Below are 65,382 nucleotides of genomic sequence, written 5' to 3' on the forward strand. Positions count from 1 at the left end.
AGGTATAAGCTTGCCGTGTGCGTGTGAGTGAGTGAGTGTGCGTGTGTGGCTGTTTGCTCGCACACCGAAGGGGAGGGGTGGAGAGGGTCCTGAGGAGGCATGGCCCTCTCCTCCTATCTATTCCCTCCCTCTTTTCTACCCCCCCCTCTTCAGATGTATGGTAGGCTCCCTCGCCGCTTGTGTCTTTGGCGACTTCGCCTTACGTTTTTGCTTTCTTGTCCTTTGATGTATTCATCACCAGACGAAGGATAGCAGAGGTCATGCACTTAAACATTCTCGTGGTGTGAAGGATCGAAGCAACATCGAGAGCAGTTGCAGTAGCCGCAGGTGTGAGAGCAAGCATGACCACTCACTAGCTCACAAGCTTGAACCGCGCGAAAGCTGAGCTGCGGTGGCCATTAGGGAGATACACATTTTTGAGGTTGCGCGTAGGGGTCTCCCATGTACATCCCCCCTCCTCTCCCCCTCCGCTGGTGAGGGTTTCAGCCGCGGTACTGTGAAGGCTCGTGCTCGGCTTCTCAAGTCTATGGTGTGCCGCCTTCTGTGCCAATGTCTTTGACCTCTGCCTCGTGTTTTTCGTGCCCTTCCGGCAGCAGGGTGGTCTGTGTGTTTGGGGGGGAGGGAAGTCGGACGTATGCGCTCTCCTTCAGTGCGCCTGCGTTGGGCCCGCTGTCGCCGTGGTAGGCGAAGCACGCGGCATGCCAGTACCTGCCCCTTGTTCTTCCCAGTCATGGCAGCGCAGGTTGCACCTTTTCCACCCTTCCTGCGATGGATATACTGCTCCTTCTCTGGTGTGTTTCTGCCTCCGCCGCCTCTCTTCCTCTCTACCTTTTCGAATCCCCATTATATATATATATATATGTAAACATGTATGTACCCCCTCGCTTTTGGGGCATGCATCGTTGTGCACGCATGGCGCTCTCACAGAATGCAACACACAGACATACGCAGACAGCGGAAACGTATGCGCACACCTCTACGGATATACATACATCATATATATATATGTACGCCCCCCTCTCTCTCTACACCGATTCTGAAGGCTTGCATCGCTTGTGTTTCTTCGCTTGTCGGCTTCATTTTTCTTACTTCCGTTGGCCCTCCCTCCTCATCCTTTCCCCCCGTCCTCTCCTCCCCCCTCTCTCTCTCTGTGCTCTACGCGCGCTACTGTTGCGCTTTTCATCTTGCGGGCGGTAGTGCCTGTGCTCGTTGGGGTGTGCGCTTCAACGCCCTTGCGCTTGGTAGCAGAGTGGCCTCTGCTTAGCTTTTCGCTTTCTTCTATACTGCCTGGCTGCTGCGCGGCACGTCTCATCGGCTTCTCTGATCCTTTTGCCTCGCTCCTGCTCCTTCTCGGTTTCCGTGACGCCCGGTGGATGGCAGGAAGACGTGAGGGGAACGCAGGTGAAAAATGGAGGATGACTACTACTATGATGACGGGGAATACGACGAGTACTACGACAGTGGCGCCGACGAGGTAGCCGACGTGAACCCGCTAGAGGTCAAATACATTGATGGTAAGAGCTTCATGCAGAGCAATGTGGAGGAGAGCCTGCGGTGCCTGCAGGAGGTCCTAGCCGAGGACAGCGAGCACGGCAAGTGGACCTTCAAGGCACTAAAGATGCTGACACGCGCCTCTCGTATCGCGAAGCTGTACGACGCGATGACAGACTACTACACACACGTCGTGCACTTTACCCATCCGGACATTGACGCTGCTGCAGTAGCGAAGGCGATGCTCAAGCTCACCGAGGAGAGTCAGCGGGTGCCAGCGGAGTGGCGAGGGCGCATCTTTGACGTTACGCTGGAGGTGGCCGCCACGCAACCAGATTCATATCGAGACGTTGTTGTGCCCACTCTCCTGCGCCGTGCCACCCTTTTTGTGGAAGAGGCCAAATACGAGGAAGCTCTCGTGGACTTGAAGGCGGCACTGCGACAGTGCAATGAATCCAGTGCCAGCATGGCCCAGATCAATGCCACCTCTGTGTACCACATCCGCACCCTTCAGCTCACTGCGTATCGAAAGCTCTACCGCTACGCTGATCTTCGGCGCGCGTACTACGAGCTAGGCAGGGTGCATGCAGCGTTGCCGTCGCTGCGCATGATTGGCAGTGCCATGGAGTCGGCTGGGCACTTGTTCCTGCACGATGCAGACTGGGCTGCGGCTCACCGCGCATTCTCTTCGGCGCTGCGCTGCCACATAGAGAGCGGTGATGCACAGCAGTACAAGGTGGTCAAGTACGTCGTGCTTTCCACCATAATGGCTGGGCTTCCGGCGGATGTTTTTGCACAGGAAGAGACGCTTGCGAATCACCCCTCTGTTCGCCCTGCTCGTGCCCTCTGGCAGGCCTTCGTCGCAATGGACGTGCCGACTTTCCTGCAGGTGTTGCACGCAGCCGATAGCGCGGCGTGCTTCGAAAAGGATGCGGAGTTCGTGCCGTACGTGGAGCCGATGGTGTTCCAGCTCCGCATCAGCTACCTCATCTCGTACTCCAAGAGCTTCGGTACCCTGTCCCTTGTGGAGCTTGGCGCTCGGCTGCAGTTGCAGGAGCAGCCATGCAAGGAGCTATGCACGAGTGCTATTCTCCTCGGTCTTATCGATGCTCGCGTGGACGATGCGCAAAAGCTGCTGCTATTTCAGCGTGAGCCGCGCACCGTGCCTAGCAGTTTAGCGGTGCTACGAGACCTCTCCGTCATGGCGAGCGAGCTTTGCTGCAGGTAGGCGCAGCTGCGGCTCTAGGTGGCGAGTGCGTCAGCGGCCCCTACGCATCCACCCTCGCTATGACTATGACGCACGCGGTGGTGGGGTGGGGGGACGACCACCGCTCTCTCTGACCTCTCAGCCCACAGCGTCGCGTCACCGCCACGTTGGCGTCTTCTTGCGCTTTCCCCCTTTTCTTCTCTGTGCCGTTTTGGTGCGGCGACTGCTCGTGGACCTCTCCTCCCTACTGAGATGAGAGAAGCAGAGAGGGATAGACACACACACACACACACATACAAAGAGAGAGACAGATAGACACGGCAACCCAGCAGCGGACAGAGAAGGACGGTGTGCTGCCGCTGCCCCCTCTCCCTCCTCACAAAAGCTGCGTGCTTGTGGGCATGCGTGTAGCCTTGGTGCCGGTATCGCCCACATCCTTCCTCCCGCTGACCCTTCACACTCTGTTTCTCTTTGCCGCACACTTTCCCTCGTCATCTCTTCAGGCCATTTCGTATCCGTTCGTAGCAGTCGTCAGGGAGGACGTAGTACACGCATGCACACATACCAGAACCGAATGCAACGATCTCTCTCAGGGCTTTGACACACGCCTTACTCTACGTTTCCCCTCCCATTTCTTCTCTCACCGCCGTATCTCCTTCCTCTGCTGAGCCACAGTCACACTGACAGCTCCTTCCCCCTTGGGTTCTGCGTGCGTAAGCGGTGACGAGCAGCATTGCCGCGCTGTGGAGCATACCCAATCATATAGACAGATTACCCATACACATACATAGGCGACTACACCACGATCGCATTGCATCACTTCTCCCCCCGCTCATTCACACACGCAGAGACGTCATTATCAGCAGCGTCTCGAGCTGTGCGCGCACGTAGCCGAGCTGAAACAGCCCCAAGCGCACACCGTCGTCGCCATGCCGCGCCAGCCAACCAAAAACCGCATCAATATGCACGATATTATCGAGCAGCCTCTCAGTGCCATTCCAGATGCTGTGGATGCCGTCCTGCGCCGTCCAGAGCCGCTGGACGAGCTTGAGGTGCAGAGCATCTTCTTTGAGAGCTCGTACATACTACTGCGGGCTGAGGAGGCGCTCTCGGCCAAGGACGGCAATGCATTCTGCGCTCTCTTCAAGATATTCTCTGAGGGCTTTGCCCACAGTGAGGCCTCTTTTGAAGAGGGCATCCGCACAATGGTGCAGAACGAGTCCCTGCTGCAGACAATACACGCCCTTTTCAAAGTGGTGGTGGAGCAGGAGGCCCTGCTGCTGCACAGCGCCGGCACTGTGGAGCTTATTCAGGTGCTCAGCAGCCTGTGCGATAGCGCGGCGCTGAAGGAGAAGTGCGGGGCACTATTCATGCGAGGATTTGCCAAGGTATTACAGCGGGTGTACTCAAACCCAGAGGAAGCGCGCCGGCACTTCCATGTCCAGCGAGGCACGGCGACCGCACTCATCAATCTTGTGAAGGGGTCGAAGCAGAACAAACAACGTCTGGCATCGTGGAAGTTCGTCGCAGACTGCTGTGCCGCCTCTGTCGATGTCTTCTTCCAACTGCAGTGCGTCGAGCTGCTCTTCCGCGTTTCGCGGCAGAACAAAGATGTCTTCTCGCACCTCGGCGGGTCTCTCCCGTCTGCCACCATTGAGGAACTGCGAGCGCTGCCCAACGACGGTACACTGCTGTCTCGCATGACGCTGCTCATTGAACACCTCAACGAGGGCCGCGCGCAGGTGCTGCGCTACCCGCTGAAGGAAGTCTTAGCCGCCGAGACGACGCTGACGAGCTCTACGAATGCGTACTTCACGCCTAACTACGTGATTGTCATGGTCACAACCGCCAACGCCGACAACATAACGATTCCGTACCGTATCATTCGCTCCATCACTCTCGGTCGCGACGGCCGCGTAATAGTGCGACTGGAGGAGTTCCCTGTCAAGCTGGAGTTACTGCTGAGTCACACAGCGGGCATGGACACCGTCACCTTGTACATGACCCAGGAGGAGCTCGCCACCTTTAAGCAGTCCCCGGTACGGCAGTGGATTGTGGAGGCGCTGCAGGTGCGGAAGGAGGAGCAGCGCCTCCACCGTCCACCGCAGGCACGGCGCTCTCCGGACTCGGCGACGAAGCCAGTGGGCAAAACGGAGCGGGCGGCACACGCGTCTTTGTCTTCCGCGGCGACTGCGGTGGATAGAGGTGGCGCTGCTGCTCCGCATGAGGCTTCCTGTGAAGCGAACGGTGCAAGGAAGAAGGCGCGGCTGGAGGACGCCGTGCCAGCTACTGCTGTGGTGCCGTACACGAATGGGCCACCGATCGCCGCCCTTCTGCATGTGGTGGATTCGCTGGTTGAGCAGGCCGCGACACCAAATGAGGCGCAAGCGATGCTGCTGCAGCTGCGCCGTCTCATAGAGGCTCGCAAAGAGATGCGGCGAGGCAAATCCATGGATGACCTGAACGATGCCATGCAGTGCATCCAAAGTCGCGTTGACGAGGCGCGCCGCACGGCAAAGGAGAACAGAACGGCATGGCACCAGGCGATGCTGGAGGAGCTGGAGCGGGTGGAGGGTCTAGTAGTCGGCGCGCAGGAGAAGGTGGCGGCGGGGGTGGAGCAGCTGAATGACCACCTGAAGAAGGTCAAGGCGAGCAACCAGGCTATCAATGAGCGGATCGCGTGTATGGATGTCGAGCTACAACAAACGTTGGAGGAACTTCGAGAAGAGGAGCTGCGCTGGACGAGCGAGATCCACACCAAGTGCATGCGTGAGGCAGAGCGACTGGAGTTCGAAGTCGATCAGCACCTGGTAAATCGTAGCCGGCCCATGTCCCTCTTATCTGATTACATGCGCCAATAGACTACGTCGCATCGACAACTGCATATGCATCGGACCCGCCGTCTTCTGCCACTTTCTTTATCCTTGCCGAATTCCATTTGCGCACGCAGAACGGGGGCTACGAAACGTGCACAAGCAGACAATGGGAGAAATCGGACAGGTTTACTGCTCTTCATCTGGGGCGCGTGTGTTCGTGTGTGTGTGTGCTGTGACAGCGAGGCATCCTACACATACGTACGCACACACGCAGATACACCCATACGCAGACAGGTACTTCTGTAGAGCTCACCTCTGTTTAGAGAAGAGGAGCACCCAAAGAATTCCCTAGAAAAGTGGGGCGCCATAAGCCGACTAGAGTGCCGATCGTAAGCGGCGACAGACGACCTCACTGCCTGCCGTGGGGGTGAAAAGTGGGAGTGGGGGGCGGGCGGGTGGACCAAGACGTAGCGAGGGTGGTGGCGGCGGTGCTCATGCATGCAGGGATCGGTGTGCGATACATTGTTTTTTGCCGCCACCTTCCACTCTCCTCTGCGCCGCCGCTGTCTGCCGCTCTGACGCCACGACGAGGGATGCTGCATTCACGAGCCTCTTCTGCTACTTCCTTGTTGCATCTTCCTGTGGCGGGCCGTCCCGCCCTATGCGGTGCTCCCAGCTTTCACTCTTTGCACTCGCACGCGCCTTCTCTTTTTGTTTCTCCTTTGCCGATAGCCTCTCTCTCTGCTCTCCTCGACATAATCACAACCCTCTCTTTCCCCACTGCTGCCGTTGCTGCTGCGCCGCCTGCGAGAAGAGCGAACGGCCATTGTGTACCTCAGCCTACCGTCTTACTGCGTCAGGTGTGCGGCTGTGCGCGTCTCTTCGCACGTATGCCTAAGCCTCTCTTCTCCTTTTCTCTCTCCACACCCCGCCGCGCTTCTCGCTAGGGTCAGCCGGTGCACCATGGCGTGGCTTGGAGACGCGGTCAACGCGCAGTACACGATTGACACGGTGTCCAAGCAGCAGGCGCTACTGCCGTCCTCTAACGCCTTCTCAATCTTTCCGAAGGATCACGTGCTGCGTATCTTCCAGCTGGATGCGCTTGCGCTGCAGCAGGAGCTCTCGGAGATTCTGCACATGGCCCTCTTTCAGGTGTTCGACATCCCCCCCCTTCAGCACTTCCGCTTCGCCTATCAGGAGGAGCTGGTGCTCGCTTTGGATGCCCTACTGTACCGACTGTCCGTGTGGGGTACGGGGCAGTCCGTCGGGGATCGCCTGCAGAACTTAGTCCTCCGCGATGAGGAGCGGGCGCGGCTGCTGGCCCTGGAGAGCACCAAGTCGATCCTGCCGAGCCTTGCTCCTTCCCGCCGACTCCTACTGTTACATGCGATCATGACGCTTATAATTCCGTACCTCACCCGCAAGGTGCAGCGCAAGGTACTTGAAGAGGGCTGGGAGCGCGAGCCTGCCACGACGGCGCGGCACCGTATCGCCAAGGCGTTCCGCTACGCCGTCATCACGTGGTCTTTGCTTTCTCTTGCCAACACCTTCAACTTTCTGATGACCGGGCAGTATCGCACCCTCGCCGAGCGTATATTGTGCCTCCGTCTCGTCTACGGCTCTCAGCGGATGGTGCGTTTTACGAACCTCCTCTACATGAACCAGCACGTGCAGTGGCAAGTGTGGATGTCACTCTTCAGCACCCTCAGCGTGGGGCGATACTTTCGCCGGCTCATGCGAAGCCTCAGCTCTGTTGCATCGTCCTCGGCGTCGCTCTCCATGAACGAAAACATGTGCAGCGCTTGCCATGAGCTGCCGACGGTGTGCCAGCGATCGAACTGCGGCCACCGCTACTGCTACTACTGTATCAAGAGTCGACTACTCGACAGTCAATCTTCCGGTTCCTTCCGCTGCCTGAAGTGCGGCCAGGCCGTGCACAGCTGTGCCCCTGCCTAGGCCGCAAGGGATGCCCACCCGTGGCGTTGTGCTGTGCCGCTGTCTCCGCCTCGTCACTCTGTCTGTGCGCGTCAGCGTCCCTTCCCCTCTGTATGAGGTAGCTTGACTAGTGTGCGCGTGCCTCTGTGTGCTTCTGTAGGTTTTGTGAGGTCGTTGCGACGGCGCTTACGAAATGGCGATGCCGGTGCCGTCGGCCATCTATACACATACAGATCTCTGTGCTCCTGATCAATTCCTCACCTTTCTGCCTTTGCCCGAGTCTCGGGCGGCTTCTCTGTCTTCATATTGTGGCTCATAAGGTGCTAGTGCGTGTGCGTGAGTGCGCGAGGGAAAAGAGGGCCGCACACATCACCGCCCTGAAGGAAGGAGCGGCGGTGCATATCGCTGCGATGAAGGCCATGATGATAAGGGATGTGGCGGCGACACTCTCATGGGAGCAGTCGTCTCGCTGGCCGGTGGCGCTTTTGTACTCGTGTGCAAGCTGGAGCGGCATAAATGTTCTCTTTGCTGCGCGAGAGAAGACACTCCGACTCACCCGCTCTCATCTTCTTTCCTCTCTGTCCCTCCCTCCCGCCTGACGTGCTTGCGTGCACATCTATATGTGTGCGCGTGTGGCTATCGAGGAAGGTGCGGCGCGGTGTGCTGTGCCATCGCTGCTTACGACGGCCCACTCTTTCAGCTGACGTCCTCGCCCCTCCCCTCCCCCCTCATTCGTTGTCCACCCTACTCTGACCCCGTCTCCTTCTCCGTGTGTGGATCTATCTCTTTGGCCACACGCGCTATCACTGGCGTCGCGCTGGGGCGCTCACCGATACCTCCCTCCCCTCCCTCTGTTTCCCCCGCTCTGCCCTCGCACACAGCGTGCTGGTGCGCATCCGTCACGCCTGCCCCACGGAACATCTCCCTTTTTGCGCCCTCCAGCAGAAGGATGGACCCGGCGCTGGCAGTGATGTCGCCTTTTCACTTTGAGACGAAGGGCATCGATGGGATGCTGGAGGACGCTGTGGAAGAGATCACACGGCCCTCGCCGATCGGTGCAAGTAGCAGCAACAACGGCGGCCACAAGCGAACCTTTGCCGCAGCCGACGGCACTGCTGTGGAACCTCCTGCATCAGCGGCTCTTCCTGTGACGCACTGCAGCTTCTGTGCCCAATCTACCACCATTCGCTCCGTCCCCGAGGGTGGCATGTACGTGTGCGCCAACTGTTTAGCTGAGCAGGGCAGCCGACCTCGTTCGTTTCCACTCGGAACTTTCAAGTGCTGCCCCACCTCCACGGAGGCGGTGGACGGAGATGTAGTGCAGTGCGCCAGTTGCTGCCGCTGGTATCACGCGCACTGCGTAGGCATTACGGATAGCGCGCTGCGCAACTATGTGACTCTATCCACGACCTCATGGCACTGCCCGGAGCCGGCCTGCTGCGATCGCGTGCTGCAGAGACACTTGAAGAGGTGAACAAGGGAGTGGCCGCCGACAGAAGGTGGGAAGGGAGGCCGGCGCTCGCAGATGTGCGCTCGTCGGGCAGGGCGGCAGGCTGTGAGGGCGAGAGAGGCCTTTGATAGTCACGCCTCCTTTTTTTCTCGCTTTGCGAACATTCAATGCCTGTGTCTTCGGAGGCGTGCGTGGGCGTATGCCCTACATGTGCTGTGCCCTGCGGCATGTACGATCTACACACGTCGTCGCCGACTTTGAATCCTTAACATGATGGGAAGTGTTGGGGTGGCTTTGAGGAAAGAGTCTCTGTGTGTGTGCGTGCGTGTGTGTGGGAGAGCGAGAGGGGGGCAGTCTTTAGGATGCCGAGTGCCCCCCTCCACCCCCTTTTCGTTTCTTCTACTCTTTGTGGCACACTCACGCGACAGACGTGCTCTATTTGCTGAGCCTCACCTCCTTGCTGTAGCCGCTCGACATCATGCATGCCAGGCCCGCTGCCTCCCTCTCCTCATATCTCTACTGCTGCCGCTGCCTGTTACTTTTTTCCTCGCCATTCACTGGAGCGCATATTCACTTGGCTTTCTCACTTGAACGCTGCGTGTATGTTGCCGGCGATCGCTGTATCGATTCCTTTCGCGTTGCGCGGGCTTGTGATGGCGGCGCTTTGCCCAACCAGGGGAGTGGCCGACGGAAGGCTCCTCCTTTTTTCCTGACCAACCTCGACGGACGTCGGCACTAAGCTGTGGCACATGAGGAGGACCTGGTTATAACACGCCTTACAAACGTCATGTGCAACTTCTTCTACGTTGGTGCCGCGTCGCGGCAGCGTGAAAGAGCCGCGGGGTCAACCTCCATGCCTCTCCACCGGACATGGGTGAAGCCACAACTGCTGCAAAACAGCACTGCCACCTTCCTCGATACCATTCTGTACACCGACGGCGACGGCGTAGCTGTGGCGCAGATGTGGCTGCGCGTCAACCCCGGTGATCGTCACGGGCTGGACGCCGCGCCAGAGCCCTCTTCCCTTGTTGCGGCGTGCCATGTGGCGTTGGTGTGTCCCAATCGCACCGAGGTTCCTGTCATCAGCGGCGCAGCCGTGCTCGCTGACGGCGCAACATCGGCCGCTGCTCATTTTCACCTCGTCTACCCGTGCGCCGGTCGCAGCGACGCATCACTCCGTGAGGTGGTGCACACCTGGAACGGGATGCGACTCTCTGTGACCCGCAGGCGAGCACTCGTTAGCGTAGCGGGCACGAGTGCCCCTTACGCAGCGACTGTGGTGGTAAGCGAGGCTGCCACCACAGGCGTGTTTGTGCTCGAGTCGGGCGTACATCACCGCACTGATGCCTTCCACGTCAGAACAGGCGCGGCCGCGCGCCAGGGGCTGGTGCCTCCGGTTACAGTGCTGCAGATGCGTGCGCCCCTCACAGAAGGGAAGACGCAGCGAAGTTTTCGGCATGGGTGCCTGAGCGAGTCTCTGGTAGGCTTCATCGCGCAAGAACCGGATCGGCGGCGCTCCATCTTCTCTCTTGCTGCTGTCCCCTCCGCCGATGCGCACGTGCTGTATGAAGGGGTGCAAATACTTCTGGAGATGGGCACAGCCGCCTTTCATGACGCCGATGAAGCGCTTGTCCCTTGCTGCGGCCTTGTTCAGCGTCTGGTGTACACTGACTGCGCCTTGAGGCGCACCCAACTCCATGCATCCCCTCTTCTGGAGGCTACACAGGTGGTGCTTACCGTGCGTGTGGAGGGGGCGCTTTCCCGATCGGCGTCTCTCTGGCCCTTTGGCAACGTGACATGGCAGCTGTGCGGCTCGCAGCGCTACGAGGCCACCGTGACCCGGCTACAGCGGCCTCTTGAGGGGCGGCTGAGTTGGGTTGTGGAGCCACTCCGCTCCGTCTCGTTGGGCCAGCCGTGTGTCGGTAGCGCCTCAGGTAGTGCGGTGGTTGCGGCAAAGGCGACGCAGGGGAGCTGTGCTGCTGAGCGGAAAGGCCAGATGCGTTGTGTCACGTGTGCAGCGGAGGAGCACTCTTTGCTCTTCTCGCGCCAAGGAGGCGTTCGCATTGGCGGCGTTGGCTTTCGCTGCTCTCTGACGCCCTCCGCTGGCGCTATTTGCTCGGCGCACCAACAATATTCCCCAGCCACCGCAGCATCGCACGAATCACTCAGCTGCCGCAGAAAAGCTGCGATGTGGTGGCATCCACCCCCACTGTGGCTGTCCCGCACGGCGTGCAGCATCACGCATCACAGTCTGTCCGAGCTGTCTGTGTTGTACTGCCTCGTTTTCATCATCTGCTTCCTTGTGCACCTCCTACGGCGAGGCAGAGCGAGTGAGTGAGCGTGTGTGTGTGCATGTAAGGAGGTGGAATTGGTGACGCTACCAGCGCTGCCGTCGTCCGCTGAGTCTCACGCACGCATCCTGCCACACTCGTCTCCACGTCCTTCGGGCGCCATGTTTCTCTCGCTCCCTCCCCTCCGCACTTTGCGGCCTTTCACGGGAGTTTTTGTTCTGTCCACTGCTCATACCCTAAACGCCGACTCGACTGCCGCTGAGTGTGGCGCACCGCTGAAGCGGCTCATCCTTACTCCCAGAGAAGCCGCCAAGAAGGAGGGAGGGGCACAGGCACACCGCTGCAAGCATGCTGAGCTCCGCCGTAACCCCGAAAGGCTTCGATTCAGCACCTTGCTCAGCTTTTTTGGGAACGACGCGGAGTCATCTCCGATGAGCACTCTGCACCGAAGGTGAGTACGAGACCGGCCTCGCCCCTCTTCAAGTGAGCGCATGCACACATGAGATGCTCGTCATCATGAGGCGTCTGCTATCCGCGGATAAAGGCAGCTCCTCTCTGCTTCTTTCTTTCGCTTCTCTGCGCTAAGCCAGACCCCTCCCCTTTGTACACTTTCCCCTGTACACCATCACGGCGGCAACGGACGCCCTCACCCCCACCAATGAAGGGGGTGGACACCTCTCTCTACTTCTATCTGGATCTCCCCAGCTGCGTTCTCTGTTCCTGTCTCACCTTCGACCTCTCCGTGCAGTACCCATCAGCGCTGCTCTTAGAGCTTTGCTTGCTGAATCGTGTCGACACTTCGTGTTGTGTCAGAGCACCCCGACTCTACCGCTTCGTTTGCGTCCGCATTCTTCCGCTTCCTTGCTTGCCCTCACTCCTCGTCCCAGTTAGGCTTCGAGAGCGTCGCATGGAGAACAAGGCACCGGGTACACGGCCACGGCCGGAGGGGTACGCCTCCGCTACCAACGCGCAGGGGCACGAGAATTTTTTTCACCCCAAGCAGCAGCCTCGTACACAGAACATCCAGAGGGCTGGCCTACGCTCCGCGAAGCGCATTGGCATGTGGTTCACGGGAGGCGTTCTTGTCTTCATTGTGACGCCGACCTATCTAGGGCCCCTCTACGTCAAGTACGTGGCGGGTAGCAAGTGGCTGGAACGGGCGTCGAAGTCCATCTGGCAGCGCCGAAACGAGAAGAACTATGACTTGTACATGACGCAGCGCAAGAATACGTGGACGGAATGGCTCGGCTTGAAGCGCTACAACATCAGCGGGGAGGAGAACGAGGGTGAAATCCAGAAGTACCGATGAGGCCACTGCTGCGACCGGTTCTGCTGCGGACGGTCTTTGTGTGCTCACATGCGGTTGTGCGATGTGGGGCATGCGCAAAACGCGTTTGTTCCCCTTTGGTGCTTTTTTTTCTTCACTCTTTGGGGCGTCGAATGCGGGCTTTCCCTTCGTGTGCGCTTTCCTGTTGTGTGTTTCAAACTCTACCCCATCCTGGCGCGCCTACTTCCTCCTCACAGTCTATCTTATCGCTGCTGGCACGTGTGTGATGCCAGTGGCGGCTGTTCGAGTAGTTGGGCAGAGGTGCACTCTTTGGCATTTCTTTGTCGGTCTCTTTTGTGCAGATTTGTGGCATACCTTTTCGATTTCTTCTCTCTTACCCGTTTGCCACGCCCCTTTCGCCCTCTCCCCCCTCGCGCTCTTCCGATTCGCTGCACGGCAGCTCGTTGTGGCACTCACGATATGCTGGAAGCGAAGCGTCGCCGTACGCTTGCGCATCGAGGCACAGCAGAGACAAATCGGCGGATCAGCCGCCCCTGTGCCGCGAGGAGTGGGGACGAGGTAGGGCGGAGGGGCCACCTGTGTGTGCTCGCGTGTGCGCACGATCACGCCCCCTTTCCTACTGCAACGCGGCTCGGTGGCCCACGCTAGTGGCTACACGCGACGAAAGACTGCAGTTTGCTCACTGCCTTGGTCAACCGCTCCCCGACCCTCCCTCACTCCCTCTTCGCCTCTGCGCATCTGTAGGGAGGCGGGGGGGGGGGCGGGCGGCGGTGCGCCGCTGCCGCTGGCTGCCACATTGCGCAGCGAACGCATCGAGTAACGGGTGTGAAGAGGACTGTTGTCCCTGGGGGGCCACCACACGCGCCCTTCACCATCGTGTCTCCCCTGAAACTCAGAGGAGCCCACGAACGAGGCGACGAAGAGTGAGGCTTGTTTCTCTTCCCCATTCAATGCGGCACCACACGACAGAGACCCCGCTCTGCCCCCTGCCTGTTACGTGGGCGCAATCCCGTGGCGCGAAACAGTCGGGCCGACACGTGGCGCACCCATACCCTCCGCCCCGTTCTCTGAGCACAGCCTCCAGCCCGACATCCGCCCCCGCCTCGCACGTTACCGCCTCTGTGCATCCCCCTCGGACTGACTGAGGCTCGCCGCCAGCGGCTACTGAGAGAGGGAGGGAGGGAGGGGTGAGGTACGGTCGCATCGCGCGAGCAGTCCGCCTGCGACATGAGTGGTGCAAACGGGTTCCCCGTCGCAGGCCGGCCCGACGCAACGCCATCGAAGCTCTGACCCCCAGCATGAGCAGTGGCCAATCGCTCTGAGTCGTCTAGGACGCAGGCACTTGTCCCCCCCTCCGATCCTGCGACTGCCAGTGGTGGTTCGGCATTGGCAGGGGATAGGGGGGGCTGTGCTGCTGCTTCACGCCGAGCAGACACCAGAGTCCTGTGCAACCACGCGCTGAGAAGTGCGTCAAATCGTCTTCAGAGGGGGAGGCGCCTTCGCAGCCGTCGATCTCCACCCCCACTCTTCACGGTACGGCACCTCTCCTCTTTTGGCTCTCTTGTGCTTCTTTGCTGCCTTTGGCGCCACGCACGCCGGCAGCCGTCCCTCTCTCTCTCCCTTAACTGGAGCCTTTCGCACGTCGTTCCGCCTCCGCGCTTCCTTGTCTCTCATTTCTTTGCCTGGGTGAGGCACGTAGCCTTACGTTGCCCAGTCAGGTGGCCAAAGGCAGAGGACGGGATACCCGCAAAGGCTTTTAGACCTCATCGGCTGCACCCAGTCACACAGATCTCATAATCACGTTCGCAAAGCTGTACCAGCGCCGCGATGGAGCAAGAGGGGAGACTGGCTGAGAGGGAGGTGCGCGAGGTCGTGGCAGACGCCGAGTCGCCGCTGGCACAGCGCCATGTGCGAGCATCCCTGAAGAAGAACAAAGTTGCTCTTATTCTATTCGGCATGGCTCTCTTCACCCCCGCCTTCTTCCTCCTCTCCTTCTACACCGCCAAGGCACGCGAGATTCGCGCGAACTTCAGAGACCCTTACGCGCTCCCCGAGGGGTTCAACCCAAAGACGGGTGAGTTCGCGAGCGGGAGTGCGGCGTCGAAGAGTGTGCCTGGTGTGCCCATAATGAACTCAATCTTTGTCGGCGAGGAGCCGGGCAGGTACGGACAGCGTGCGAGCAAGCGCAGCGTCGCGTGACGCCGTTAAGGTGGTGCGTGCGGGCGTGCGCCCGAGCTTTTAGGTTCCCTCCCTCTGCTAATGTGCCTCTTTCGCTCTTCACCCTCTTTCCTTTCCCTTTTTGGTTTAGGTCGCCCGGCCGCTGTGCAGAGAGGCACAGGGCTGCAGTCACGTACGGTTAGGGGAGGGGAAGAGTGGGAGATGGGGGTGGGGCGCGGAGAAGAGAGGCGCTTCTGCTGTGAAGGTGGGCGAGTTGCCCGTCTCATACTGTAATCCGGAAGTCTGGGGAGGCTCGCCTTGGTGCCTCCCGAACTGAAAATGAGTCATCCAGTGAAAAGTGATATGCACACTTGCGCAGCACCGTTTGGGCGGAGAGAGAGCACGAGGGAGGGGAGGTTCGCGCAATCGATGCAGTGGGCCCGTCTAGGGCGCGATGACTTGCTTGCAAACGGAGCTTGTCTGGCTGATGGCGCATTTCGCTGAAGCTTCGGCAGACTCCATTAAGGGCTGCCCTTTTCCTCTGATTCCCCCCTTTCCCTTCTCTCTTTCTCGCACCCTTTGTCTCCGACCACGCGCACTGCTCTGACCTCCGTGCGCCGATTTGAAGATATGTGAGCGGGTGCGCTCGAGAGCAAAGTTGCGCGTCTCGCATGCCCAGTTCCGCGACCGTCGGCCCATTTTTTTCTCTTTTCACCCTCCTCTTCGCTTCATCTTTTTGCACTTAGGCTAATTGGGCGGCGATTGCGGGTGCCCCGTACCGCGCCGGTGTTGCGCTGCGCAGAGACCTCTTGCGCCCTACAGTCGTCCACGCACTGCCTCTCTTCCATTTTTCGCGGTCTTGTGCGGGTGCTTGCAGAAGGGTGGTGAACGCATCACGAGGAGGATCCTAGGACGCTGGGGGTGTCGCGGCTGCGGGCTTCACAGGCGCACTGTGATCTCCGATCACCCTCCCCTGCGTGTGCTCTCGTTCCCGTGCTCGGCGAGGCGTCGCGCGGTGTGCGGGGCTCGTGAGGAAGTGACGACTTGACTACTCTCTTCTTCAGGTGCAACTCCCTCTTCTTATATCTCATCCACGCGGTGTCGCGCCGTGCCCCTCTCCCCCTCTCGCCGCCCCGCAGCTTGTCGAAACCTCACGGATAGGAGGGGTCGCGCAAGTCTCCTCGAACCCTTTTCAGCGACCGCCAACAGCAAAAGTGCAGAACAGGTGATTGCCCCCCCCCCATTGGCGCGGGCGTCGATCTGCTGCGTCTCGGATATCATCGCCGCCACCCCTCCCCGGCGTCGCCTCCTGAGTACGTCTACCGTCGGCCTCTTTTTTTTCTTTTCTCTGCCTACTATGAGCACCCTGCTCGAAATCTACCGGCACAGCTTCCCCAAGCGTCTGCGCTTTGACAAGGCGAGTCAGATGCTCTACGCCCAGTGCTACGCCATCAACAAACGGTACAGAAGCCGAAAGTACATTCCACAGAAAGAAATACGCGACGTGCTGAACAGCTACGCGCCCATGCCAGGCGCACCGTGGCTGCAGCTGCCGATTGTGCGCCACGTCCTGCTGATCCGCCTCATCAACGGCATCCGTGGGCTGCAAGGTGGAAAGTCATGGCTGTACAACCGCAACGTGGAGGAGGAGCATCGTAAGATCGCGGAGTGGCTCGGCAAGGCCGCGAAGAAGTCCCCGATCCACCGTGGCACCGCCGCTGCCCGCGCATCAACCTCGGCGAGGCAAGACAGTGCGGCCGCGCACGCCGCTCTCGATGCGATGGTGGAGCGCGAGCGGTTTGAGCGAGAGGTCCTTCTCAACTTTCATGTGGCAACTGCGTACCAGCGCGTTATGCGCCTGGGCTTTGCACTGGTTGTGGCGTTATGCTGTATCATGTACGCCTCGCTCCACACGGACACCCTCGTCTATGGGTATCTTCGCTATTGGCGACGCTGTGGCCGGCGCGAAATCATGGAATACTTCCGCGACATCACCTTGCTGCACACTTTGGCGGAGGTGCCGCCAGCGTACGCAAGCCTCCTGCCACCACCATGTGTGCGATACAAAGATGCCGCAGGGGACACCTGCTACGCGGTGAACATGGTTGAGATGGTGCTTCCGCAGCACAACGTCACCGTCTTCGCCATCCCATGCCCCCAGGCTGGGGAGAAGGCGTTCTTCGCGAAAGTTGGATCCGTCGCGGAGGTGTGCGACGGCATCATTTTAGAGGGCGTGAGCTTCGACAAGATTGACAAGCTCGTACCAGCGGTCTTTTTCCCACTCAAGAACAACACGTTCCCTGCTATTGGGCTGCACCACCGCTTCCTCGACATCTTGCGAAGCAGCTCTGCGGAGCCGCCGATGCTGTATCCGGCAGGCGCTGATGTGGGGTGGGGAGCCTCCATCATGCAGGCACTCATCCCATATGAGCTCCGCTGCGTCTACAACCCAACGAAGCTGTCAGCGACGAAGGGAGAGGCGCGTATTGGCTGGGGCTATGTGCGACGGGTGCTGGAGGAGTTGATAGAGGACGAAGCTGCGAAAACGAGTGGTGAGAAGTGCGTGTTGTGCCTGCCGTGGACTCTCAACCAAATTGTGAACATGGAGGCAAGTCTTGTCAAGTACGGCTTCGAGGTGCGTAACGTGTACCGGCTGCACTGGCAGCGAGAAGATCACATGGGCGAGCACTTCTGTAACTACTTCTGCATCCCTGAGTGAGGCAGGCCGTGCCGCTGAGTTCCTTGCTCGGTGTCAGCTACGACAATGGTGATGCCCACATGTGCTCTTCACCGCGTGTTTTACACTACCCAACGACGCTCTGCATGAGCCTGCTCCGGGGGCACGCCCCCTCCCGCTTGCTGTGCTTGCGCGCCGACAGGCGACGCACGAGGGGTGCCAAGGTGGCGGTGTAGCAATACTGTATCGTGTGCGTAGTGGATGAATGGCATAGCGCTGCTGCTGTGCGTCTCTCTGTGCATATGCTCGTGCACTTTGCCGTTGCCGGCGTGTCGTTCACGCGCACATTATCGTCCTCCGCTTTTGCCCTGAAAGAAGACCACCGCGCACGCACGCACCCTCTCTTCCCGTCCCTTTCGTCAGGCGGCAAAGGGGAGGGAGTGTCGCTTTCATGGGCGAGGATTTGCACACCTGAAGCTGCCCTCCAGCTCTCCTACCGCTGTCACGGCTGCTTCTTCAGCGGCGTACGCCTACACGGCAATGCGCTTTGGCAGTAGTGTCACCACCCTCCTTCATGCCCATTCCCACTGCTGCCGCTAATCGCTTCGGTGCCTCAGCAGGGCTTTCCCAGCTCTCTCCTAAGCCTATCCCCGTCCCTAACCTCTTGGTGTTGCGTGCCGTCCGTCATCGCTTTCATTCCCCCCTCCCACTTCACCAGCGTCGCTCCTTCAGTTTGAGCGCGTGCGTGCGTGCGTGTTTCGATGTGAACCGACCGCCGCATGCAGTTTGCTGGCCTGTACACCCACCACGCACGCGACACGACGCATCTCATCCTCCTCCTCATCAGCATACCTCCCTCTCCCCATCCACTAACTCCGCCGAATTCGCCTTTTCAAAGGAGTGCGCAACAGACAGAGAGCCTCGCTTCCCCAGCTAAGTTGCTCTCTTCACGACGGACGGTGAGACGGACCTCCACAGGCATTACGGCTGACGGGCCTCCCCGCGCTGTTGCTGCCCAAGGCCTGCGCGTTACTGCGAGCGGAGACGAGTTGTGTGCTTCTGCATCTGCTCAGCGTGGCTCTCTTCAACACGCATCTCACGCGCACCATCGTGCGCATCGCTGTTTCCACTTCTCACTTGCACAACCACGCCGTCTCTTACGAGTAGGTTTGCACAGATTTCTGCTCGCTGCCGTGCTCTCCGCCTCCTTGCCTGTTTTGCGTTTGAGCGTCTCTTGAACCTTCTCTGTGCGGCCACCCTCGCTGTTGCCTGCTCGCTTGGCTCTCTTCTCGGTGACGCGACCCCTCACCTTTGCTCACACGCACTGCCAGCTGTGTATGAAGTCACCTCGCGTGCGTGCAAGTTCTTCTCCCCATTAGGGCGGCACAAACGCTGGTGGCTAAGCAAAGATAAGACGACTGCGCTTTAGCACTCTCTCTGCTCTCTGCCTTTCATCAACTGTTTTGATCTGCGCTTGCGTTTGGGGGGTGCTTGTGACTGCGCGTGTGCTGGACGAGCTCACCCTCCCTCCCCCCACTACTGGTACCCTTCCTCCACCCCCCCTTTCATCCCTCATTGGTGCTGCATTGGAGGCGACCAGGCGGAGTGAGAAAGAAAGAGACAGCCACTTTACCCCCAGTCCGGAGGAAAAAGGGGTGGCTTTCTTTTAGCTCACTCCTCCTCTCGCCATCTGCTCCCCCCCTCGGGCAGAGAAGCACAGGTGCACGGGGCCCGTCTGTTTATGCGTTGATTCGTGTACCTCTTAGTGGTGCGCTGCTCGCGAACTGGGTGCGGTCGTGTTTTTTCCCTTTTTTTGTATGCTGCAGGCTGTGTGCTCTTTTGTTGATCGCCCTCGCTCACTCCACAGCTCCCTCGCCTTCCCCTCCCCATCGCGTTTTGCCTGCTGTGCCTTTCGTTCTCGCTCTCTTGCCTCCTCCCCTTCGCGATCCGCTTCGTTGCCATTTTTCTTCCCTGAACAGGGAGAGCGGCCTTACAGATCTGCTTGTGCTGTGCCGGTGCGCGCCCTTTGGGCGGGGGTCGCGTGAATGCCGCTACCTGCGCCGGCAAGGCGCAATGGGAACATTAAGGTCTTCTTTAATGGTCGCATCTTTGTTGGCCCCGACTGGCGCATCATGGTGTTGAGCGTCACGCTGATATTGGTCTGCTCCCTCCTGTTCGTCTTCTTCACAAATGAGGTCATGGCGGCTCGCGTAATCGTCGGACTGGCGGCGCTGATGTCATTGGCAGTTTTGCTTCTGTGCAGCTTGTCAGACCCGGGCGTCCATCCGCGGCAGCCGCCCCCTCCACCTGACGCGCCTCCGCACGAGTCGCTCTGGCGCGAGCGGGAGTACGTGGACCAGAACGGTGATATCCATCAAGCCCGTCTAGAGATAAAGTGGTGTTATAGTTGTAACATTTACCGTCCATATCGCGGGGTGCATTGCCGTTACTGTGATCGGTGCGTGGCTCGCCGCGATCACCACTGCCCGTGGACAGGAACGTGCATAGGCGCGAAGAACTACCGTTCCTACTTTGTGCTTGTCTGGGTGCTCTCTATAATGCTGTTCACGGCCCTCTGCGGCGGCATTCAGAGCTTCGCTCAGCGAGTCGCCCGGCATAGCAAGACATCGGCCGTCATCAAAGATGGCCCCAGCGCCTTCACCTCCGCCCTCATCGACACCTATTGCGTGGAGTTCATCCTCATTCTGCTGTCCTTCGTTTTTGGCCTGCTGGCGTGGTCTTTGGCAGCTTACCATACGTATCTCATCTCGCAAAACCTCACCTCGGGCGATGCCGCGAAGGACTCGGATGAGAACGTCTTCACCCACGGCAGCGTTCTCGCAAACGTGTGGGCTGCGATGACCGGCTGGCGTGACGAGGAGAAGGCATGCGCAGTCGCTCGCTCTGAGGTGGTGATCGAGGCCGGCGGCTGCGATGACGTCAGCGATGAGCCCTCGCCCGTCACCACGACCCGCGAAGCATCGTCGCATGCGACTCTCTTCGACAATGGCGATGCCGAGCACCCATGAAGGGGGCATTGTGAAGAGGGGCGCTGAGATGCCATCCTCGTGAAAGTTTCTTGGCTCGCACTGATGACGCTGCTCACGCGCACGCAACAACAAAACAGCTCTACACCGAGGCCCATGGAATCGCCTCCTTCGTCTCGTTGCTGACCTCACCCCAAAGGGGAGCGGTAAAGCATCGATGAGGCTCTCGAGCTTCATGTTCCGTGCACACGTTTCTAACACTTTCCTTGACCATACTTCGATGTTGGCGGGCCGCATGCGCAGACGTACGCGTGCGAGAGAGCAAAGAGGAGAAAGGGATGGGCGAAAAAGAAAGAGAGTCAGACTTCGACCACGTCGAAGAGAGCGCTGTGGGCATTCTGAACCCCCTTCAAAAAAGCACAAGCGAGGAAGGCGCATCCCTCTTTTCATCACCTCGCACCCCCCCAAACAAGCGCGGGCCAGCTGAAGGAGGGACCGCCGTCCTTCACGCCCCTTCCTCTTCGCTCTTCTTCGCTCCTCTTCCTTCCTCAGTTTTTGCCGACAGTGCTAGGCCGCATCTACCGACGCCGTGAGTCGCATGCGGCGCTTCATGGATCCGTTAGACTGGGAGCATCTTGGCGCCTTTGGCATGTACGTCTGTACTGCCGCTAAAGAGTCGGAGCGGGTGCTTGTGTATGTGCCCTCTGCCATCACATTCACACACACAGATATATATATATATATGTATGCGCATACGTGTGTTCTGTCTATCTGTGCCTCTGTGTTTTTCTTGTGTGTGTGTGCGAGTTTGTCCGTCCATTTTTCTCTTCTTATCTCCCTGTTTTGCGTCAGCCCAGTGACCGCAGTCGTGTTTATGCGCCCGCCTTCACACGCTCTCTATGCACATGCGCGCGCATGAACAGGGATGTGCATATGTGCCCCCCTTTCCTCCCTCGCCGTTTCTCTGCCCTTTCAGCCTGCTAACAGTTTTGTACACTGTGGATGAGCGCGTACTCGGGCGCGGACGTCTCTTTTTCCCCACACACATAACCACACACGTGCGCTTGTACGGGTGTATGCCTGTGTAGGCTGCGATGCCAACTACAATAAACAAAAAAGTATCTTGCAGTTTCTCTTCGTATTGTCGGCCGCCTGCTGCCTTGCCAGTCCTTCACGCGACGGTACGTGAAGGCGTTCAGTGGAGCTGATGCTTTGGAGAGGCGATGGAGCCACGCAAAGGCGGTGCGCCACGTGTGCACAGCCGCTTTCGTCTTTTGTTATTCGCTTCCCTCTCACTGTGGCGGCGCTTCTTTCCGCCGCTTTTTTGCCGGAGCTCTATTCTCTGCCGGCATCCGTTCGCCTTTGGGAGCTGTGCTGCTCCGCCTCTGATGCGTTTCAACGGACCTGCTCGCCGCTGTTCTCCCCCTTCCCCGCCTCCCTACCCCCCCGTGCAACTGACCAATGCCCTCTCCATCACAGTCGTACACGTACACCTCTGCGCATCTCCGTGCATATCCCTTTTTCTTCCCTCTTTACTCTCACATCACCCCTTCCGGGGAGAAGAGACAGACAGGTCGACACAGTCGCCCCGCTCACCTGTTTCGCCCGATTTAACAGGCGCACGCTCCCCTCCCTCCTTCCCTCCCTCCATCTGTCTTGTGGCTCTCTCGTGCCCTGACGGGAGAAAAATGCAGCCAGCCACTGCCCCTTTCATCCTCCGCTCTTCGTACAAAGATGCACACATTAGCGACACGCAAATTGCGCGACCGATCACAGAGCTAATGATCAACACGTTCGGCGCGCAGCTCACGAACAAGTACGACGCACACATTCCTGCCGTTGCCAGCTCTCTCTACACACTCTTTTCGATGTCCCGAGTACAGACCCTCGGACACGAGTTCTGTGACTTGCTGCCTGTGACAAAGGCGCATCCGTGGCAGACAGTGGGACCGGCACGCGTGTTCCTGCTCGCCATGCTGCAGCTTGCCGAGCCGACGGCGGTGTTCTGGGCGGCCCGCAAGTTTTTTCCTGATATGTCCGCGGCGGATGTTGATGAGGTACTGAAGAAGATGGTGCTCTGCGCACTGTTTCTCTTTGAGCGATTCGGCACACTTCCCCATCGAATCGTGCGGATGCGGTTCCTGAGCCTGAAGCCGTCGCGGACCTTGCAGGACAGTGATGGTGCCCCGGGTTCGTACCTGGTGCTGGGCCTCGTGCTGCTGGTAGAGCTGGTAGTGCGCCTTTGGCGTTACAGCAAGGAGCGCAGCTCGCGCGAGGCGAGGCGGTCGGCTGAAGCGGCTACTACCACAAGCAGTGACGAGGATGCGGAGGACGCACGGACAGGGAAGTGCATGTTGTGTTTAAGCAACCGCAAGTGCCCAGCGGCGACTAGCTGCGGCCACATTTTTTGCTGGCGGTGCATCGCTGAGTGGATCCAGTCGAACCCGCAGGAGGCGGTGTGCCCGTTCTGCCGCCAGCACATCACGACACAGTCACTGGTACCGCTATTTTTTTATGTGTCAAAAGAGCCGCCCCGTGTGGGAACAGCGGCGGACGACGTCGCCTCACCCGCCAGCAGCGGCACACCCGCTGCGTGAGGTGGACGGCTCAGTGAAACGTGACAGAGACGCGGTGATGCTCTCGTTTGTATGTGATTGCTTGAGTTTGTGCTCGGGCGGACATGCTTTTCCCCCAAGCCTTTTGGAGTAGCGGGCGACTCCGCTACTGTCTCTGTGCGCGGGCTTTTCTATTCGCTCCTGTGTTGTGATGTGTCGCACGCCTTCGTGAGGTCGGATACTGTGTGCCGTAGACGAGAACCACGTGAGCAGCGGCGTGTGGATAGGGCGGCGTCACATGAACTCGTGGACTGCTGCTTCTGAGTTGCCGCACTGCAGCCGTTGGACAAGCGGCTCCTTCACTTTCTTTAGGGGGGAGCGGAGGTGGCGGTCTCCACGCACACACACACATACCAAGTGAAGTAAAACAAAGCAACGGAAGTGTGTCGATGATGGGCCAGCAGGGGAGTGGAGGCGAGGAAGAAAGGAGGGAAGGGAGAGGTTAACGAAGTGAATGCTTCCCCCTCTTCCCTTCACTCACCGGTGCCCCTCAGTGTCCCTGTTCTCTCGCACCTCTACTGAACTTCTCGCCGCCGTCTCGCCGTCTGGCACTCGCGGTATATTGGCAATGGAAAAGGGGGGAGGGCGATAGACGGGGCTTCCTCTTGTGCCCTTCGTGTACCCTCTGTGGATCTCCCCTCTTTTCCCTCACCTTCGCGGCCCCCCTTCTCTCTCCCAAGTGTTACTCTCCGTTGTGGTTGCGTCCGTGTGCCCCACACCCTTTCCCCCGCTGATTGAGCACACCTTTGGCACACGCAGCGCGCGGGCAAACACGCGTAGCTGATGGGGCGCATGTGCTGATTGAAAGAATATGCGAGAACGTACACGCCATTCAACAGTCAGGCATCACCAGGTGTACCCCCGAGTCGACAGTCGGCGTGAGTGGTCTATTTCACTGTACACGCACACATTTCCTTTACGTTGCACTGCTGGGGGAGAGAGAGAAGCGAAGTGCGTCTGCCATGTCGTCTAGAAAGGCGGAAGATATCATCCGCGGCAATTGGGATGCCACAGAGCTGTCGCTATCTGGCATGCACTTGACTTCGCTGGATGTGGTGGTACCCCTTCTGGCACATATGCCGAGGCTGCGGTGCCTCAATTTGTCGCACAACGAGCTCCGCGACCTCCCACGAGACCTCTCGGCGCTGTCCAGGCTCGAGACACTTGACCTCAGCTTCAACCCCCTTGGAGGCGTTCACCACATTCTCGATGGACTGCTGTCGCTGCCGCGGCTTGCCTCTCTTTCCGTGAGCCTTCCTGCACCGGTCGAAGAGGCGGAGAAGCAGCTGATCATGCGGCTTCCCGCCCTCGCCTGCTTGAATGGCACCACCCTGGTTGGCCCGGCAGAGAAGGGGGGGCGCAGCGCTGCCGACCATGACATCCCTTCTGCGGTGGAGACCCCGCTGGCGAGCAGAGCGTGCTGGAAGCCGACGGACTCGGCAGACATCGAGCGCCTCTTCGCGGATGTCAGCCACCAAGGCTCCTCCAGCGCGCAGGTGTTCTTGGATTACATGAGACGCGTCGTCCAGCACGTCATGTGCTTGACAGCAGCAGAGGAGGACGCCTTCGCGCAGGAGGGCGAGGTGCTCAAGGCGCGGCGCCTTCTCTACGAGTTCTGCTTTGACGATCTCATACGGAGCGTCTTCAAAGGTGGAAACGACTTACTTGGCCGGCAGCTGCAGGCGTTGCTGCGCTACGAGTCGGCCATGATGGACCAGTACGACATGCACTGGCGCCGGCTGTTGCGCGATCGTGATGGCAGGGTGGCTCGCACGCGGCGGGATGTGCAGGACGCCATGGCGGACATCCGCTCTCTCATCGAGCTTTGGCCAGAAGGCGGGGCGCAGGAGCCGTCGATGGAAAAGGAGGCGTCGCACGGCAATGGTGCGAGTGCGGGTGCGAGTGCGTCGCTCGGAGCGACTCCACTAGTGCGCATGGGGCACGCCACCCAAATGGACGTGAGCCGTCTGGGCGTCTCCCCGCAGCCACTGCCGCCGGCCGGGCTCGCGCGGCGCTCTCAGCGGCTATCTTTTGAACCCAAGGCGCGGAGGCTGAGCTTCACGAAGGTTCTGTCGCTGAGGCAGCTGAAGGAAATCATCGAGGACATTTACACCTCTAAGATGAGGTACGATGGCAAGTGCAAGCAGAACCAGCTGCCTCTCGAGACAATGGAGCAGCACATGTACACCTACTTGAATCAAAGGTATGGACTCCGGGACATCGTTTTAGAGTGGGCCACCGCCATTGTGAGGGCCGTGCAGCGCTACGCGCCGGAGGATAACGACGTTGCCGTGTTTGGCAAGATATTGCGCAACGAGGTCGATGAGGAGTTCCGCTTTGTCCAACAGCACCTTCGCGAGACGGTGAAAGAGCTGCTGCGCATGCACATCAAGGAGAAGCAGCCTCGCGGCGGTGTGGTGGAGCTCAACAACGCACTCCAGCAGGTGATGAGAGGCACGGTGGCCGAGGACGCGTGGAAGGAGGTAGTCCAGTACATGTACAACGTCAGTGACGCTGCCCTCATCACGACCATAATTCATCAGTACCTATACCGGCAGTCCCTAAAGCAGCAGCGCGATCGAAAGGAGGGGTCGAGCCTGTCGCCAACGGCGGCGTACTCACAGCTGCTGTACAAGGACTTTGTGCGGTTGCTTCTAGACTTCCAGCTGGATGGGCACGTGTGCTTTCTGGAACGCTACGTGCAGATATTCCGGCGGCACGACAGCGACCAGAACGGCATCGTGAACGGCTCCGAGTTCGCCTCTATCCTGCGTGAGCTGGACCCGAGCAAAGGCGAGGAGGCGGCGGAGTCGATGGTGGGGCAGATCGATCCGCACGGGAGCCGGCTGATCACCTTCTCGGAGAGCGTTGCCTTCCTGAACGACGAATTGCTCAGGCTGCACAATGCCCAATAGAACGCCCACAAGTAGGGGCACGCGTGACGTGAATGCGCAAGCGATCTCATGGTTCGTATCTCCTCGAAAGCCTCCCCTCCCCTCTTCGTCTGCCTTCGCCGCCTCTTTCTTTTCGTCGACCCTCTCCCCATCGTGCACTACCTTGTGCTACGGCGACGACTAGAGTCGTCCATGTGGAAAGCGAGGGGCGCATTTGCGCCGTTGTTTCTGCGCTTACCTGCGCAACGACCTCGACATCTTGATGGGCACTAGGGCTGCAGCTCACGCGTCGGCATGCCCGGATGTGTGGCATCGAGGCAGCGATGCGAGGGGACGAGAGAGTCGCGGTGCGCCACCCGCCAACCCCTGCGCTTCCTGCTTCCTCACCTCCCTCAGGTCGCATTTCTACATGAGGCGGGTCTAAACGCGTGCGTGTTGGCCTAGCGAAGCGGAAGAGGCACACTCGGTGCTGCCGGCTCGTGGCTATCGCATCGGCAGGGGAGCTATTTTGAATCCTGCACTCCTCCCTCCCATAGTCCACCCCTTTCTCCTGTGCTCCCTTTACGTCCCTGCACTCTCTCGATCGCTCACCCGTGCTCTTGCCTCTGTCCCTCCTTCCCCCCCCGACACACACACACTTGACGAGGTTCGTCGAACTGCTATCGGCGCAATGGCGCTCGCTCGCTTTTCGCCCTGCTCACGCTCATGGATCGAGCGAGCCAAAGGACAGCAGCAACACGGTAGTGGACGGCGGCCGGGCTTATACGCCAAGGGAAAGCAAAACAGCGTGACTGAAACAGGGGCTCGCCGGGGAGGAGGTTCGCGTGTGTGTCTCTCTTCATCTCCCTCTCTGTGTACGCTTGAGTGACGTTGAGGCTTCTCGTCTTCCTATCACCCACTCGTCGCGCGGCTGCGCTCTTGAAGTCTGCTACGCAGGGGTGGCGCCAGCTTTCTCTTTGGCGTCTGTGCGCCTCTCTCTGCCTCTATCGCCGTTTGCTGCCAATTGTTTACTATCTTTTCCCTTTTAGCGAGCCATTTCGTCGGTGTGGGCACTCATGTCTGCCTCTGCGGACTTCAGCAGCCTCCCTTGCGCAGTGAGCGTGAGCACCAACGTGGCGGTGCTGTCCCCGGCGGCGTCGAGCTATGCCTTCACCACGGGAGAGCTGACCGAGTGCTTCCTCAATGCACGGCGCAGCAGCATCCACACGCAGCCGCTGCCCTCTGACGCCAAGGCGATCAAAAAAGCACAGGAGCGCCTTGACGCCTTCCACTCTTCGCAAATCAACCCTTTCCTGTATGGGTACATGTACCCCAACCAGGATATCCCTGAAGCCGTGCTGAGCACCATTCGCAAACTTTGCGTCAACGCGGGCGGTACGTGGGCGGCGCGGTGCCAGCGACTCGCCTTTGACGTGCTTACCGCGGAGCTGGAGGCCAAATCATCCAACATTATCCCACGCGCTAACCACGACGACCCGATCGGACTGGCGCAGCTGCGCCGTGTCTTGCCCACACTCAGGTATGTGCCGAAGCTAAGCGTGACGAACCCGCACTACCGGTTCGTGGGCAACCACGTCGACGACGTCGCGGAGAACGCGAAGGTGTTCTCTGCCACAGTCACTGTGCAGAACAACGGCTCGAAGGCTTTCACGATCGAGGTCGCGCAGACGCAGACCGTCATAGACGGCGTGCGTGCGGAGGACAAGTTTATGGAAGCGAAACTGGAGAAGGCGGAGCTGCACCGGGGGGAGTCAGTGGACGTGCACCTCGTCATGCAAAAGCCCCCGCGCGCTGTGCTTTGGGAGTATGAGCAGATGGTGGTGCTCTCCGTGAACGGCGTCCTGAAGTACTTTGTGACCTTCGCGGTGATCTCGCCAAAGCAGAGCCTTTTCAAGCAACGTCTGCCGGGGTGCCTCCCGCTGACGGTGCCGGACTCCCCCCTTGGGGAGTACAGCGCCCCTCTCATGCTGCAGGTCTTGAAGCACGCGTTCATTAGGCAGAAGGGGTACACCAGCACCGCCGTCGTGCACCTGTTTCTCGGCAAGGCTGTCAACTACCGCCCTCACAACGAGTTGATCATGGCGGAGACGATGCGGCTGACGAGGACCCTGATGGATCAGATGGAAATGTCCGAGACAATCTTCAGCTACTGGACCTCGCTGCCTGGCGCCAAGAAGGCGCCGCTTTCCCGCCGGTACCAGCCGCCAATGTCCGCTGCACAACCAGCTCGCTACGCCCCAGGATCAGACAAGCTCGGCTCATCCAATGCCGTCACTGCCGAGGCCCTCTTCCCAAACAGCGCGACTCGCTTGCCAGAGGTGCTGCAGCGGTCACCGCCGGCGGTCATCATGGGCGCCATACTCATCTGGCTAGCGCAGATGGACATCGCCGTCTTCGACTCGTCCTTCTTCAACTGCGACCCTGTCGGGTACATGCAGTGTATGCCACCGTACCTTCGCGGCATCCTGCTTTGGATACTTGACTTGTGCTGCGGCCTGCTAGCGAACCAAGAGGTGAACGGGGTGACTGAACGGGCACTGGCCTTGACCTTTGCGGCTCTCCTCATGCGGCGTAACTGCCCGCAGTACGACGCAGAGGAAACAGAGGCCTTCTCTGACGCGCAAGTTGCCTTCGACTCTCCTAGTGGTAGTGGTGGTGGTGCAGGTGGCGGCGGCATCGCAGCCGTTGCTGCGACCTTCTCCACTGCCGTCGCCTTTCACCAAAACGCTGTGACGGCAATGCTGCATTGGATTGCCACCTACCGCGTCAAGTACGCGAGGAAGAGTAAATAGCCGCAGAGGGCATAAAGCGCTGTGGGGTAGTGGTGGTGACGGAAGGCCACCCGCGAAACGGTCGGAGCGAGGTGGCAGTGGGTGATGGGGCTCGCTGCTACACTGCTGTGGGCAGGGCGCCTAAACCTCGAGCTGAGTTTCTGACATACTAATGCAGAGTTGCGTCGACGGGCGTGCGCACGCCGTTTGAATGGCGCAGGTGCCCCTGTTTTCGTTCCTGTTCTCTCCATCGTCCCTTTCACGCCCTCCCCCCTCTCCTCCTCGAGGCGCCAGAGATCATCAAGAGGAACATTAACGGGTGGACGTGCGCGCGCCTTCCCTTCTCTGTGTCTGCCGTTTAAAACATCGGTCGCTGTCACCATTTTCCACCGTCTTATTTTGCCGGCTCGACTCGTTCGCGATTTCAGTCCTCGACGACGTGCTGCGGAGGCTCATGAGGGGTGCCAGGCAGAGGACCAACGCCGGTCGCACCTGCTGGTCCGTGTGTGTGTGTGTGTACCGTATCTAAGTTTGTGCTGCTGCATAGTGCCATTGAGGGGGACTCGCAGTCAGCACAACTGCCATGTCTCTCTCTCCCTCTTCCCGTCCAGCCCTTGCCTATACCTCCGCTCCCTCCCCCCTCCGCTCCTGGTGTGCGCTTTCTCTCTCCCTCTCTCTCGCCCGCGTGCGCCTTTTCTACTGTCCCGTGTGTGGTGCCTCTGCGTGTGCACGCGGCCTCTGCCCTGAAGCTCTCATTTTTCATTGTGGCAACCACAACCGCAGCTGCCGCATCGTCTCGCCTTCGCCCTCACTCTCCCCTCCTCTCCGTTGTTTCTGCGCGCTCTTTCTCTCTCTCCCACTGGCGTCATTGGACGCCGTGATCCTTGCTTGCCCTTCATGAACACCACTGCGACACATGCCGCGCATCCCGCTGCATCTGCACGGCGCAAGGTGCACCCCGCCGCACGCTGGGTAGCAGGTCTCTTTTCGCCCATGTCGCTTCGGGACCAGGAGTTCTGCGCGACTATGTTCCAGCGCATTCTGTGGGGGTCGCTGGCGGTCTCCTTCCCGATCGCGTACGGGACGGGCCGCGTGCTCATCACGGTTATAGGCTTGTGCGCAGCAGTGGTGGTGTGCATCGTGCTCTTTGTGCCGAACTGGTATCAGAACCCCGACCCCGCTCTCAAGTACGCCGATGATAGGGAAGTGTACAACTACTATCAGCAGTACGAGGCAGCGAAGAGGGCTGCGCGCGAAGCTTCAGCGGGGTCCAAGAAAGACACGGCCGCTCCTGCAGCTTCGCCAGGCGACAAGCCGTGTGAGGCGATCACTTGAGAAAAAGGCGGCAAGGACGTGACCACCAAAGTAAGCGTGCTTGTGCGCCTACCGTTGCAAGAAGCAGTCTCGTCGAGTGGCTTGGGGCGAGATGAAGAGGGGCAGCCGGTGCGGATGGGAGCAGGCAGTGGAGGCGCGCGCCTCTCGGGGGGGAGGGGGGGTGCTGTGCCATTTGCCCTGCAGGGACGGCTGCGATGCGAAGGATGTATCGTTGGGCTTTCATGCCGCTAACGGATATGTGCTCGACCGTCCTCCTACCACCGCCCGCATATGCGCGCACTCTGTTTCACTGACTGTTCTCGCGCATCTGGGCTTGTTTCGGCGCGTGCGGCACTGCACCTTTGGCGTACCTCGTTTTCTCCTCCGCGTGCTGAGCTCTTCAAACTTTTTTTTAGCACTGTCAGATGAAAGCAAAACGGAAAACGCAGAAAGGGCAAAGGAAATCAGTCTCGCCGACAGCGTGCGGCGGCCGCCACGACTGCATTTAAAGAGAGGGCGGTGCCGCAGTCGGTGGTGGAAAGCGATGGGGGGGCGCATGCGCCAGCCGTATCGAGCTCCTTCCTTCCCTATGGGCGCGTTGGCGAGTACACCCTTTTACGGTGCTAACGGGACATGACATTTTCCGTAGATGCTCTGGCAACTACGCGCCTCTCGTGCTCTTCCTCAGGCCCTCACCTTTGCCACTGCTCGACTCACTGCTTTCCCTTCAATCCCTCTCACTCCGTGCGTGGGTCGCTTCTTCCTCCCTCTGCGGCCCTCCTCATCCAAGCTCACCCGCGTATCCTCCTCTTCACCCTCCACGGAGGTATTGCACGCCGACGTGTGGTGGCTCGTGACCGGACTGGCGGCCAACCAAAAGAGTTGAGGCGGCCGAAAAAAAAAAGAAGCCGTGCGCATCTCCCTCTCTCGTTTATCATGAGCTCTTTCACTTCTCCGCTTCTGTCTTTGACTTCTCTCTCCGTGCATGTCGAAGCGCATGCGGGCGTCTCCGCGAGAGGGTGCCGCTGCGGCAGCAGCAGCGCCATCGGCGAACAGCGCCCGCCATCACCTCTCTTTGGAACTTGGCGACTCGTATGACGGCGCGGTCGAGGTGCGGCACGGCGTCGTCCTTCCCCACGGACACGGGGTGTGGCGCTCTTGGGACGGCCAAGTATGGTTCGAGGGACACTTTGTGCAGCGCTGGCGTGACGGCTACGGCCGCTTGCACACTCCCCAGTTCACACTTTGGGCGCGGTGGCGGATGGATCGGCCCGACCTATCCTCCTCCACTCGTGTCGATTATCCGAACGGGGATCGCTATTGCGGCTTTGTGGAGCTGAAAGCGAAGCGGACACCCCCCACGTCAACCCGCTCCAAGTTCAGCGCATGGGCCGCCTCGGTGCAGCCATCGCGGCATCGCTGGGGTGAACTGGTGACGTCCAGCGGCGATCGCTACGTCGGGGAGTGGGCGGAGAATGAGCGCGAAGGATTTGGGTGCTACCTGTGGGCTAGCGGGAGCCGGTACACTGGGCGCTTCCGCCGGGGCCAGTTCCACGACACAGGCACTCTTTTCGTTTGTCCGGCTGAGGTGGAGGGGTGCCTTTCTCGGCTGACCAGCGATGGTGGATGGGGGTGCGTGGGCCGCGAAGGTGCGTCACTTGCGGAGCGTCACGCACTTTTCGAGGCGGCTCGATGGCCTCCGGCGTCGCGACCGGGATGGGATGGCGTTGTGCTTGACGTTGTGTGGCGTGATGGCAAATGCATCGGCGAGGGACACGTCACACTTCCGTCCGGCATTCGAATTTCTGCCGACTGGCGCACCGCCTCCAGCCCTACCGATGGAGAGCTCGTGCTGCCCAGTCTGACTCCTCAGGCCCGCACGGACGCGGAGGTCTACGAGTGGCGAGAAAGCTTCCAGTGGGAGTCGTTGCTGAACAACACCGACGCCGAGGCGCGCCGTGTCGCGTATGAGGGTGCTGACAGACTTCGTGTAGGCATCCAGCAGTCCAACTCCACGGAGTACGTGCGCAGCTGCGTGCTGGAGCTACTCAACTCTCACAAGGTCGTCAGAACTGCTTTGCATGTATTCCGGCGGTGCTTCTACTGCCTGTATGGAACCTGTGGTGTAGACACGGAGGTGGGTGCCGGCGGCTACAGCAATCCTTTGGGCTGGTGCACGCTGCGTAATGCGTACGGCGGCTGCATCCACCCGGCGATCGGGCGGCGCATTAGTGCTGCGGATCTTGACCTCGCCTTGCGCGATATCGCCTCCCTTGCGCGCTCGGCGGTGCGCTGGGTGCTGGATATGGTGGGAGCGGAGCATCAGTCGAAGGTGCTCGACTGCGGGGGGGAGGCGCTGGTGGGCCGCTGGGTAGCAGACCGCGTCTTCCAACACTGCTACCCCGTCTTGCTAAACCTGTACAGCCAGGTTTACCGCGCAGAGGAGACGGCTCTGGCGACGTCCATAGCACGGCTGCGCGATGCCATAACGCTCGACGACATCGGCGTTGTCTTCGCACGGCAAAGCGTGAGCCAGGAAAAGCTATTTGACCCGTACACGGACGCAGTGCACTGTATCGAGAAGCTGAACCTCGAAGCGCAGACCCTCACGCAGCTGCTCAAGCTGTTGGTGCAGTGGTCGCGGGAGATCGACCTCTCTACGCGCCTCACACAGGCGTGCACCGATGGGCGGCAGAAGCATTCAAAGAGCACCCTCGGCTCCGCGGATGATCTGCTGCCCATCCATCAATATGTGCTGAGCCAGTCTCGCTTTAGACGACTCTACGCCGTCACCAAGCTGCTATGTGACTTTGCCGCTGAGCCGTTGTTCATGGAGGCCACCTCGCAGGAGGCGTTCGGTGTCACAACATTGCAGGTGTGCGTGCTGACCCTGCTTCGCCTGCACCCGTGGGAGCGGGATGCGTCGAACATTCTCGTACCGTTTTCTGTGGCGCTGGACGGCGTACGCGAGGCGGTGCAGCGGCGGACGAGCATTGCACTGTGGGTCCATGACGCTTGCAATAATGCTTCTTCCGCGGCGCCGACGGGTGCACCGACCTTGGACGTGGTGGAGCGCGTGATGAACCGCTACGTGGCACTGTGGGTTCCTCGCATCGTTGGCTGGATGGGCGAGCACGCCGCCGCTTCCGGCCCTCAGCCGGTGGACAATGGCGATTTCACGCAGGAGGAGCTCTCTTGCATGCGCCTTGGGCCGCCTATCGCAGTCGGCGAGGAGGCGCTCTGCTTCTGCTGTTGGCTGTATGCCAGCGCCCTTTTAGCTTCAGTGCATGTGCGACTTTTTCTCGGCCCCCACGCCGTGCCGCACCGCCTCAGCCGTGCGGAGGAGGTGGCGGAGGCGTGCACGCAGCTGCAGTGGTGGGTTGCGAGCGCGGGCGCCGCTGCACCAATGCGATTGCAGGTGCAGGCGGCCGCCTCTTTACCACCAGTCGTACCTAGTCGTATGCTGCGCCTGGAGAGCCACCTCACCAAGCTTCTCCGTGAATTCTACGCCTTCTCGGGCGAATGAGCGAGCGTGTTAGCGGCGGCGAGGCGACGCGGATGCCGTCTAAGTGGGCTTGCAGCGTCTGCTTCGCTGTTTCTCCCGCGCCTCCCTGCTGCTGCCTTTTTTGCGTGCGAGTGTGGCTCTGTCATGTGCGCTCAGGGGCCTTCTCTCTCTCTGCCTTTCTGTGCCCTTCTGGCCCGTCTCTCGGGGGCTTAGGCGCATCTCGCATGCTTTCCCTTTTGCCGTGTGTTCCTCCGTCTGCGCGACTCTATCATCCCCCCTTTTCTGAGGGTCATGGGTGTATGCACTGGTGATAGCTCTGTGCGCTTGTTATATCCCCCGCTCTGCTAATGCTGGTTGTAGATGCGCTCTCCCCAATGCCGCTTGAAGAGGAACCTCTCCCCCTTTCTTTCACCACCGACGCGCAACCTTCTGAAACGGACAACCAGCAGCGTTTTTAGAGATGAAAAACGTCGTACACGGTCGAACACGTCTGATGTACGGTGCCCGGCTATTCCGGCTACAGTGGCCGTACTGGCGTTTCGTCTCTGCCCTCCTGGCACGAGCACTGGTGTGGTGCGGCGGCTCTTTCTCAGCAGGTTTCACGGACACCTCCCTTATCGCCCACGTGCTTCCCACCTCCTGCGTGGCCGTCTTTTCTCCCTCTCTCTCTAACAGCTCACCTGCATTGCAATCCCCCCTCATCTCATCTCATCTCGACGTCTTTCTTTGGCCATACGCTGAATTCCCTTTCTCCCTTACCACACTGCATAGAACTGCGTGCGCCGTCTCTGCATCTATTCCTCTTCATCATTCTCTGCCCCCTCCCCATTCTCCCGGTCACCAGACAGAACGGGTCTCTGCTCCTCACAGCCCTGCGTCCACCGCCCCACACTCCCCTGAGTGTCTCTTTTTTTTTTCGTTCACTTGCTCCCCGTCGCGTTGTCTCCTCTCTCCCTCTCTCCTTCTCTTCGTTGTCCTCTTCTTCTCGCTAACTGTGCTTTAAAGTTTTTGCGTGTGTCGTTTGTGTGTGCTCTTGTGCTTGTCCGCCTGCGCGCGCCTCTCTCCTTCCTCTTCCTCTCGCTCAGTTTCTGTCCGTATACACACAGCCGTGCGCTCTTTCGTTCACTCTGCCGTGGCACACCGCCCCCCTCCTTCCTCTGGTGGTAAAGAACGACTTGTGCTCTCTTGGCCACCCTCTTCCTCCAAAGCTTCGGCCACGCACGGATTTGGACATACCGCTGACGTCTGCTTCACTCTCCAGCCTTCCTCACCCGCTTCCCTTCCCTCACTTCGGCGTACGGTGCCCTCTTTTCACCCCTCTTTTCGCTCTGAAGGAAAGCGACCGATCGCATTTTCATCTGAAAGCGAAAGGCGCGCAGAGCAGAGGGACGTCCGACAGCAACACTGTCGAGCGAAGAAAGAGAGAGAGAAACCCCAAAGAGCGTCGTCGATAGGACAACACGCGCGCGCACCCCTCTTGACGCCTCCACCAACTTTATTCACACAGAGGGAGGACCGCACAGCAGCAAGACACGCCCGTCTCCTGCTCCTGTGCGTGTCTCTGTATTTCCCTCTCCTTCGCCCACGCTCTCCAATACGCACGTGCACGCCAAGAAGCTCCCCGACGAATCACATTAGCAACTGCGACAGCGACAAAGAAAACGAAGAGGGGCGGACCAGTCCTTCGCCCTTTCCCCATTTTGGTTGTGGCGCATACCCCTCCTCTCCTCCTCACTCGTGCACACGCCGGCGCACATTTGCGAGCGATCCCCTCCATCGCCTATTGCCATATCGTTGGCTGTCTCTTCCGTCGCTTTCGTTTGCGTTTTGACACTTTTCTTTTCTTCCACGGCGCGCTCTCCCCTGGGTGACACTTTCGGTTGCAGCTCTGGTGAAGCTCCCAACATTCACTCGCCTACGCGCACCGCCGCCTTTGCCCCTTGGTGCGAGTGCTGTCTCCCATCGGGCCAACATCAGCGTCCCTCTACCCGCGCAGCATTCGGCACACGTTGCTTTTTTTTTGTTCGTTTCACTCGACGGAAGCTTCCGCGCTCGTCCGAACAGTCTCCCTCTCGCCGTCGCTCTCTCTCGTTCATCCCCCAACTGCACTTCCCCTGTACGACGTCGAAGCACCCCCACCTGTCAAGATGTTCATGAAGCTCTTCCGGAAGAAGGACAAGAAAGACAAGGACGATGAGAAGAAGTCTGAGGCGGCGCCTGCCGCAGAGGAGAGGCACGCGGAAGCCCCTGAGATAACGCAGGAAAAACTGACCAAAGACGACTTCGAAACCCTCGACGTGCTCGGAAAGGGTTCCTTCGCCTATGTGGTGCTGTGCCGCCGTCTGTCCACGAACAAGTACTACGCCATGAAGGTGATCAACAAACAAGGGTTGCTCGACCACAAGCGCGTACAGGACGTCTTCACAGAGCGCAACGTGCTCACCCGCCTGAACCACCCCTACCTCCTGAAGCTGTACTGGACCTTCCAGTCGGAGCATAAGCTTTTTTTCGTGATGGACTATATGCCCGGTGGCGACCTCGACAAGTACATGAACTCCGTCCCGAAGAAGCAGCTCGACCCATTGACGGCGCAGCTGTACGGCGCCGAGATTCTCTTGGCCATAATGTGCCTGCACAAGCACAGCGTCATCTATCGAGATCTGAAGCCAGAGAACATTTTGCTGGATGGCGAGGGCCACTGTGCTCTTGCGGACTTTGGCCTCTCCAAGGATTTTCATAAGGACGGTCAGGATGTATCGGACAAGGACCTGCGCGCCAACTCATTTGTCGGGTCGCCGTTCTACGTGGCGCCTGACGTGCTGCGCCAGCGCGAGTACACCAACGCGGTAGACTTTTGGTCCTTTGGAATCTTGCTGTACCGCATGCTGTGCGGCCGCACCCCCTTTAACGGCCGAAGTATGACGGAGGTGTTCGACAACATCTTGTACTCGGACCTGTCTTTCCCCAGTGGCGTCACAGTGTCGCCGGAAGCCAAGGACCTGATCAGCCGCTTGCTGGTCAAGGATCCCAGCCGCCGCATCAAGGGCCACGAGGTGAAGATGCACCCGTACTGGAACGGCATCAACTTCGAGGACGTGATGCAGCGCAAGGTCAACCCGCCGCGTTGGACCCCGCTGCCGTCGGTCGAGGAAATGCTGGCTGCACGCAAGACCGTGGGCACGGGCGCCTCGACCTCTGTGAAGAATCCTCATCAGGTCGTGAACACGCCAGCACAGAGCTCGCAACTCAATGCTGGCCAGCAGCAGCTGTTTGGCGGGTTTTCCTGCACAGCTGACAGTCACCTGAACAGCAGCTGACGCGTCGCGCCGCGTGAGCTCGCCGTCCGAAGGCTGAACGACAAGCGAAAGCGTATCAGAGCAGGAGAGCGGACAACAGCGCGTTTTCCCCCTTTTCCCCCTTTTTCACCGTCTTACCGTTTTTTTTGTTTGCGCTGTTTGTACATTTTACCCGCACTCTCCGCCTTCTCTCCCTCCCTGACGTTTCTGTGGAGGGGCGGGCGACTGCAACGAACGAACAGCAGACGCCACGCACTTTACAGCGAATGCGAGCGCACACTCCCTTACGGGCGCGTGCACGATTGCATATCAAAGCCACGATCACAGAAGAAGCGGGGCTCTTGTGCACGTGGCCAGTGAGGAGGGCAGCGTCAAGCCGCTCTTACATCTCAGCGCGCGCGTGCGAGACTTCGTGCACGCATACGCTTACGCAGAAGGGATTTTGCGTGACGCGTGTGAGCACTTACAAAGGGAAGTGATGGCCCACTCTTCATCCGAGCGCGATCGCTCTCTCCCTCGTGTGCGCACCTTTACTTCCCCCTTCACCTCAACGCACGCCTGACGTCAGCCGTCTCAGCCCCTCTCACGTCCTCCACACTTTTGATCATCTGTCTACTCAGGTTATTTTGCCTTCCCTCTCGCCGCCCCGCCGTCCCGCCTTTCTTCATGCTGCGCCTGTCGTCGTTACAGCCGTGCAGTCATTTATTTATTTGCTCATTTTGTTTCGGATCTCTTACCCGCTGCTATCAGCACTCCTCTCGCAACAGCGTAGGGTGTATGTGTGTGTGTATGCACTGACGTGCCTCCGCCTGCATCTCTTCCCATCTGCGGGCGTCACCACTAAAATGTGCTCTCTCCCTCTCGTCGCGCCGAGTTCTGGTGCAGTCGATGCGCATGCAGCAAGCAGTTTCCCTCTCGTTCTCTCCAAACAGCTGTAGGCGCGAGGAGAGGGGTATGCAGCAGTGCGATATCGGTGTACGCTCCTTCACTTCTTCTTGATGTTTTTTTTGTTTCGCTCTCTCTCTCATCTCCCGACCTCCCACGGTCCCCTTCACCTCTCTCCGGTGCCGCCCAGTGGCCCGGGCCGGCCACCCGCCCTTCATATCCCGTCAAAATCTCTCCCATACCCCCTTTTCCCCTTTTTTGTAGTTCACCGTCGCCTTCTCGTATCCGGCGGGGCGGCGCTTCTCCCGTGGCTGTTTGTACGCGCACATCACCGGTGTGTCCTTTGCTTTGGTGCTTTACTGGCTCTCCGTGTTTTTCGCCATTTTTCGATGTGCGCACGCATGCACAGATTTCGTTTCTTCGTCTTCATTCGCTAATCGTGGTTGCCACCGTGCCCATCGGCGAGTGATTTTGTACGGGGTGGTCAGGCTCACATGCGCTGCTGGGTCTTCATGTGCGTATATCTGCAAGTGCGCGGCTTGAGAGCAGTTCCCTCAACAAGGATCGCTCCGCCATTCCCTCTGATCGCGTAGCACCTTCACTGCCGATCTCTTCAACGTCGAGCCTGTCATCTCTCTCTTGACCGTCGCCAGCCGCACCCTTTCCTTCGCCCCCCTTGGTCACTTGGAGAGTTGGTGGTACCGCCACGCGCGTCAACGTGTGTGTGTGTGTGTGACATCCACGTGTATCCGCACGCCTCTGCCTTACGACTTCTTTGCCACACAAACGTGTGGGTGCGTTGCAGGGGGAAGTTTCCGCAAGGCCGGAGTGTGGGTAGGCAGGATCGTTGTACGATCTGACGCAGCGCGTGCGTGGGCATCGCAGTAACGGCGCACCCCAATCACAGAGGTCTTCTCTCTAGAACACACACACACACACACAAATACACTTCTATTACCGATTGACATCCTCCTTTCCCCTTTTGTTCTTGTCTTTGTGAGATAGAGCTATGCTCCGAACAATGTGAGCGTTTGGGGCGGCGTGCTCTTGGAACGTGAGAGTGTCGGTATCTTACCCGTGTCTGTAGCAGCCGGTGGAGAGGGAGGGCGCATCAGCATTCGTCCCTTTATGGTATCTCTGTGTCTCTGTGTGTATATACTCAGCTGTCTGTCTTTTTCTTCTTTGTGTTGCATGCGCGTGCGGTCGGAGAATTTCGCCTGTGTGGATGGGCATCTGCGTTGCAGAGAGCAGAGAGAAATACTGCCCGGCTTGTGCCTTGAAAGGTTCTGCTCCGAGATAGAGCGCGTGATATGGTGTGCCGTCATGTGTGTATGCCACTTTAGGCCTCTACGGGCGCCGTATCATGTGCGTAGGCATTTATACATGCATATATATATATGCGTGTGCTCGTGTGGCGTACGTAGGTGAAACGGCTCTCTGATGCAGCTTACATCGACTGTCACGCGCCCGCATTGGCAGCAGTACACGCAGCTACCGCCGTCCTCGCAGCGGACTGCATCGCCCTCTTCAAAAGGACAGCCGCTTTCTGCCTGTAAAAGGTGGCACAGTCCCTGAACAGCGTGTGCGATGCGGATAAATCGGCAACAGAGTTGTCTCTCTTCTACCTTTTCAGTCACTTCTGCCATCTGTGCTGCTGTGCGCGTTAGTCCAATGCGTTTTTCGTGTCTCCCCGCCTCGCTTCTGCCCGCATGGTCAGCCGCGTACCTTACCTCGACCGCCCGTCTGCCGAGCGCCACCCTTCCCTTGTATTCCTCCGTTGCCTCCTTCCCCCCTCCCTCTCTTTCTCGCTTAATCAGAACGAAGGTGCCGCTTATCTGAATTCCACGTCTACGTTCTCGTACACGCGCACTCATACGCTTGCGCTTCTCACTCTTCTGACGGCCCATGCAAACGCGCGCGCAACTTAACGGAGACAGGTGCCGAGGCAGCAGAAGTAGAAGCAGAAGCGGCGGTGCCTCTGCCTCACTAGTTTCGAGAGCCCTCTAGTGGGCCATCGTTCAGGTCGACACGCCGCATTTCCACGCCCTCGGCTCCCAGGACGTCGCTTAGCGCACTCCCAGAGGTACGCAAACGCCCCCACCCACACGTTGCTGAATTCCCGCTGCAGGTCGAAGATGTCCTTGGGCGGCGGTGAAAATAGCCACGCCTTCCGTTATGGCGCTCCTGCAGCCGTCGTTGACCCGTTGCTATCGTTCCTCTTCGATCTGCGGCGCATGGAGGGCTCTGTTCTATCCACTCTCGAACATCTTGGAGTCAAGCGTCGAAGCCTGCCTCATCCTTTCGGGGATGGCCCATCTGCAGCCCTACCAAAGGCCTCAGCCACCGCGGACGACTCTGCGGCAGCACTTCCCGGCTCGCCGTCGTCTTCAAGGTCAGCGTCCGACCCCATTGAGGCCTATGCGGACGAGGTTGCCGCTAGCCGCTCTGATGCGCGTGATACGAGCGTAGAAGGCGTGATATGTCAACTCTTGTGCTGGCTTGGCTCCCAATCGTCCTCCCTCTGCTCCTCGCAGACACCCTCGCAGCAACTCCTGTCACTTTTCGTGGCTGCTGCTGGAGCAGAAGCAGACGTCTTTGTGCGCGACTCGGCCACGCAGGAGGTTAGCCACGTCGGCCGCCCCTGCAAGAGGGCCAAACCCGATCGAAGCCCTGCGCCAGCCCCGCCCGACGTGGATGCCTTTGTGCGCGGCGATGATAGCACGGTGCACCTCGTTGGTGCTCTCACTGCCGCGGATATCCAGGCGGCAGTGCAGAAGTGGCGCGAGTACGAGAGGCTTCTCCAGAGTGGCGTGACGGAGATGAAAGCGACGTTGGCTGCCGTGACCGCCACGCGCCCGGGCAACTCGCTTTGTTGTCATGCTAAGTGGGTCGAGCACGCCCGCAGTAGTGCCAAGGTGAAGTGCGTGCTGCCAGCTAGCACGGTGCTCAAGCGAAACTATGAGGAGCGTATACGCCTCAACGACGCCCTGGCAACTTGCCAGGCTGCAGTGCACACCGCCTACGTTGCCCTAGAGGAGAAGCTGGATGTGTTCTTGGAGGAGGTGCAAACGGTCGACCGACAGGAGCGACTCTTTCAGCATCACGTATCCATGGCGCGCATCGAGTGCGCTGCGTTGCATGCGTTACGTAGTCGCATCAAGCAAGCTCGAAAAGCCCTGGAGCGGTGTATTTATGGTGAGCGCGGTGCGCTGAAAGTGCAGCCGCGCTAGCTTGAAAGGGCCCCATGCGCATGCTTGTTTGGGTGGGTGCGTTGGCGGCTGCGTTGACACCGCGGAAGGGATGCTGAGTGGGGTCTGCATGTGGATGTAAAAGAGGAGGTAGGGGACAGTGTGCGCTTCGCGCCTTTGCGAAAGACGCTCTCCTTTTCCTTGCTGCTGCTCTGCAGGCTGCCTGCCCCTCAGCTTCCGATTGCGCCTGATCGTGTTTGCGCTCTCCCGTTTCCTCTTCCCTCTGCGCTCTTGTGCACGCCGGCGTTGCCACAGCAATATACGGTGCAGCTGCTGCAGATTCGAAGCACTCAGGAATGCGCCGGTGCAAACGGAAAGAACGGCTCCTGTGGCGCACCGGTGACGAGGACAAATACTGTTGCGTGTGAAGCAGTCAAAGAGAGGATGATGCGGTCACATCGCCACTTCGCCGTTTTTTCCTTCTCTCCGTTGCCCCCGCCACCCTCTCTCTCTCTCACCTTCGCTGCTGGCAGCAGGGACACACCTCTCAGCATGCCGCATCTCAGGGGTGCAGTGCCTCACACACAATCTCTCTGCGTGAGGGCACCGAGAAGCCTTTCGATTCGCCAATGCCGAACCACCGCTGATGGTGGCGCGGAATTGTGTATGTACCACACGGGGTGGCTACGAGGATGTATCTCGCCAGGACCCCACTCTGCCCGCTGGTGTGGGGAGCCTAGCTCACCCTGAGGGGGAGGAGGCGTACCGCGTGGAAACCTGCACACATGGTAGCAGTCGTGAGACGACGTGCAATGCTGATGTGTAGCCTTGGAGGTTAGGACAGCGGCCAGGGGAGTAAGTCGGTGCGTTGCTGCTTCGCATCGCGAGGCGCTTGTGGTCTCTGTGCCAGGGCCGGGGGGCAGAGTGAGGCTGCGTGTGTGCTCTGCAAATGACAGAGACGTGAGCGCCTCATGTGAACCACTGAACTCCTTCGGCTCCCCCTCTGCTATTTTTTTCATTTCTCACCGCGCCAATTCATCGGCGGCTTTCACCAACACACGCGCTCCCCACTTTCGATCACACTCAGCCACCGTCTTCTGCACCCCCCCTCTTGCGGCTGCTCCCCTTTCGGCACCCCGTTCGTCTGCTCGGCATCTTTGTGTGCACGCCGTCATCACATATGGGCCGCACGAACGTGAAGAGGCAGGAGGCGCGAGAGGAGCGCCTCCGGAAGCTTCCTCAGTCGGAGCGACTGACCAAGAGCGCTCTCATCAAGAAGAAGGAGGGCCGCGTACTCGATGCATCTGAAAAGCATGCGCTGAAGATGTCGTCGGAGCATGGCGAGATACTACGCCTTTGGGAGAAACTGCGTACAATCGAGGAGCGCACAGAGGAGCAGGCCGCCGCGCCCGCGAGCAAGAAGACTGCATACGAGCACAAGTATCCCATGGTGGAGAAGCTCATACATCTCATCGAGCCCAAGTTCGCGAACCTCGTGCGCACGCCCAGCGTGAGCCGAGTGGTGCAGTCCATGATCAAGTATGGCTCGGGGGAGCAGGTCGGCAAGATCTTAAAGTGGATCTCGAAGGACTTCGCCACCTACGCGACCGACGCCTACGCGCATTTCGTTGTCTGCGCGTTGGTGCGCCACGCCCCACACGAGGCCTACAGCAAACTGATGACGCAGGTGGTACCGTCGGTGCCGCAGCTTGTGACGCATAAGTTCGGCATCGGGGCGCTCCACTCAGTCTACAGCAGTCGCTGGTGCAGCCCAGGGGACCGTAGTCTCCTGCTTTTGGCTGTATTTAAGGACAACGTTGCAGTGATGAAGCGGTGGCCGGGGTATCCAGACGTGGAGCAGGTCCTCAAGCAGAACCCGTCGCTTCAGCGGCGCCTTCTCACTCGTCTCTTTGACCTCAGCGACAAGCTCGTATCGCAGAAGGGGGCCATAGGGTACCCCTTTGTGCAGCGACTCGTCGGCGCCTACGTGCGCTGCGGCACACGCGACGAGGTGAGTGAGCTGTGCGACACACTTCGCCCGCACATGGCCGCTATTGCAGTCACCCGGGAAGGCGCCCCTCTCGCCTCCCTCGCCTTCTCCTTGACAGAGCCAAAGAGGCGCAAAGAGGTTTTGAGCAGCTTCAACGCACAGCTGGGGGAGCTTAGCACCAGCAAGTATGCCGCCCCGGTTATTGCTCGCCTATTTGACCTCCTGTACGACGCACAGATGCTCAAGAAGTATGTTGCTAGCGACCTAGCGGAACACATAGGGCAGGTAGTCAACAGCCCTTACGGCTACCAGATTCTGATGCACCTGCTCACCCCGCACGAGGAGCGCAAGTGGAAGTTTCTGCTCCCCAACTGGCATGAGCACAACCTCTTCTCTATGGAGAATAAGGAGTGGAATCACCACACGTGGCTCACGTCGACGCTTGGCGCCGAGACGGTAGAGATATGCAGCAAGTCCGCTATCACATCCCACCTTGCAGCACTGCCGATGCTGGTCAAGGCATTCTTGCAGTATGCTACTAACGAAGCCAACAGTGCCAAACTGAACCGCCACCACGCTGCGCTTATCGCACGCGAAATTCTCCACGTTATGCATCACGAGCCACTGTACAAGGCTGCCATTCAACTTTCGGCGGAGGAGGTGCAGTCTTTGTCCAAGTTGGCACCCGCACAGGGAAAGCGAGAGCGTGGGGATGGCGCAGAGGGAGAGGAGGAGTCTGCTGTGGCGCCGACGAAGCGCGTCAAGCGTGAAAATGGCAGCCATAGACCCTCAGCGCTCCCCGCAGCAGACAAACGGAAGGGGTCGAAGGTGTCCGTGGCCGCTGCTGCTGCTGCTGCAGTGGAGGGCGCGCGAGTCAAGACGAATCTTACGAAGCGGGCCAAGAAGATTTAGGCCTGTATCGCATCGGCGGTAGTCAGCCGCCCTGTTGGCTCGCTGACGTGTGGTGCGCTTGCGCCTGTCGGCAGATTACACCAGCTTTAATGTGACTAACAAAGTGGATATGCGTAAGCGCGAGGAGGTGCCCGTGGCGAAGGAGGAGGGGGGGAGGTCTGAGTGGGAGGCCGCGTTCTTTCCTTCTTCCTAAGCCTTGTGGGAAGTGCACAGGTGCACTTGTTACAGAGGAGCGCGTTGCACGAGGGGGGCGGCAGGAGCTGTGACGGTGGCGGCCACCGGGGGAGAGCGGGGTGCGCCCCTGTTCGTCCATCGCTTGCTTTTGCCCCTCCACGCCGGCTATGGCGGCAAAGGACCTGTGAACGCGTACCCGCGAGCGATCCAGTCGAGTAACGTTTGTGCTTTCTTCCCTCCTTTTTTTCCATCTCTTAGCGGATCGCTCCGTTGAGACCCCTCCCCTGACGGCGGACTTCGACGCAAACGTGGAACAGAGGCGGTTCGGTCTCGAACATCCTCCACGAAGCTGAGAGGTGTGAAGGATGAGGCACCTACATGATCGGTGAGCCGAGGGCACTGTATTTGCTCGCGCACAGGCTTGCCTACCCAAGTAGGAATACGGTTTCCTATACGTGTCTCTGTAGTGCTGCGAGGGACCGGCGACAGGTATCTGCTTGCGCGACGGTGACTGCTCCATGTTTTCGCAGGCAGCGCTTGTCCTATGCGGCTTCTTCTTCCGTGTTAGGGGGCTATGGTCTTTGCTCGGTGTTGGAATGGGGGCGCGCTCTCAAGGCGCTAGAGGGCGAGCGCAGCACGGCTCTGAACTTGCTGCCTGTTTCGTCCGGGTGCGTCATCTATCTATAGGGGGGGGGAAAGAACGCGGAGGAGACCCCCCCTCGTGCCACGCCAGTAAGGGCTGTGGCCGAACCTCTTCTTCCTTCGCACTCGAACTTACCGACACCTGCTGTTATCCACCACTGCCTCTCCTGCCGCACTTACTGCGTGTGGTCGTGCGGACCTTCACCCACCCACCCACCATCATGTGGTGCGCCACAAATCCTCGTACATCGGATTGCCATCTCCCTCGCTCCTCATTTCTTTCTCCCTTGTAGGCTCGGTGCACCCGGAACATCACGGACAGCGTTGATTCCCACCGCAACAACCGCAGCTACCACACGACGGACGGACAGCAGTACCAGCCCTTCAGAGCGGACGTGCACTGGATGAGCACAATAGTCTGTGCTGCGCCCTTCTTCCCTCTTTATTTGCGTGTAGCCGCGCGAAGCGTTTTGGCATGGCGGGCAAGTTTCTGCGGCTCTTGTTCGTCGGTGCGCCGGGCGTAGGGAAGGGGACTTACTCCAGTCGCGCAGCCGTGTCGCTTGGGTGCCACGCTGTCTCTAGCGGAGACCTTCTGCGGAAGGAGGTGGCGAAGGGAACGCCAATCGGCAGGCAGGTGAAAGGGCTGATTGAAAAGGGCTTCTTTGTTCCCGATGAGCTCATCGCTGATATGGTATTGCAGCACATCGCCTCGCTGTCAGTGGACAAAGAACGCCCGAATGGGTACATCTTGGACGGTTACCCGCGTAACCTTTCCCAGGCAACATCGCTGTGGACTTCAGGAGACATCAAGATAGACCATGTCATCAACTTCACTCAGCCGCGCAGCGTGATCATCAAGAAGCTCTCATCGCGCTGCTCCTGCCCGGACTGCGGATTCGTCTACAACCTGGCCTCTATCGACGAGGGAGGGATAAAGATGGATCCCCTCAGGCCCAAGGTGGATGGTGTGTGCGACAAGTGCGGCTGTACAAAGCCTCTTATCACTCGAAAGGACGATGCAATCGATGTAGTGACGAAACGCCACGATGAGTACAGCGCCGTCGCGATGCCGCTCCTTCGCTTTTACAAGGAGAAAGGTATCTTGCACGATTTCCCAATACTGGGCAGTGTGAAAGTGTACCTGCCGAAGCTGCTCGGTCTTATTTCCAGGCTGGAGTAGCGCCCGTGCATGTGGGCGTGTCGCTATTTTTTCTTTTTGGTGCCGCACAAGGCCTTACTTTCCCTGTTCTCCCCGCCGCTGCGCGTTGGAGTATGCGTATCTGCCGAGAAGTTTCCTCTTCTCGTGTCTCCTCGCCTCTTGCCTTGCCCGCACCGCCCTCTCATAGGTGTTGCCTTTTTCTCTCCCATACCTTCACGCCCGCTTCTATCTGCGAGTGGTGGGTTCCCGCATCTCAGGCGCATTGGCGCGTGGGTACGCAGATGCGAAACCGCGTACCCGTCAGGCGCAGCCACGGGCCGACGGTGTGGGGGATCTCAACTTTTTGCAGTAGACACTCGACTCACGGGAAAAAAAGTGGCAACGAAAAAAACAAATGCCTCCGAGCTGAGAGCGGGGCGAGTCTGCGTCCCGTCGAGCGTCATCCTCTGCCTTTAACTGCTCAGCTGACTTTTCTCTCCGTCTCTGTAGTGCCGCATCTGTACACTTGAGAGGCTGAACACGGCGCCGCCACCACACGCGGATCTCTACGAAGACCAAGGTATGCTGCCATGAGCTACCTGGACTTCTTTTCTCTGTGTGCACCTGGTAGGCCTTTGCCGCACGCGATGGGAGTGCCCCGGGGCGTGTCCCTCCTCCGTCCCTGTGGCGCTCTTTGCTCTTCGCCTCCTCTGCTTCATCTTTTTCTGACGCCCCTCGGCGCCCATGCGTGATTTGATAACTCCCTCTTTGTGCTTCTCTCCGTGCGCGTGAGCGTTGGCGTATTTGTCCATACCCTCGCCATAACTTTGTTCACATCTCCTCACTTTGTCAGCCGCCGCCGAGCTTGACCTTTCTCAGTATTTTTTTTGCCCGCACGATTCAGTGCTCTTCTCGCACAGAGCTCTTCCGGGCGTCCTCTCAGACATGCCGCCGCGCCGAAAATCCGCTTCCGGCTCGAAGTCGCGGTCCGCTTCGAAGTCGTCACGGAAGTCGTCGCCGCGTCCGTCCGGCCGCGAACCGGCAAAGAGCCCATCCCTGCCCCCACCGGACCCGGCAGCTGTGCAGCGACTGGTCGATGAGGCCATTGCGCGTGCGCGGGAGAGGCGTGCGTCGAATGATGTCACGGCGCAGCGAACGAGTATCAGCGCCTCGTCGCATCAGCCTGTGCTGGAGCGCTGTGTCACGCATCTATTCTCCGCTGGTGTGTCAGAGAAGATGACAGACATAGCGAAGGCCTTTCTAGTAACCTGTATTACGGTGTACTTTACATGGGTAGGCTATGCCTTCTACCGTGAGTGGACTGCGAAGCAGTGAGAAAGCTGCTCGTTGCACTGAGGTCGGTGTGTGTGTAGACGGGGCCATAGGCATCGCTACCTGTCCCTTTGGCTTGTGGGCGCCGCGCAACTTCGATCGAGGAGTGGGTAAGCCTCTGTCGAAGCAAAGCGGGGCTCCCGTGCCCTCTTTCCGCCTTCTGTTCCTTTCTTAGAGCGCCATGCGTCTCTCTTGAGCCGCTTCCCTCTCGTCGCGCCTCCCCCTTTTTTGGAGACCTACACGAATAAATTATTCGCGTAACGTATAGATGCTCCTCTCCTCCTCCCCACCGAACTGCGCACCATTGCTTTGTTGAACCCCATTGTAGGCCCTCAGGCACCTAGAGCAAACCTGCGTGTTGTCCACGAAAGCAACAATCGGCGCTTTTCTTTTATGTGTGAGCTTGCCTGGTTGCGTGAATGGGTGTCAGAGCTGTGGCAGCGAGTGCATTCCACGAGCGCAGAGTCCAGTGCGCCAACACATGCATATGCACACAGGAGATGCAGAGATGGCAACAACGAAAAAGCAGCGGAAATATCCGTCGGGCGAGTGCGCCACATCCTCTCTCCGCCAGGCGGGCTGCGTGGACCCTTTTTTTGTGCTGTTGTGCCGTGGACCATGGCGACCCTCCCCTGGTGCTGTGGTTGCTCTGCCCTGAGGGCGACATGCCCCTATCACCCGACACTGGGAAAGACACTAGAGGTTCTCGTCACACCGCTCCAAGGGAGGCTGAGGTGGGCCACACTGATCACTCATGTCTCTATTTGGCATGCGTAGGCGCTGCATTCTGCGCTTCGGCTTCTTTTCCCATCGCGATGCGCTATTTTCTGTACCTCTCACCTCGTCTTTGACGTACATGCGACCTTCATTTTTCTCTGTGCGCCCCTTAACTCTACGCACCCGCGCATACTCGCACTCGCACCCGCGTTCGCGGTCTTCGGTGTGCGACTGCATTTGTCTTTGTGCCCTTCACTCGCCAACATCCCCGCGCTCCAACAAGTGATGGCGCCTCGTTGCAGCCGCTCAAGCATCTTTAGTCGACTGCCTTTTCCCTTCCCCTCTCTCACAACAGTCTGAAGGTGCGACGATCATTTACGTCGCCTTCCTTAAGCCCCCTCCCCTCTCACTGCACTGGACTGCTTTGCTATTCTTACTGAGCGCTCTCCGTTCCACCCTCTCCGCCCTCCTCTCTCTGCTGAGGCGACTCGTCTACCAACTGACCCAGAGCGAAAAGGCGAAAGAGACCATCGCTTCCACGCAGCCAAGAAAAAGCCGCTTTACGCGAAGCATTGGTTCATTGCCGCACGGCGCCAGTCATGTCGCACGCGTCAAAAGCAGCAGCAGCCATGAGGGCAGCGCAGGCCAAGGCTGCGAAGAGGCCGAAGAACGTTTCCTGGATCGCCAAGTGCGTTGGGAACGCCCCTGTTGTCTACTCCAAGGACACCACAGACCGCTTGACTGACCTCGCCGGCGCATTTCTGGTGCTATGTATCTCCGTGTACTTCACCGTTGGCGGATATTTGCTCTACCGCGAGCTTGCGCTGAGCGAGTAGTCGGCAGACGGGGGCTTTCGTTATGAAAAAAGATCGATCAAAGGCGTGAAGGAGGAGGAGGCGGTGGGCGAGACGCAGCTGGACAGCATTCACCGGAGGTCGCTTGCATGCTCGTTGCTGTGTGCTCTTGCGGCTCAGCCACACCGCCTCCGCCCCCCCTTCTCCTCCTTACCCTTATTTTCTTCGTTTGGCTACCTAACGCGTGGTGCCTTTCCGCCACGCTCCTTGCACAGCAGTGGAGCTCCTCTCTCCTCTCCACTGCACACCCTCCCACACGGCACGCACACAGACACACCCACACGCGTCCACATGTTTGTGCATACGATTGCGACGCTCCCTCTCTCTCTCCACCCTTCTCCCGCTCTGTAGTAAGTCCTCATTTCGTTACCCCTTCCCTGTCTTCCGCCCTCTTACCTCTTTGGGTCCTTCTTACAGATGTGTCTCTGTGTGTCGGTATGCCAAGACTCCCCCCTCTCTTTCTGGGCGTACGGATGAGCTTCATTGGACAACTTCGATGTGCCTTATGCCACGGCCACCCCCTCTCTCTTCGTCGATTTTCCCCCTTTGCGCCTATCCCTTTGAGGATTTCCCTCACTCCGCTCTCGCCCCCCCTCTCCGCCCCCTGAGCTGTTGCTGCGATGCTGAGCTTCCTCCACTCGCATTAGCGCATCACTCGTTGCATCCCGAGCTCGTTTCCTTTTCTCTAAAGGGTAAACTTCCCTGCGCAAGCCTGAGGAGGAGGATAGGGGCCATGCCACTGCGCAGGTACGCGTACGCGTCTCTCTCTCTCAGCTGCCGAGTGCTCATGTCGATGCCACTTTAGTGTTGCATCGGCGGTACAGAAGCGGCGGCGCTCGCCGAAATTCGCGCATTTACACGAAGCACTCATTTCCGACCCTCACCGACAGTACGCGTCGGTGTAGATGCGGAACTTCCTGCCCGGTGGTGGGCATGGGGGAGGGCGACGTGGCAGTGCATTGCCGGCTAGCGCTAAACGGTGCCGTAAAGACGCACAGGTGCAGTATATATAAATATATGCGTAAATATGTAGACACATTAGGGGAGGTGTAGCCACTGTGGGCGTAAGAAAGTAGCGAAGCTGCTTACGTGAGACCACGACTCTGCGCCTGTCAGAAATAGCATAACGCTCGAAGCGACTGAAGGCATCGTACGCTACACATCAGCTGGAAAGTCTGGTAACCTACACCGCTGTCGCTTATTCTGCCGTTTCCTGTTCACGGTACAAGCCGTGCGCTTATTGTGTAGCCGCTGCTATGCAGAGGGAACCTATAGGATGTACGCCACCCTCTCAGACGGTTCCCATCATGTCACACTGACGTACACGCGTACTTGCGCGAATACGCACGCACAAAAGCATGGCTCCCACACATACGTGTACCTTCTTTCACTATCGTAACCATTCCTCGCATCGGTTTGACATTCTGGCTCTCCCCATCGCACCTAAGTACACTTTCCTTTATCCATCGACGCCGTTGTGTAACTTCTACAGACGTCTCTCTCTATCTCTGACTATACTGCGCGCATAATCTCTGACGCGCTCTGCCTGCTCTGGACACCCTTTCTTCTGTCCCTCTTTTCTTCGTTTGCCCGCGCCCCACTCCCCCCTCCGCCGCTCGCTGCCACGCTGTGCTTGTGTGCTCTCGATTGCTCTTTGATTGTTTTGATGTTTTCCTCTCCGCTACCGCGCGTTGCACCCCGAACCCTTCCCCAAGCACGAACGCATCCAACCAGCACACACACACACACATTCTGCACACGCAAACGAACGCGCGCGGACGCCACCAACGGTTTGTCAAGTCGGTCTCCATGGTAATGTTGTTCACTGGCGTGGTCGCTGCCCGTCTCACATTTTTTTAGTCGAACTCTCTGCCTGTTTGAAACCACTACGGTAATCCAGCGCATCTCCATTCAACAGGCGGCTTCTCTCAGTGCTTCCCCCCCGGCGGCGCACGAATTCTCTTTCTATGAGCGAAAGCTGCCTCTCAAGATTTATTATCGGCTCTGCGAGGTGCGCATGTCTTCCCTGCCCCAAGACCACCACTACCGGGCGCACCACCGCGGTACTGAATTGATGCCCTTCGATGAGGTCATCGGTGTGACGCCAGATGGTGTGCCGGTCATGTCCAACGGGGACGAGTTCCACTTCAGTAACATCGAGTCCGTCACGCCCTCATATGAGGCTCTTTGCTCTTTCGAGCGCAAGACACAGGCGGCCGCGCCGTACAGGCAGCTTGGTGTCAAGTGGCAAAGCGTCGAGTTTGCGCGCCGCTACCTCGCATCTCGCAAGGCGGTCTGGATGGTGCCCATGCCGGATGCCGAGGATGTCTGGAGGGAAAAAGCGCCGTTTGTGCACGTGCAGGATGGCACCCCGGCGGCGTTCACGCGGACCCCCAACAAGTCACACGGCCCGGCGCCGGCGGTGTCAGATATTATTGTGTGGGCTCGGAGCGAGGCGACGCCGTTTGGCCACGTCGCGATTGTGACGGAGGTTCTGCCAGATGCAGTGCGAGTAGCAGAGCAGAACCAGGGCTTTGAGCGGTGGCCAAAGGACATGCTGTACAGCCGGGAGGTTCCCATGCAGCGCAACAGCTCTGGCACGATAGAGCTGGTGGATGAGGACCCGCTGCTGGGGTGGGTGACGCTCCACTGCTCCTACTATGACTTTCGCGGTGGTGATTTGGCCGACAAGTTTCGCCTTGTCACCGGGCCAGGCTCGATTTTGCGCCAGCGGTTCCCCAAGCACGTGGAGTTGCCGTGGCTCCAACCAGACGAGCGGTGCGACTTTTATCTGAAGCGCTCCCTCACGATTGGTGGCAATGTCGGCGAGGACGCGCGGGCGCAGGACTGTGACGTGCCCGGCGCCTTCTACTTTCTCGACTATGACATGTGGTGCCGGATCGGGCGTGCGGCGGAGTCGCTGCACCGCGTCGCCATGGCTGCCACGGCCCAAGTCCTCGAAGACACGGGCTCGGCGGATCTCTTGGAGCGCTACTTCGGGATACCTCCAGAGGTTCAGCCGCTGCTGCGCCGCTCATGGGAGACGATGCCCACAATGAGTGGCCGCTTCGACTTCGGCTATGACGGTAAGAAGGTGGCAATGCTCGAGTACAACTGTGACTCCTCCAGCGCGCTGTTGGAGTGCTGCAACACCCAAGAGAAGATGGCAAGCTACTATGGCGTGTCGCAGGGGATGTCCACTGGTTCCTTTCTAGGGGCCAAGTTTGTGGCGTACTTTACGCGCCTCATGTCGAACAGTAATGTGTGTCCCACGCACAAGCTGATCCACTTCATGATTGACGATGACGACGAGGAGCGATATACCGCGCTGTGCATGATGAACTTCGCAGAGAAGGCGGGGTTTCGCACGAAGCTGTGCGTGAAAGTGGCCGACTTTCGTTACCGCGATGGCCTTCCCGCCGACGCCGTCCCGCTCGCCGAGCCAAGCAACCGCCCCATCGTTGTTGACAGCGAGGGCTGCGAGGTGCAGCTGGTGTGGAAGACATGGTCGTGGGACACGGTACTGAGCCAGTACCACCTCCAGCGTAGCATCCCTACTACGGGCAGCGGGCCCACACTCTCTGACATCCTCCTTAACAACAACATTCGCGTTATCGAGCCGCTCTGGAAGGCCGTGACTGGAAGCAAGGCGATTCTGCCTTTTATGCACGCTCTGGCCCCGGACCACGAGCACCTCCTCGCAGCAGCCTTTTTGCCCACCAAGGACATCATTTCCCACCACTACATCTCCAAGCCCGTGAACGGTCGCGCCGGACAGAACATCATGATGTATGACCCCGTGACCGACGCAGCGGAGCTGAACGCGGCCCCACAAGGGATTTTCCGGCAGAACTCGTCCCAGTACTTCTCCATCAAGTCGTTCGTGGCCTCCTCCTCTGTCTCACGGAGTCAGTCGGTGGACTTCACAAACGAGTGCTCGGCCGGCAAGTTTTTCGACTCCGTCGTCGTGTATCAGAAGCGTCTCTTCTTGAAGAAGTACGAGGGCAAGTACTTTCCCATCTTCTGCGGCTGGATGGTAGGCGACGAATTCGGCGGAGTCGTGGTGCGTGAAGACACGTCAAAGATCACAAAGCTCGGCAGCACCGTTATCCCCGCGCGCGTGGTGCGCGAGAACGTCTCTCTCGGTATGGCGTGCGCCGCCGCGGATGAGTCGTAGCAGCTCAACTTTTTCCTGCCAGCGATTACCGCTCATGAGCGAAGCGCCACAGACGCTTAAGCTTTCCCAAAACACGCGAAAAGATACGCGCGCACGCATTCTGTTGTTCATCGCTGCCTCTAGCTCCCCTTTTTCTCGCCAACGGCAGTGCGGCAGGCAAGCGGCTACAGCTCACGTGATACAAAGGTCAGACATATCTGTCGTGAAGCAAGTGAAAGGGCGCGAAATGAAGGCCGACGTGTGAGGCGACTGCTTGCCTACAGTTGGATGTGCTCCACCTTCTCCCTCTCCTACCCCGAGCCTCAGCGCCGTGGTGTTTCGATGAGAGTCTATCCTGGCAGCGACACAAATATGCTGTTTTTCCTCTCCACCCATCATCCATGATAAGCGCCTGCGCCATAGCGAATGGAGGGGCAGTCACCAAGCGTGCAAGTTAGGCAGATAAGGGGCTGCATTCCTTTTTTAGTGCTGTGCTGTAATGTGTATGTGTCGGAATGTTGTCAAATGAAGCGACAGGAAAAGAGAGGGGATGAGGGTGGGAGCGCGGCACCATACGCACCGACATGCGCCCACACCCAGGCCCGCGAAAGACGCTCTACTCGTCGTGTGCGCATCTCTCTACTGCCATTTCTTCTTCTTTCTCCTTAACCTTTCCCTCACGGCGATTTGACGCACTTCTCAGCGCGTGGTTGCACAGGACTCTGGTGTCTGCTCGGCGTGAAGCAGCAGCACAGCCCCCCCTATCCCCTGCCAATGCCGAACCACCACTGGCAGTCGCAGGATCGGAGGGGGGGACAAGTGCCTGCGTCCTAGACGACTCAGAGCGATTGGCCACTGCTCATGCTGGGGGTCAGAGCTTCGATGGCGTTGCGTCGGGCCGGCCTGCGACGGGGAACCCGTTTGCACCACTCATGTCGCAGGCGGACTGCTCGCGCGATGCGACCGTACCTCACCCCTCCCTCCCTCCCTCTCTCAGTAGCCGCTGGCGGCGAGCCTCAGTCAGTCCGAGGGGGATGCACAGAGGCGGTAACGTGCGAGGCGGGGGGCGGATGTCGGGCTGGAGGCTGTGCTCAGAGAACGGGGCGGAGGGTATGGGTGCGCCACGTGTCGGCCCGACTGTTTCGCGCCACGGGATTGCGCCCACGTAACAGGCAGGGGGCAGAGCGGGGTCTCTGTCGTGTGGGCATGCTGAGAAAATCTCTTAGCCTACAAAGCCGTTGTACTGCTTGTGAAGTAGCGGTGCGCAGTGAGGCAGCGCGGAAATGTTTTTTTTTTCGTGTAGTGACCTCATGCGCCCTCTTTGCTTTCTCGCGTTTATTCAGTTTTTGTTTGCGTCTTTTCTTTCCGCTCGAACTCTCTGCTTTCCACCATACGGACAAGTGTGCGTGCTTGTGTGCGTCTCAGCTGCTCACCGTCTTCACTGCCGTACACATTCCTCTTTTTGTAGACGTCATAACCCCTCTCTTTCGTTTATGCCGCGCTGGCGCCTTTTTCTATCCAGCGCGACGGGCAGGAATGGAGCGCATTTGCCAGTCTATGTTAGTGTCAGAGGCGGAAGTGGAGAGTCTGTGACGACAGGTGTGTGAGCAACTGCGTGGATGCACCGGCTCTTCGCTTGCGTGACTTGGTCAGCTTCACTTTTTCATTTCAGCCCTGTCAGAAATCCGCATGTGCATACACAACGCCGACATGACTACCACCTCGCCATAGTGCGGACGTTTTCTGCTAGCATTCTGTACGGCTTTCCCTTTCATCATAACAAAACTCATTTGATCTGTTCGTGCACGTCTTTTGTTGCTCGCTCGGGCGGCCTTTATGCGGCTATCTGTCGGTTGGGCTCGCAGTCAGCCCGCAGAGACATCAGCGATGAACATGCAGCACCGAAAAAAGTCTTCATGACGACCGGTTGTGACGTAGAGGTGCGGCGCTGAGGTGAGGCCGATCCAGATATCATCAGCATCATCGTATGCGTGTGTGTGTGGTGACATCTGTGACTCTTTTCTATTCTATGTGTGCTTTCACCTTCCCGATAATGCTGGACACCTCACCGTAGCGTGAGGGCGAAGTACCCGCTCTATATGAAGAAGCTGTGAAGCATGTACTCGGAGTCCCCCACGGATTCTTTGGTATGGGCAGAGGGGTCTGTATGGGGTCCATACCAAAAAATCTGGCGGCCGTTCTCGCGCCTGTAAAAGTTCATCGCAAAACATGTCGGTGATTCGACGAAACGTGCACTTCCGCGCACTGCTTTTTCTGTTTTAGCAGCGTTTCTGTGATGCTGGAGGGTATTCTGAACCTTAGGCTGCTCCGTGTACGGTAGGGTGAAAGTAGACTGAACGGTGCTAGACGGTACTGGTTGCCCTGGCTGCTTGGCGTTACCTTTGCGCCGCTGAGGCACGTGCACAGTGACTGTATAGGGAAACGCGTATCCATTCGGTTCTGATAGAACGACGCGTTTGAAAAGAAACGTGCTCATCCAAGGGCTCGTGCACGAGTATGTGCCGGCGTGTGCGCGCCCTCTCCCATTGACTCTGTGGGGCCCTATTCAGCTCATCCTTCCTCTTCGTCATCAATGCCCCACGCTGTCTCCATCGAATTTCGCGCTCTCTGTGCTGTTTGCAGCAGACTCGCGCCACGGATACAACAGAAGTTTTCAAAAAGCCTCACGACGCAGAGGCCGCTCTTCCCTCTCCCTCTGCCTTCGGCTGCTTCGCCACGCTTCGCTTCATTGGGGAGGCTTGCTCCCCCCTCTCTTTTCTCCTCTCGGCGCATGTGCGTCTTGCCAAGATGCCCCTGTGCACTGAGTGCGGCCACGGTGTCCCACGCATCATTAAGCCAGACACGGAAACGGTAGAGCGGTGCGCGGAGTGCGGCAGCATATGTGACGCTTGCTACGAGTTCGGCGACGTACAGATTTGGATAGATGTGGTGCTGCTGCACCGCCGGGCATGGGCGCATGTCATCTTCAACCAGACGGACTATTACACAAAGCTCGTCATTTTCCTTCTCTGCTGCGTGGTGGAAGCGGTCGTCGTACAGAGCCTCACCGTGTTGGAGGCCATTCCTCTTTTCACGGAGGACCTCCAGAACAGCTCTCTCTATACAGCGGATCGACAGGTGCGGTCGCTGCAGCTCGTGCACATTATCCAGAGCTCCTTTCTACCGCTCATGAACTACCCATCGTCGATTTGGCACCTCTTCGTCTTCACCTTTACAGAAAACGCGCTTGTGGCTTCCGTCGCCACATGGCTCGGCCGCTTTTTCTACCATAGCTACGGACACAGGGCACGCCCGTGGTTCGTGGAGGCTGCCTTGGCCTCCCACGCAAAGCTTAGTTACTTCCTTTTCCTCATATGGGCCATACCACCCTCGATGCTGCCCATGGTGGACTTTGTGTACGTTCTGTGGCTTGGATGCGCTTTCGCGGTCCTGGGGTTCGACCACCACCGGCTCTACCCTGTAGCAATCGTTCTCTGTTGCGTGTCTGCACGTGGGCTGTTTCGCTACCTGACAAAGTGGAGCCCGCAGGTGCTTTGTTAGCGACAGCGTTCTGCTGACGCGCCGCTCCACCTCGGCCTCTTCTTGGTTCTCTTTGGCCACTGCGCGTGGCCGGAAGAAGAGATTTGAGGTTCCACCGCTGCTGGCGCGCTTGTGGCGGGCCCTCGGCTTCGTCTATCGCTTGCCTTTGCTCCTCCACGGTCGCCTCTCACGACCTGCCCGCTCTTCCCTTTATCCTCGGGTTCGTCTTCCGCTGTCGTATCCTTTGTTGTGAAGCAAACAAAAGAAACCGGCTACTCGACAGATGGCTCCTGTACTTCTCAGTAGCCTCTGCTGCTGCTGTCCTTCTCGTGTATTGCCTTCTCGACTCGCTGTACGAGTCACGGCTTCGTGCTGCCATGGGCTAGCAAGGCCATGTCAATGTTGCTTCGCAGCCGTCTCGTCATCATTCCATCGCGGGTGAAAACTTCACCGATTCATCTATTTTTATTTCTATTGCGTCTCTCTCTCACCCCCTCACTCTCTCGCTCTCTCACACACTGCACTTCGATGACTAACCTCACGGCACCCATAGCCCGTCACGTTTGACCAGTCTCTCTTACCGCCAGAGAAGTCGCCCGTTTTTTTTTTGCTTGCTTTCACGCTTTCTGGTGTGTCGCCGCGCTCCGCTTCCCCGGGCCTCAGCCAGCTCTCAGGGAAGTGCATCTCTCTCACTCTTGCTTGGCGTTCCATTTGTCTCCACACACCCACACCTACACGATGAGTCTCGAAGCCAGCATCGCGGTGTGCCTCCATGATTTGAAGTCTCCCTCAGGCCAGCCGGTGGCGCTTCGCGCCTCTGGAAACAGTATCAACTTCACATGCCCCCCAATTCTGAAAGCGGCCAATTTTCCTGCCAACGACACGTCTTTTTCGGCGGAGCAAGTGCTGGAGAGGCCCAATGCGGGAACCATTCACTCGAAGACCATGCTCTCTGCTGCCTCCAACTTTACGAAAAATCGACAGAACCTCGTTGTGTTTGGCTACGGCGTCCGCTCTACTCCAAAGCGTCAGCTCATGTTCGGCAGTCGCTCCGAAGAGGGCTACGCGGCGCGCACCATCGCAGAGGCTGTAACCGCGGGCAAAGGCATTTTCACTCTCTCCTGCTTCGTTATTGGCCAGGATGAGCACCTTGTGGACCTCATCAAGGCCGAAAACGAGCTTGGTGTGATTGTGGAGTCAGTCAAGGAAGGCCCGCGTGTGCGCATGGTGGAGCGTCCCACGGTCAAGTCGAAGGCTGATGTGTCCAGCGTCCTCTCCAAGATTTCTGAGAACTATGAGAAATACTTTGGCTCAGTGCTGCTTGAGAAGCAGCCCACCCCCGAGCTGCAGGCGCTTCCACCGTACAAGGGCGAAACGATTATGCTGCAGCTGCACCGCTACGAATCTGAGGAGGATTGCAAAAACTATAACGATGCGAATTCGATGACGTTTGTGGCTCTCGGCGACTCGGAGCGACCCGTGCTCTGTGGCCTCGATGCTTCCCAGCAGGAAGTGTATGAGAAGACTAACCGCGTGCTGGTTTCTGCGGCGGGCATCGTCTCAAGCATCAAGTGTAGCCGCCTGCGCATCCCCTTCGGTAAGTCAAAGCTCAGCCAGCTAATGCGCCGCTGCTACAACGCCGAGAAGGGCAACCCGAATAACGCCATAAACGGGCCGACGAGCACAGTCATGCTCATTCACTGCTGGACAGATGGCGTGTGGGCGGAAGAGAGCTATCACAACCTCTCCATGATCCGGCGCATCTGCAACACCCTCGGCTCCTCCGGCATCGGCTCCATGCTGCGCGACTTGACAGCGGAGAAGTGGCGTCTCGATCAGGACATCTGTGAGCTGCGCGATGAGTTAGTGGTGGCGCGTGCAGTGTACGACTATAAGCCGTGCATCTATGAGTCCTCCAAGCCAATTGCAAACATCAAAGAAGAGGAGATGAAGCGCGTCAGCGCCATTCAGTCCAAGCGCGAAGCGGCGCGGGAGAAACAGCTCTCTTTGATCCGCGACAGGGCCAAGGAGGTGGCGACAAGGCTCATTAAGGAGCAAGAGGAGAAGAGCGGCATCTCCCTGGCAGCCCTCGAAAAGACGCTCGAGGCCAAAAAGCGCGAAAACGAGTGTCTGGTGGCCGAACGTGACAACTTGACGCGCGAATACGAGGAGGCACTCGAGAAGGTCCGTCGGAAGAAGGAGGAGGAGGAAAATGCCGTGACGCACCTCCGCGAGGAGATGCTTCAGCTGGAAGAGGAGCTGAGCGTGAGGCAGGAGGCCATCCACAGCAAGGAGAAGCAGCTTGAGATGGCAAAGCTGGACAAAGTAAAGGCCCGCGAGGCCATCCTGCGCGAGCGCGGCTACGTCGAGGCGATGCGCAAGTCTGTATTGACCGAGCGTCGCGAGCAGCGGGAGCAATGGATCAAGCAGATTAAAGATGTCAATGAGAAGGTGCTCAAACAGCTCCGCTCTATCGGCGAGGAGCGCAGGCAGCATGGCGAGACGGTATCGGCCAAGGAAGGGGCATCTGAGCGGGCGGTGGTGCGCGACATTAAGACTATTGAGGAATACCTGCCCAAACTCATCTCACTCGAGGACGTCCCTGTCAATCCAGAGGAGACGGAGGGCATCCGTCGCCAGTTCGATGAGGTCTTCCTACAGGAGAAGGAAAGTTACTTGGCGAGGATTGAGGAAGAGAAAGCGCGCAAGGAGAGGTTGGAGAAGGGCCTTGAGGCGTACCGTAACCGTGTGCTCGAGGTGGCGCACGCGAAAAAGAAGGAGGACCTTCAGGAGGCATCAAAGAAGCAGCAGCACCTCAACTCGCTCCTCGAACAGGTACTCGCGTACCTGCGCCACGGGGTGAAGATGATTAAGGTGTCAAGCAGAGGCCACGTGCGCCGCCGCTTCTATTTCCTCTCCGATGATGGTAAGCGCATCCACTCGTGCGAGCTCGACGGACAGGGTGCTCCAATCAACCGGCGCAAGCCGCCAGTCACGATTTGGCTGCGCGACATCCGTATGGTGGTCCTTGGTGTGTACACCGACTCCTTCGTGTCCTTCAGCTCGGAGAGCCAGCTCGTTAAGGCGCGCGCGGAGGCCGTTACGGACAACGGTACGTACCGCCATGACCCTACACAGAACGTGACACCTGCCAACATTGGCCTCAACAACTACCGTGCGTTCGCCCTGCTGCTGCGCGGCGGCAAGTCGCTCGAGGTGATTTGCGAATCTGACACAGACTGTGAGGCGTGGCTCGTGGGCCTGCGGCGCCTGCTGGGCATCAAAACGGCGACTGAGAAGATACTGGAGAAGCGTATGGAGTGTGCTCGCCCTGAGGAGCCCCCTGCGGTAGACCAGCGGGTGGAGATGAAGTTCGGTGGGCTCCTCGACGTGCGCCGCATGCGCGGATTTCTCTCGCTCTCGGCTGGCGAGGCAATTTTGTGCAGCGACAACCACATTCCGCCGGCGCTCTTCCTGCGTGTGAAGCAGGAGCTGGTGGAGAAGGCGCGCACCGGCCCCATCACCGTCTACGACGTGCGCGTATCTTCTGGGCTCGACCTGGTGCGCTCAGGCTGCATCTACGACTACATGGCGCAGCGCCGCCTCTTCCTGCTTCCGTGGTAGGTGTTCTCTCGCGAGGCCGGAGGCCACTTGGGTGCTTTGCTCGCATTCCTATGCCGTACGCTATGGATGTTTGCCTCAACAAATTCCCTATTGCCATGGCGGTGTTGACCGAAACACCTTTGGCGCATGTCGCCGCGCATTTTCGCGAGTGGTTCTTCGGATCGCTGACACTTTTTTGTGGGTTCCTCTGACTGTTTGTCTCCTCCCCTCCCCTCCCCTCCCCTCCTCCTCCACTTCTTCACACAGTCTATTGTCTGTGTCTTTCTCTCTCATCTATTTTTGTTTCTTCTTTTTTCTGATGCGCGCTTAGCGGGTGAACGTCTCTTTCCTTTTTTCCACTTTCATGAAAGGGCACGGAGGAGAGGAGAGGGAGAGAAGCAGTGAATGTGCAGACACCACGCACGCGCGAAGAAAGGAAGTCAGCATAACCAGCGAATGTTCACAGTGAAAGAAACAATGGGCCTTCATGGCTTCCAGCTGACGCGCTCTCTCTCTTTCTCGTTCTCTCTCTAATTGGCTCGTTCCCAGCGTGCGCGCGTCCGTCTCTCTGTGCGAGGCCGCCCCTCGCATCTCTCCTCTCTTCTTCCCCAGCTGTTCTCTTCATCATTCCCTTTTGACTCTGTTTTCTTCGTCTATTGGGTCTCATTGACGACGCGCCTGCTCCACCTCCTCTTCTTCTTACATCGTCGCTGTATCCCTCTATGTCTACGTATTTGTGTGTGCCCGTGCAACGCCGCATCTGACCTCTTTCTCGACGGCGGTTGACCATTGCGCATGCGTTGCTCTGCCGTGTGGATCGAGGACGGGTCTCAACCCCTGCGTGTTTAGTGCCGAGGCCCACTCTGGCGGAGACACACGCATGCACATACACGCAGTCCTACACCATTGCTTTCGCTGAAGAAAATGGCGCTCAAGCGCATAGTCACCATCGCATTCCAGGCGATGGGTTTCCTTGCTCGCTTGGTTTTCTACTTGCTTGCTTTAGCTGTACGCTGCCGACCATTTCGTCGGCCATCTTCTCCTTCCTTCTCGTGCCCGTCCTCATCTCTCACCGCCCGCACCACTTTCTCGACTGTCTCGGGTAACAAGGAGACGTCCAACTAACAGGAAGAAACGCAGACATACGCAAACGCAAAGACTCACCCATCTTCAGCCACACGTGCCCGCGGAAGATGATGGCGAGCGAGAAAACGCAGGCTACCTGTGCTCCCTCTAACAACCAGAGGCGACAGGTGTCGGTGGTGGCGCCATTGAAGGTCGGTAAAGCGATGCGCGGAGTAGTTGGGCATATGAAGCACAAAGACTGGTGCCCCATGGATTTCTTCGGTCTTCACTCACGCCTCGAACCACCGCGACTCTGTCGGCACCGCTCCTCTTGGCCATTCCCGGGCCGCTCTGGATCTGCTGGAATAGCCGCCCGATAATCTGTTTCGAGTGGGCGAGTGACATCCGCTGCCTTTTCCTTGGTATATATATATATATATATACTTAGGGAACGACACTCAACGGGAGAGTACGAACTCGCCGTTTCTCCTCCTTTTTGATGTTTCGTGTGCTGCACCCTCACCGTCCCCATCTCTTTCCTCCTCTCGTGATTCTTTGCGTTCGATACATCTCTGTGTGGCTGACGCTTGCATAAACGTGCGTCCTTGTCGCGCGCGTGCCTCTTTCGCTGCCTCCCTCCCCTCTACTCTCATTTCCCTCGCTCACCCTCTTGACCCACCAACCCCCTCTCCACGAGTGCCCATGGAGACAGCGCGCGCGGGTGCCTCTCTTCCTTGAGTCGTTGGAAGTGGCTGCTTCACCTCTGAAGCAAGGTTCCGCTGCTGAGTCACATGGCGGAGCTCCTTAGCAAGAAGATATGGCGTCTCAAGGATGTCCTCTTCAGCCGAGATGGTGAGCATGCGGTGCGTGTTTTAAAGATTGACCATCCTTTCCGCCGCCAGCGTATCACCATTGTGCCTACTCCGCGCTACGCTAAAGAAGCGTACATGACGGACTGGGTGTACCAGCCCTACGTGAAGGAGCATACTTTGTACGTGAGCAACGACATCTACAACCCGTTTTACGTCTTCCTGTGTCGTATACTACTTCGAAAGGGCCGATTTCCCGATTACGCCTACTTCCATCCCATGGGACTGCCGGATTGCGTCGACGTAAACCTTAGCCGGCGTGTCTTCATAAAAAAGGAGCAGCCGTTCAAGACCCCCATGAGCACCATCTTGATGACGACAAATCGCTTCCGAGACTCGTACCACCCGTGGGTCTCACGTCGCGTACTTAAAATAGTTGGTGAGCAGTACGTTGTTCACCCGCAAGAGGATAAGCAATCAATGGTGTTTTTGCTGCCGCCTGCCTACGTGCCAGATGTGGTCAACACACTGCAGGGTCTAGGATTCGCTGTCGCCGATACTGTTACAGCTTCCATCGGTGAGGCGGCGGCTATCAAGAAATTGAACCGCTGGAGCAACACGTCCCAGCTACTCGTGCTGGGGTACCTTTGGCTCTTGCTGGCGCTCTTTATCATAGGTGAGAGCCGCCATATTCACGCGCTCTTCCAAGACTATAAGCGGGAGCTGATCGAAAAGGCTGGCAAAGATCCGGCAAAGATGGGCCTGTAGGGACCAACAATGGCTGTGCGTTGTGTGTGTGTGTGAGTTTGTGCGATGGAGAAAGGGTCTGCGGCACTTTGAAGCCCACGGTGTGGCCGTGTGCTTACTTCCACTTGCCGCTTCCCCCTCTCCCCCGCTTTGCCTGTCGTCCTGCAGCCCGCCCCTCGTGGCCGCGTGCACGCGTCTGCAGGTGTACGAGGAAGGGCCACTAGAGGAGGTCATCCGAGGACAAAAGAGTTTCGGTTCACTCGTCTGTAGAGGGCGAGACAATGGTTAGCGTATCCTTCATCTTCGCAGCAGGCAAGGAGCCCTCTGCTTTGTAGCCCTCTCCACACTTTTTATTTCGCACCACTCGAAGAGTCTCATCGTGCGCATGGTGCTGAAAGGGGCGCATTTCGTCTTTTTGCAATAACTGCCATGCAGCTGAAAGAAACTAAAGCGGAGCGGAGGTGCGGAGGTGGCGGGGCCAGTACTCCACCTTTTGTTAGCATAAACAGCGGGTCCTCCCCTCATACGTCGCACAGGTACCGCCACCCTCTGTAGTGCTGAAGGTATTGGGAGAGCAGCGCTATACGGGGTACGAAGCAGCAGTACCTCGACGCCTGTTCTTTCGTGTGTTTCGAAATCTGCAGCTCCTCATCCTGAGTCGTCTTTGTACGACGACTTTCGCCACTCGTTTCGTCTCATACAGCATTGAAGACCCTCTTGCGGAATCTGCTCTCCCTCCTTATGTCACAAACGAAATCAGAGTCTCGACCAGCCCCGACGTCACCGTGCAGGGTTTCCCCCTCCTCCGACACCCCTCGTTTCCCAATAGTTCATTCGACAACCTCTTGTCATCTCCGCCCCGACTTATTTCTTGCGTTTCGTGCCTTTTTGCATTGCTGTTGTGTGTGTGCGCAGCGGCCTTATCGTGGCGCACTGCTGCCGATCTCTCTCTACCTCTCCGTCGAACCTAGCTCTGAAGCAACTTCTCACACATACCCAACACCTCCCCTGCGGCATACCTGACGATCATGCCGACGGCAGTATCGGGTGCCGCCGTGCTACGCGCCGTGCGGGAGAGAATGAGGGAGGCCGCTGTGGCGGCACTCATCGTCCCTAGCGCCGATGCACACAATAGCGAGTATGTGGCGACGCATCTGCAGTGCCGCGCTTTCGTTTCTAACTTCCGTGGTAGCGCCGGTACTGCCCTGATCACGCTTGACAGAGCGCTTTTGTGGACGGACGGGCGCTACTGGTTGGCTGCGGAGGAGGAAAAGTACCCCGAGTTCGATCTCATGAGGCAAGGCAAGCCAGAGGTTCTGTCGATGGAGGAGTGGATCACGGTCAATCTCGGCACCAAGGCGGCTGTTGGCATGAGCCCATACGTCGCGACGGTGGCAGAGTGGGAGCAGCTGAGCAAGAACGTCAACTTGCGTCCAGTCGCGAGCATCGTTCAGGACATGATGCCGCCGGAGAAGGGCATACACAAGATGTACCTGCGCCCCGCTGAGTTTTGCGGTGCTACCTGCCAGGATCGGCGTGCTTCGATTCTCGCAGAGGTGGAGAAGAAGAACTGCGACCTCATTGTGCTCTCCGCACTGGACGAGATCGCGTGGCTCACAAACCTGCGTGGCGGCGATGTGGAATACAACCCCGTCTTCTATGCTTATGCTGTCATTGACAAGCACCACGAGAAAGTGCGCCTCTATGTCAACCTGAGCAAGGTGACAGACGCGGTGCGCCACGCATGCGGGGACCACATCGACTTTTGTCCGTACGAGCAGCTCGAGGAGGACCTCAAGAAGCTGGCTCAGGGTCGCAAGGCGCTCGTCGATGAGCGCCAGACCAGCGAGGCTGTGTTTCGTATGTTGAAGGATGCCGGCAGCGAGACGGTGCGTGTCGTTTGCGGTCCGGCACAGAAGTTGAAGGGGATCAAAAATGAAGTCGAACTTAAGGGCTTCCGCGACTGCCACGTGCGCGACGGTGCCGCGCTGACGCGCTACCTCGCCTGGCTCCACGATCAGGTTATAAACAAAGGTGTGACGGACCTGAACGAGTACGAGGTAGCCGTGAAGCTCGAGGAGCTCCGCGCTCAGGAGGAGCACTTTGTGCAGCTCAGTTTTAGCTCCATATCATCGATCGGCCCTAACGGGGCAATGTGTCACTACAGCCCTGCCAAGACAGGCTCTGCCACCATTCGAAGAGACCAGTTGTACTTGATCGACAGTGGTGCCCAGTACTGGGACGGCACCACCGACGTGACGCGCACCATCTGCTTCACAGCGCCAAGCGATGAGCAGCGCGAGGCCTACACGCTGGTGCTCAAGGGGCACATTGCGCTCAACAGCGTTGTTTTCCCAAAGGGCACAAGTGGTGTTCGGCTCGACATCCTGGCGCGTATGGCGCTCTGGAGCGCGGGACTCGACTACGCCCACGGCACCGGACACGGCGTGGGCTCCTTCCTCAACGTGCATGAAGGCCCCCACGGCATCGGCAAGCGCCCAGTAGCCACGGAGGCGAACATGGAGCTGCACTCCGTCGTGTCGAACGAGCCTGGCTACTACAAGGACGGGCACTACGGCATCCGCATCGAGAACCTCGAGGAGGTAGTCGAATGTCCGACCAAGTACAGTGCAACCGGCTTCTACACCATGTCCCACCTCACAATGGCGCCTCTTTGCCGCGACCTCATCAATGTGAGCCTCCTCACCGAGACAGAGCGCGCCTGGGTAGACCGTTACCACGCCAAGGTGGCTGCGAATATATTGCCGTGCCTGCAAAAGGCCGGCGATCAGATTGCCGTCGCATACCTCAAGTATCATACGCAGCCTCTCTGACGTGTGGCTGAGTCATGCAGCGCGATCCGTGGAGAGGAGGAACAGTGCGAAACGAATGGCTGCTTGGCCGGAGGGCCCCAAAAGGGACGTACATGTGCTCAA

At 58.7% G+C, this 65,382-nt stretch overlaps 24 protein-coding genes across 24 annotated transcripts; all 24 read left to right on the forward strand.

Moving 5' to 3' along the window:
* Positions 1 to 1,408: 1,408 nt before the first annotated feature.
* Positions 1,409 to 2,719, forward strand: LSCM1_05439 (uncharacterized protein; the record flags this gene model as incomplete). The annotated part of the gene is made up of 1 exon (XM_067322903.1): positions 1,409 to 2,719. One exon carries the CDS (start codon positions 1,409 to 1,411, stop codon positions 2,717 to 2,719), a length of 1,311 nt encoding a protein of 436 aa, XP_067178268.1.
* Positions 2,720 to 3,627: 908 nt separating this feature from the next.
* LSCM1_05440 (uncharacterized protein) lies at positions 3,628 to 5,559 on the forward strand (the record flags this gene model as incomplete). The annotated part of the gene is made up of 1 exon (XM_067322904.1): positions 3,628 to 5,559. The coding sequence occupies one exon, from the start codon at positions 3,628 to 3,630 to the stop codon at positions 5,557 to 5,559; it is 1,932 nt and encodes a 643-aa protein (XP_067178269.1).
* A 918-nt stretch (positions 5,560 to 6,477) lies between these two features.
* Positions 6,478 to 7,470, forward strand: LSCM1_05441 (uncharacterized protein; the record flags this gene model as incomplete). The annotated part of the gene is made up of 1 exon (XM_067322905.1): positions 6,478 to 7,470. The coding sequence occupies one exon, from the start codon at positions 6,478 to 6,480 to the stop codon at positions 7,468 to 7,470; it is 993 nt and encodes a 330-aa protein (XP_067178270.1).
* A 928-nt stretch (positions 7,471 to 8,398) lies between these two features.
* On the forward strand, positions 8,399 to 8,923 carry LSCM1_05442 (uncharacterized protein; the record flags this gene model as incomplete). Its single annotated transcript, XM_067322906.1, has 1 exon — positions 8,399 to 8,923. The coding sequence occupies one exon, from the start codon at positions 8,399 to 8,401 to the stop codon at positions 8,921 to 8,923; it is 525 nt and encodes a 174-aa protein (XP_067178271.1).
* Positions 8,924 to 9,686: 763 nt separating this feature from the next.
* LSCM1_05443 (uncharacterized protein) lies at positions 9,687 to 11,237 on the forward strand (the record flags this gene model as incomplete). The annotated part of the gene is made up of 1 exon (XM_067322907.1): positions 9,687 to 11,237. One exon carries the CDS (start codon positions 9,687 to 9,689, stop codon positions 11,235 to 11,237), a length of 1,551 nt encoding a protein of 516 aa, XP_067178272.1.
* Positions 11,238 to 14,305: 3,068 nt separating this feature from the next.
* LSCM1_05445 (uncharacterized protein) lies at positions 14,306 to 14,677 on the forward strand (the record flags this gene model as incomplete). The annotated part of the gene is made up of 1 exon (XM_067322908.1): positions 14,306 to 14,677. The coding sequence occupies one exon, from the start codon at positions 14,306 to 14,308 to the stop codon at positions 14,675 to 14,677; it is 372 nt and encodes a 123-aa protein (XP_067178273.1).
* Positions 14,678 to 15,992: 1,315 nt separating this feature from the next.
* On the forward strand, positions 15,993 to 17,354 carry LSCM1_05446 (uncharacterized protein; the record flags this gene model as incomplete). The annotated part of the gene is made up of 1 exon (XM_067322909.1): positions 15,993 to 17,354. One exon carries the CDS (start codon positions 15,993 to 15,995, stop codon positions 17,352 to 17,354), a length of 1,362 nt encoding a protein of 453 aa, XP_067178274.1.
* Positions 17,355 to 19,357: 2,003 nt separating this feature from the next.
* Positions 19,358 to 20,341, forward strand: LSCM1_05447 (uncharacterized protein; the record flags this gene model as incomplete). The annotated part of the gene is made up of 1 exon (XM_067322910.1): positions 19,358 to 20,341. One exon carries the CDS (start codon positions 19,358 to 19,360, stop codon positions 20,339 to 20,341), a length of 984 nt encoding a protein of 327 aa, XP_067178275.1.
* A 1,646-nt stretch (positions 20,342 to 21,987) lies between these two features.
* On the forward strand, positions 21,988 to 22,896 carry LSCM1_05448 (uncharacterized protein; the record flags this gene model as incomplete). The annotated part of the gene is made up of 1 exon (XM_067322911.1): positions 21,988 to 22,896. The coding sequence occupies one exon, from the start codon at positions 21,988 to 21,990 to the stop codon at positions 22,894 to 22,896; it is 909 nt and encodes a 302-aa protein (XP_067178276.1).
* Positions 22,897 to 23,876: 980 nt separating this feature from the next.
* Positions 23,877 to 25,829, forward strand: LSCM1_05449 (uncharacterized protein; the record flags this gene model as incomplete). Its single annotated transcript, XM_067322912.1, has 1 exon — positions 23,877 to 25,829. The coding sequence occupies one exon, from the start codon at positions 23,877 to 23,879 to the stop codon at positions 25,827 to 25,829; it is 1,953 nt and encodes a 650-aa protein (XP_067178277.1).
* Positions 25,830 to 26,863: 1,034 nt separating this feature from the next.
* Positions 26,864 to 28,600, forward strand: LSCM1_05450 (uncharacterized protein; the record flags this gene model as incomplete). Its single annotated transcript, XM_067322913.1, has 1 exon — positions 26,864 to 28,600. The coding sequence occupies one exon, from the start codon at positions 26,864 to 26,866 to the stop codon at positions 28,598 to 28,600; it is 1,737 nt and encodes a 578-aa protein (XP_067178278.1).
* Positions 28,601 to 29,476: 876 nt separating this feature from the next.
* Positions 29,477 to 29,914, forward strand: LSCM1_05451 (uncharacterized protein; the record flags this gene model as incomplete). The annotated part of the gene is made up of 1 exon (XM_067322914.1): positions 29,477 to 29,914. The coding sequence occupies one exon, from the start codon at positions 29,477 to 29,479 to the stop codon at positions 29,912 to 29,914; it is 438 nt and encodes a 145-aa protein (XP_067178279.1).
* A 976-nt stretch (positions 29,915 to 30,890) lies between these two features.
* Positions 30,891 to 33,419, forward strand: LSCM1_05452 (uncharacterized protein; the record flags this gene model as incomplete). Its single annotated transcript, XM_067322915.1, has 1 exon — positions 30,891 to 33,419. The coding sequence occupies one exon, from the start codon at positions 30,891 to 30,893 to the stop codon at positions 33,417 to 33,419; it is 2,529 nt and encodes an 842-aa protein (XP_067178280.1).
* Positions 33,420 to 35,545: 2,126 nt separating this feature from the next.
* LSCM1_05453 (uncharacterized protein) lies at positions 35,546 to 36,715 on the forward strand (the record flags this gene model as incomplete). The annotated part of the gene is made up of 1 exon (XM_067322916.1): positions 35,546 to 36,715. One exon carries the CDS (start codon positions 35,546 to 35,548, stop codon positions 36,713 to 36,715), a length of 1,170 nt encoding a protein of 389 aa, XP_067178281.1.
* A 2,999-nt stretch (positions 36,716 to 39,714) lies between these two features.
* LSCM1_05454 (uncharacterized protein) lies at positions 39,715 to 40,809 on the forward strand (the record flags this gene model as incomplete). Its single annotated transcript, XM_067322917.1, has 1 exon — positions 39,715 to 40,809. The coding sequence occupies one exon, from the start codon at positions 39,715 to 39,717 to the stop codon at positions 40,807 to 40,809; it is 1,095 nt and encodes a 364-aa protein (XP_067178282.1).
* A 1,138-nt stretch (positions 40,810 to 41,947) lies between these two features.
* On the forward strand, positions 41,948 to 43,669 carry LSCM1_05455 (uncharacterized protein; the record flags this gene model as incomplete). The annotated part of the gene is made up of 1 exon (XM_067322918.1): positions 41,948 to 43,669. One exon carries the CDS (start codon positions 41,948 to 41,950, stop codon positions 43,667 to 43,669), a length of 1,722 nt encoding a protein of 573 aa, XP_067178283.1.
* A 1,291-nt stretch (positions 43,670 to 44,960) lies between these two features.
* Positions 44,961 to 45,665, forward strand: LSCM1_05456 (uncharacterized protein; the record flags this gene model as incomplete). The annotated part of the gene is made up of 1 exon (XM_067322919.1): positions 44,961 to 45,665. The coding sequence occupies one exon, from the start codon at positions 44,961 to 44,963 to the stop codon at positions 45,663 to 45,665; it is 705 nt and encodes a 234-aa protein (XP_067178284.1).
* A 903-nt stretch (positions 45,666 to 46,568) lies between these two features.
* LSCM1_05457 (uncharacterized protein) lies at positions 46,569 to 46,958 on the forward strand (the record flags this gene model as incomplete). Its single annotated transcript, XM_067322920.1, has 1 exon — positions 46,569 to 46,958. One exon carries the CDS (start codon positions 46,569 to 46,571, stop codon positions 46,956 to 46,958), a length of 390 nt encoding a protein of 129 aa, XP_067178285.1.
* A 1,313-nt stretch (positions 46,959 to 48,271) lies between these two features.
* Positions 48,272 to 48,508, forward strand: LSCM1_05458 (uncharacterized protein; the record flags this gene model as incomplete). The annotated part of the gene is made up of 1 exon (XM_067322921.1): positions 48,272 to 48,508. The coding sequence occupies one exon, from the start codon at positions 48,272 to 48,274 to the stop codon at positions 48,506 to 48,508; it is 237 nt and encodes a 78-aa protein (XP_067178286.1).
* A 2,035-nt stretch (positions 48,509 to 50,543) lies between these two features.
* LSCM1_05459 (uncharacterized protein) lies at positions 50,544 to 52,703 on the forward strand (the record flags this gene model as incomplete). Its single annotated transcript, XM_067322922.1, has 1 exon — positions 50,544 to 52,703. One exon carries the CDS (start codon positions 50,544 to 50,546, stop codon positions 52,701 to 52,703), a length of 2,160 nt encoding a protein of 719 aa, XP_067178287.1.
* Positions 52,704 to 55,490: 2,787 nt separating this feature from the next.
* LSCM1_05460 (uncharacterized protein) lies at positions 55,491 to 56,243 on the forward strand (the record flags this gene model as incomplete). Its single annotated transcript, XM_067322923.1, has 1 exon — positions 55,491 to 56,243. The coding sequence occupies one exon, from the start codon at positions 55,491 to 55,493 to the stop codon at positions 56,241 to 56,243; it is 753 nt and encodes a 250-aa protein (XP_067178288.1).
* Positions 56,244 to 56,960: 717 nt separating this feature from the next.
* Positions 56,961 to 59,846, forward strand: LSCM1_05461 (uncharacterized protein; the record flags this gene model as incomplete). Its single annotated transcript, XM_067322924.1, has 1 exon — positions 56,961 to 59,846. One exon carries the CDS (start codon positions 56,961 to 56,963, stop codon positions 59,844 to 59,846), a length of 2,886 nt encoding a protein of 961 aa, XP_067178289.1.
* Positions 59,847 to 61,681: 1,835 nt separating this feature from the next.
* Positions 61,682 to 62,467, forward strand: LSCM1_05462 (uncharacterized protein; the record flags this gene model as incomplete). The annotated part of the gene is made up of 1 exon (XM_067322925.1): positions 61,682 to 62,467. The coding sequence occupies one exon, from the start codon at positions 61,682 to 61,684 to the stop codon at positions 62,465 to 62,467; it is 786 nt and encodes a 261-aa protein (XP_067178290.1).
* Positions 62,468 to 63,474: 1,007 nt separating this feature from the next.
* LSCM1_05463 (uncharacterized protein) lies at positions 63,475 to 65,280 on the forward strand (the record flags this gene model as incomplete). The annotated part of the gene is made up of 1 exon (XM_067322926.1): positions 63,475 to 65,280. The coding sequence occupies one exon, from the start codon at positions 63,475 to 63,477 to the stop codon at positions 65,278 to 65,280; it is 1,806 nt and encodes a 601-aa protein (XP_067178291.1).
* Positions 65,281 to 65,382: the final 102 nt, after the last annotated feature.

Source organism: Leishmania martiniquensis, chromosome 25 (assembly GCF_017916325.1).
Source record: "Leishmania martiniquensis isolate LSCM1 chromosome 25, whole genome shotgun sequence".
Lineage (NCBI taxonomy): Eukaryota > Euglenozoa > Kinetoplastea > Trypanosomatida > Trypanosomatidae > Leishmania > Leishmania martiniquensis.